Source organism: Triticum aestivum, chromosome 1D (assembly GCF_018294505.1).
Source record: "Triticum aestivum cultivar Chinese Spring chromosome 1D, IWGSC CS RefSeq v2.1, whole genome shotgun sequence".
NCBI classification, from domain to species: domain Eukaryota; kingdom Viridiplantae; phylum Streptophyta; class Magnoliopsida; order Poales; family Poaceae; genus Triticum; species Triticum aestivum.
The window spans coordinates 61,657,445-61,729,533 of NC_057796.1; the positions used below are offsets into that span (position 1 = coordinate 61,657,445).

At 43.3% G+C, this 72,089-nt stretch overlaps 2 protein-coding genes, 1 non-coding gene and 1 pseudogene across 15 annotated transcripts; 3 read left to right on the forward strand and 1 right to left on the reverse strand.

Annotated features, from left to right (window-relative positions):
* Positions 1 to 4,394: 4,394 nt before the first annotated feature.
* Positions 4,395 to 4,490, forward strand: LOC123183859 (small nucleolar RNA Z101). Its single transcript, XR_006492848.1, has one exon. It is a non-coding gene; the product is annotated as a small nucleolar RNA Z101 (small nucleolar RNA).
* Positions 4,491 to 7,753: 3,263 nt separating this feature from the next.
* On the forward strand, positions 7,754 to 14,866 carry LOC123180299 (beta-carotene isomerase D27, chloroplastic). Of its 13 annotated transcripts, none has more exons than XR_006490851.1 (10): positions 7,754 to 9,241; positions 9,342 to 9,454; positions 10,360 to 11,357; positions 11,655 to 12,777; positions 12,855 to 12,947; positions 13,263 to 13,373; positions 13,485 to 13,819; positions 13,898 to 13,978; positions 14,279 to 14,347; positions 14,486 to 14,866. XR_006490851.1 is itself a non-coding variant. In XM_044592315.1 (9 exons), exons 2-9 carry the CDS (start codon positions 12,631 to 12,633, stop codon positions 14,638 to 14,640), a joined length of 864 nt encoding a protein of 287 aa, XP_044448250.1. In that variant the 5' UTR covers positions 7,759 to 11,357; positions 11,655 to 12,630; the 3' UTR covers positions 14,641 to 14,866. The 13 variants fall into 13 exon arrangements, 4 of the variants coding, with proteins under 4 accessions (XP_044448248.1, XP_044448249.1, XP_044448250.1 ...); XR_006490852.1 differs by having other exon boundaries at positions 9,347 to 9,454; XR_006490848.1 differs by having other exon boundaries at positions 7,754 to 10,268.
* Positions 14,867 to 15,079: 213 nt separating this feature from the next.
* On the forward strand, positions 15,080 to 16,930 carry LOC123180298 (uncharacterized). Its single transcript, XM_044592311.1, has one exon. The coding sequence runs from the start codon at positions 15,128 to 15,130 to the stop codon at positions 16,715 to 16,717; it is 1,590 nt and encodes a 529-aa protein (XP_044448246.1). The 5' UTR covers positions 15,080 to 15,127; the 3' UTR covers positions 16,718 to 16,930.
* Positions 16,931 to 35,654: 18,724 nt separating this feature from the next.
* LOC123157837 (protein FAR1-RELATED SEQUENCE 5-like) lies at positions 35,655 to 48,252 on the reverse strand (annotated as a pseudogene).
* Positions 48,253 to 72,089: the final 23,837 nt, after the last annotated feature.

Consider the following 72,089-nt stretch of genomic DNA (forward strand, 5'->3'; position numbering starts at 1 on the left):
GGAGATCCAATCTCGGAGGGGCTCCCGCCCCTCCGCCGCCATGGAGGCCATGGACCAGAGGGGGAAGTCTTCTCCCATCTAGGGGGGAGGCCAAGGAAGAAGAAGGAGGGGGGCTCTCTCCCCCTCTCTCCCGATGGCGCCGGAGTGCCGCCTGGGCTAGGATCGTGACGGCGATCTACATCAACAATCTTGCTACCGTCAACACCAACTTTCTCCCCCTCTATGAAGCGGTGTAACAACCCTTCTCCCCGCTGTAATCTCTACTTAAACATGGTGCTCAACTCCATATATTATTTCCCAATGATCTATGGTTATCCTATGATGTTTGAGTAGACCAGTTTTGTCCTGTGGGTTAATCATGATCTTGGTTGGTATGATTGCATATTTTATTTATGGTGCTGTCCTACGGTGCCCTCCGTCTCGCGCAAACGTGAGGGGTCCCCGCTGTAGGGTGTTGCAATACGTTCATGATTTGCTTATGGTGGGTTGCGAGAGTGACAGAAGACCCGAGTAGGTGGGTTGTTGCGTATGGGATAAAGAGGACTTGATACTTAATGCTATGGTTGGGTTTCACGACCTTAATTATCTTTAGTAGTTTCAGATGCTTGCTAGGGGTCCAATCATAAGTGCATACGATCCAAGTAGAGAAAGTATGTTAGCTCATGCCTCTCCCTCATGTAAAATTGCAAGAATGATTACCGGTACTTGTTATCGATTACCTACGGACAAATGACTTTCTTGTTGACAAAATCTATCCACTTTTACTACATTGCAATTTATTCGTAGTTTTACTCTCAAAGTACTCGTAGTGTTATTCTTGCAAAATAGTTTCATACTTGTTTTAGGTAAAACAAACGTCAAGTGTGCGTAGAGTTGTATCGGTGGTCAATAGAACTTGAGGGAATATTTGTTCTACCTTTAGCTCCTCGTTGGGTTCGACACTCTTATTTATCAAGAAGGCTACAAATGATCCCCTATACTTGTGGGTTATCAAGACCTTTTTCTGGAGCCGTTGCCGGGAAGTAATAGCGTGGGGTGAATATTCTCATGTGTGCTTGTTTGCTTTATCACTAAGTAGTTATTATTTCCTGTTCTAAGTTGTTCTCTATCTTTGGTTGTGGATATGGAACACGAAACACCAAAAAATTAGTGGTACTTGCTACTCATGGAGATGGGGAACCTCCTAAAACCCTCGATGCTCGTTATGTAAAAGATATTATGCACTACTTTGATAATCCTGAGAAAACCCCATTCAACTATATAATGGGAGTAATGTTGGATCAACGTGGATACTTTAGGGATTATCGCTTGACTCATAAAGAGAAATTGTTATGGGATCAAATTCATATGTTGCATTGGTATGCTCGGGAGCTATGCTTGAGATATGATTATACTTGTTGCTCTTGGATGAACGCTCCACACCTTCCCTTTTCATGCAAATTTAATGATAATGAGACCTTGGCTTCTTATGCTAATGATATATATGATTACTATGATGTGGCACGAAGAGAAGAATTTGTTGCTTTTAAGGGTGCTTATGAAATTGAATCTTTGTTTGAAAAGTTTGAAGATTTTGATGATTCAGTTTATAGACCTGAAAATTTTGCTATCCTTAAATATTGCTATGATAATTATAAATGCAATTACGATATTGATGTATTTATTGAGAAAGTCTCCGCTGTCCAAGAAAAGACTAATATTTTGCAGGAGTATATGGAAGAAGAAATTGATGAAATTGTGAGCTCATTGGATGAAAAAGATGATGAGGAGAGCGAAGAACAAGTGGAGAAAGAGCGGATTGATCACCCGTGCCCACCTTCTAATGAGAGTAACTCTTCAACTCATACATTGTTTAATTTCCCTTCATTCTTACCGAAGGATGAATGCCATGATAATTGCTATGATCCCGTTGATTCGTTTGAAATATCCCTTTTTGATGATGCTTGCTACGCTTGTGGCCATGATGCCAATAAAAATTATGCTTATGGAGATGAACTTGCTATATTTCCTTATATTAAGAATGAAATTATTGCTATTGCACCCACACACGATAGTCCCATTATCTTTTTGAATTCTCCCAACTACACTATATCGGAGAAGTTTTCACTTATTAAGGATTACATTGATGGATTGCGTTCTACCACTCATCAATGGAGAAGAGTTGTTGTGCTCCGGACTCTCGTCTTATTAATGGTATCATCATAATATTATTGGAACAAGGTGAGGTCGTCAAGGCTGGACATTATATGTCTAGAGTTGATGGCAGGAGCATCTCACTTGCAGCTTCAACTACTTCGCTGCTGATACGTCTCTTTTCAAGGGAAGATAGGGAGAAAATAAAATTGCTCCCTGTAAAGTACTCCCTCCGTCTCATAATGTAAGATGTTTTTTAACACTAGTGTAGTGTCAAAAAACGTCTTACATTATGGGACGGAGGGAGTATCAATTTTTTGGTGGAGCTATAGTTGAGTAGTGCATTGTGTTTGGGCATAACTCCTCAGAAGGCACAGTTCAGTTATTGTGTGCCATCAGGCCCTCTTGTTGGGTTAAGGAATTCCGATTACTTGCTTGTAGAAAATCGGTCAGTCATTCCTTCATTCAGTTCATTTTTGTTTTCTTCTTACATATTAATTAATAGAGTTGTTCAATCATCCAATTTCTTAATTTGTTATTCAACTGCAAACCATAAACTGTGTAATTCTTTCTTAAACTTCTGTGTCCCTTGCAAATTAGGCACCACACTACATGATATACAAGTATCCAACATGTGCATTATGATTATCGAAATAACTAACTACATGACTATGCTAGGCTAAACCCACTACAATTGTAATTCTAGTACCATTTACATAGTGTACTTTATATGATGAGTAAGCAATGAGCGTTTAGCATATAAAATGTGATGAATACTAATTGTTATTGTTTTTCATGTTTTAGGATGGGATTTGCATCATTGTTAATAGCCTGATGCATCTGAAATGAAATACGGAGTACTAGACATATGCCTGCACAATTCCATCCAATGTCTGAAGATTCCTCCACGTAATATTGTTGTAATCTCGTACTGCCATAGAGTATTTTTATTCAGGTAACACCATCACGAAAGGTTATGATATTCCAACCTCAAATATTAATTGTAGGTATCACTTCCAGAATAGATGATGCACCCTGATAAAAAATCTTGTATTCCTAGCTCATGTATTTTTGGTCTGTGGTTTTGGAGGAACGGAGGTTCACATTGATGCTGCCTCTATGCTTTATGTGCATGTTCTATGCCAGGAAAGTGCTAAAGAAGAATATGTGCACAACATTGCTAAGCTCTACTCCTATGTTGCAGTAAATTTGACTCGTAAATAACTACTAAAGTACAAGTTGGAGATACCTAAGGATCAGCATAACCTGTACTGGAAACAATATGCTCACAATGATTTGCTGTACAAGGAAAATCGGAGTATTTCATACTTCTTTCCTGTCCTTCAGAGAGGATGAAAACTAACAAATTTTGAAAAGCTGAAAGGTGATGTTAAAATGGAGTAGTTGAAATCTCTTGGTAGTAACTACTACAAAGGTCATTTCACTTCCCATGCAGGTTCCAGATAGCTAGAGCTGCCAAATGCTATTGAGCCAAGGATAACACATGAGATGAAACACATACTGCTGGCATCCTAATAGCGAGGAACAAACAAAAGAGGCTCTTAATTGTATCATGAATGCCGTAAGCTATCTTTTACAAGACATTATGGGATCTTTTTGGGCAGTGAGTTAAGGATGTGGTAGTGAATTTTCTGAAAACATATATGTTATCCGTATAGGGGAAGCAACTCGTCAGTTGATTATCGGACTCAACCCGATAGTCAAAAATCCGATGAGATTAAAAGAGAGTTCAGCCCATAAGCTCATTTATCATTTCTTATAAAATTATCTCCAAGGTTTTGGTGAATCTCCCGGAATTAGTTTTACCTGAACTAATTCAGAGTGCCTTCTTATCAGGAAGATGGGGAAGATTGATGAGAAACAACATCCTCCTGTCTTTTGAGTTCACACAACATATTAGGGGTAAGAGGAAGGGAAAAGAATTGTTGGCTGGGGTCAAGCTTGATATGAACAACGCGTAAGACTGGGTAGAGTGGGGCTTCCTCAAAGGTATGATGCTCAAATCGTGTTTCCCTGTTCTTTGGTGTACAGAATTATGCTTTGTGTGATTAGTGATCCATATCGAGTTACAAAGTCAATGGTGATTTTACAGATGCCGTACGAACATCCCGGGAGTTACGGCAGGAGACCCGTTATCTCCATAGCTATCATCTATGCTGAGGGCCTGTCCGTGTTTTGCAGTTTCTTTTGGAATTTACAGTTTTTCCTTGTTCTTGACGCTGTTTCTTGGAAGAGCTGTGTTCATGCAGACACGGAGACACAAGTTAGATGTGTAATTTGCGTCTCAGGCGTTTATGTGATGTCACTCTTTTAGCCTTGGAGATCTGATGCATTCTGTATTATATCCTCTTATTAATTAGGTGAATACAGCTAGACCCATTGATGGCGTTCACTAGTGTGCTAGTGCTCTTGGCATAAACCATTTATATGAGGATGATCCTGTGGTGTTGATGAACATTTCAATTTGAGAAGGCAGGGTCCTAGGGAGGATCATTTCCCCGTATGAAGATTGTTCTTTACATTTTTGTTGGGGCTGTATGAAAGATTGTTCTTTACTTTTTGAGAGAAGTGCATATTTCAATCCCGAGCTTTTGCCCTAGTCTAATTTACAACCTCGAACTTCAATACCGTCTAAATTACAACCCCCCCCCCCCCAACTCTCAAAACCGGCCAGGATTCAACCCTTCTCTCCCAGTTGACCGGTTTTGACCCATTGACTGGTCAATAGGTCAAATTTAAAAAGATAAAAAAATACGATTTTTGTCACCAGGTGAACAGTAGATTCAAAAAACAGTTGAAAAAAATAAAAAATAAATTTCTCTTTTTTCACCGGGTGAACAACAAATTAAAAAAAAACTAAAAAGTTCAAAAATAAATCCACTTTTTTTGCGTTGAAGATGTCTCAAAGCATGAGGTCAGTGCCAATTTTCATCGCATTCGGATATCTGAATAGCTCTCACCAAAAAAACAAAATCGGCCCGAACAGTCCACGAAAAGTTAACCGTTTCACAGACCCCACATTTCTCTTTTTAGCTGAGAGCTACTCAGATATCCAAACAAGCTGAAAATTGGCACGGACATCACGACACAAATCATCTTTTTTGATTTTTTTTTGTGTTTTTTAATTAATGTTAACCCGGTGCAAATAATCGATTTTTTTTAAATCCACTGTTCTCTGTTTACCCAGTCAACTAGGTCAAAACTGGTAAATAAGGAGAGAAGGGTTGAATCCTAGCCAGTTTTGAGAGTTGGGGGTTGTAATTTAGATGGTATTGGAGTTCAGGGTTGTAAATTAGACTAGGGCAAGAGTTTGGGGTTGAAATATGCACTTCTCTCCTACTTTTTTGTGGGGGTTGTATGAAGATTGTTCGGGGCAGATGGTAAACAAAGAAAAAATGTTTATTGACATATGCGGTGAGCATGTTTCCTCGAAAAAGCTGTTGGTGCAACCTGAAGACCACTAACGGCTTCAGCAACTCCAGCTTCATTTGTTCTCCTTCACATTAAGGAGGATGCCACAACTTCCATTACATGTGATGATTTTAAAAATTAGAAACCTTGCTGGCTCCTCGTAAGTTGATTTTTATTTTTTGACAGTACTAGTTGAATTGTTTGTGTTGCAGAAACTTGCAACCAAGTGTAGGCTCTTCCTCTAGTGCTACATAATCATCCCTTGTTTTAGGCGTGATGGTTTGGTTTGCGGCCTGCCCTTTGATTTTGTTGGAAATTTGGAGAAAATCCATACAAGGAGTTTACAGTCAAAAGGTGTGTATATATTTATTTTCTGAAATTGTGTATATATTCTTTGAAAACAGTTGAAGTCTCCAGTCAGTGGTAGAACAGAGTTATCTTGGATCAGTCAAGTGAGAATATGGAAGAAGACTAGTGATCTATAATCGGACCCTCTGGCCTTGCATAGGATCAGATAGCAAAGAAACATCAACATGAAAACTACAAAAAAGATTAGTTTGAGATGTTTATGTGTAACAAATAATTCAGTTGGATGAGATGTTTTTTTTTGGACGATGGCAAATTTGAGGGTTTTGGGGGCCAAGGGATGTTCCGTGGATTGTTGGACGAAAGTATGCATTAGACATTTAGACCCTCCTCAACTATGTGACATTTTCTTAGGAAATTAACCACCGTGTTGATGGTACAACATTATAAATAAATCGAGTCGGTTGCAATAAACAAACCAGCTGGTAGAGAAAAACAAGCGAGATGGTTCCTCAAGAAAGAAAGAGAAACTCCACTCGGTGTGGAGCCCGGTATAGCCCAATGCAGCAAATCGTTCTTCTGTATTATAACCAAATACATACCGTAGCTCCAAGTATTATTTAAAAAATGTGTTTGCTATTTGACAGGCGCATTGATTTTCAGTGAGCGCAGCTCCAAACTGGAGACAAGGAGGTCAAGGCATCACTGGTGGAGGAGGGACAAAGAGTTAAGGGTTTCAGATGTGAGGGTGCTCGTCGGCGCCAGAGAACGGTAGACTTTTTAGGAATGGTCGGGGGCGGCGGAGGAGGTGGCTCGGGCGAGGCAAGGCGACGAGGCGACACGTGCCAGCATTCAAGCCGCGGGTGACGGGAACCGACGGTGGTGAGCGGCCTGTGCATTTTAAAACCGAACCGAAAAACCATACAGAAAACAAAACCAAACCGAACCAATTTTATGGTTTATGGTTTCGATATGGTATGAACTTCTTATACCATTTTGAATTTTGGTTCTTATGGTATATACCGGAAAACCGAACGGTTTACGAATAAACTGAAATAAAAATATATGTATATATCTCGGGAAGAACAACCATACAAATAGTCTTTTATGTACATAAGCTAGATTTCCTATTAAGTGCATTCATTTTTCTTGTAACGTAGTCATACTTCTCTTCAAAAGAATGCTAAGCACGTCCATAACCTTTGAATCCATGCATGCATATACACTCGCATATAGTTATATACTCTTTGTATAAAAAGATATGTGTTTTGAGTCATAAATTTCCAAACTATTATATGTTATTTTCAAATTCGCGTCAACTTTGGTTTTTATGGTATATACCGAAACCGAACCATATCTAAATTTCATACCGTATTTACCAAAGTATTAATACTATACAAATCAAAAAACCGTATAAATCGAACCATGTAAACCAAATAAACAGAACACACGGAGTGACGAGCGGCGCATGTTGGGTGCACACTTGCGGAGCAAGAAGAAAATGAGCGCGGATGAAACCGATTGAGGTGACCAAAGTGCTATTGCGAGCTCAAGCTCATATGAGCTTGGATGAACAACAAATTTCGAAAAATAGTAAAAAAGAAAAATTCTGAATTTTTTGGCAAGAAAATTGAAAACACACTTTTTTTGAACCAATTCAAAACACACTTCTTGGAGCATCGATTTGTTTTTTTGCCCACACCTCATTCGTGGATTTCATCGCAAAAAATGATACACGTGTAGAAAAAAAACATCAACGTTTCCTGCAAAAAAAATCAGAAAAATTTCAAAGTTTTTTTTGGAGTTTTTTTTTAAAATTTGCTATCCACGAGGTAAATCCTTTTTTCAGGCGCCTGACTCTGTCCAAAAGAAAACTCTTAGCCACTCCACAAGCAAGACGGTGACCATGCCAGTGATGCCTCGCTTCTACTCCACTACGCCCATGCCCCGCCTCCTCCGCCGCCTCTCCTCCACCTCCACCTCCACCTCGGGGCCCTCACGCTGCTGGGATCCCAGCGCCGCCCTCGCCGCGGCCACAGAGCGGGTCCGCGCCGGGACGCTCAGCCCGGCAGACGCACGCCACCTGTTCGACGAATTGCTGCAGCGGCCAACCCCGGTCCCTGGTCAAGCCCTGAACGGCTTCCTCGCCGCCCTTGCCCGCGCTCCGGCCTCCGCCGCCTGCGGAGACAGCCCCGCCCTCGCCGTGTCTCTCTTCAACCGCCTGTGCCGAGAAGCCAGCCCGCATGCGTCGCCTCTTACAGTCCACACCTACAGCATCCTCATGGACTGCTGCTGCCGCGCGCGTCGCCCTGACCTGGGGCTTGCCTTCTTCGGCCGCCTCCTCAGGACGGGCCTGAGGACAGACGGCGTCGACGCATACGCCCTCATCAAGTGCTTCTGCCTCGCAAAACGGACAGACGAGGCTGTCAGCGTGCTGCTCCATAGGTTGTCTGAACTCGGCTGTGTGCCTGATGCCTTATCATACTCCGTCGTTCTGAAGGTCTTATGCGATGATAGCAGGAGCCAGCGAGCGCTCGACCTGCTCCGGATGATGTCGAAAGAAGGAGGTGTCTGCGCCCCCAACGTGGTGCCATATAGCACGGTCATCCACGGCTTCTGCAAGGAAGGCAAAGTAAGCAAGGCATGCGATCTGTTCAACAAAATGGGGCAGCAAGGAGTTAAGCCTAATGTGGTGACATATACCTCGATAATTGATGCGCTGTGCAAGGCCAGAGCAATGGACAAGGCAGAGTCATTCCTTCGGCATATGGTCGATAATGATGTTCGACCCAACAACGTGACATATAAGTGTATCATCCAGGGATATTCCTCTTTGGGCTTGTGGAATGAGGCAGTAAAAATATTCAGAGAAATGACAAGCCGGGGTCTTATGCTAGATGATGTTACTCGCAACTCATTCGTGGCCTCCCTTTGCAACCATGGAAGAAGCAAGGAAGCTGCGGAGATTGCCCATCAGATGATTGAAAGTGAAACTACAGTGAGCAACTGAGCATTTCCACATACGGTATAATTCTTGGAGAACTTTGTAGGAATAATTGCACTGAGGAAGCAATCATACTGTTCCACAAATTAGGTGCAGTGGATGTGAAGTTCGATATTACAATATTCAATACCATGATTGATGCAATGTACAGGGTTCAAAGAAGAGAAGAAGCTAACATTTTGTTTGCTGCAATATCTGCCAATGGATTGGTACCTAATGCTTCTACTTACAGAATAATGATGACAAATCTTTTAAAAGAAGGATCAATGGAAGAAGCTGATCATATGTTTTCATCAATGGAGGCGAGTGGTGATGCTCCCAGCTCCGTTCTGTTAAATGATATCATCAGAATGTTGCTAGAAAAAGGTGAGATAGTCAAGGCTGGAAATTATTTGTCTAAAGTTGATGGGAAGAGCATTTCACTTGAAAATTCAACTGGTTTGTTGATGATGCATCTATTTTCAAGGGAAGGCAAATATCATGAGCAAATAAAATCACTCCCTGCAAGGTATCGATTTTTCGGAGGAGTCAGACACAGTTGAATAGTTGATTCATTGGATGTGTATAACTCCTTGGAAGGTACAGTTGATTTATTCCATTGCCATCTGGGTCTCTTGCTGGTATTGTAAATGCAAATTAGTTGCTTGTGGAAAACTGGTCATTCATTTTTCATTCAGTTCATATCTGTGTATCTTTTAAGCTTCTTTGGGTGTGGAAAGGTGAACCACATAGTCTAGCAGAACTGGTTGCATTTAGGGATAATGGCTTCTGATTGAACAGGGAAGGTATAGATATGTGCTCTTTCCACAAGAAGCCCAATAAACACCAATTCTAGCTTTTCTAGCATGGTTTGTTCCAACCACCCGAGATTTTATAATCTCTCTAAAACAGTCACTTTCCTTGATATGAATGCATTTTTAGCAGATATCATTCTCAGTGATGTGCTAAGGGTAGACTCACTTTTAGTTTGAGGAATTTCTGATAATGTCAGGGCAAATGGGTCCCTAAAAAAGGGATGTTTGAGATTGCTGATGCTATGTTCATTTAGTGGATATTCGAGCTCATGTCGGAGTCTCATAGTGTAAGCTGTCAGTAGCACTGATGGAGATTGTTGAATACACTGCCGGCGATGAGCGGTGTCTTTGGGAGATTGCAGGCTGACAGGGCCTCTCTTCCTTGACTGCCATGGCCCTTGGAGCTTAGTTGTTTGGCTGTAGTCCTGTCTGGTCGTTTTTTTAATGATAAACAGGCGCGAATGTAGTCTAAGAACAATAGTGTGGCATGTGTAGCGTGTGTGACTGGGTGCTGTATGGGTTCTTGTCCCATTTCTTCTTCTTAATGTAATGATACGCAGATCTCCCGCGTGCGAGAAAAAAGAGATTGTTGAATACAGGTGATAAAAGTATTGCCAGTATGTTATCTTTCTGTTATTGAGAGCACACTTCATTGAAGATTCAACTGCTTTCCTGCTCCTCGTAATGTAGGGAAAGGTATAGCCAAGAATTCACCGGTGCGAGTTTTCGCTTAAGTCCACAAGGCACCAACACCATTTTGGTGACAGAGGAGAAGGACCTAAAGCATTTGCTTGACGAGAAATTCTTGTTCCTAAGCACATGTACAGTCCTGTCCAGTCCTGTTTGGTTTTGGTGCCCTAAATGCTCCACCGCTGCGACTTCTACTTTCTCTTTTACAACTTGAAAGGCAGTTGTTTTACAGCATAGACCAGGGATCAGAATGAGAGCAAAGGCAGAGGAGCGGCACAGACGATGATGTAATTGTTGGAAATATAGTGCAACAGAGCTTTATTGCAGTGACATTTACACTATATTTTCCTAAGGAAATTGTCAGGATGGTACTGTCAGATGTAAATGGAATACAATGTCTGAAACCTTGTTTCAGTACAGTTTGGTTGTCAACATTCAGAAACAGAGTTTCAGGTCTGTGCAAACGGGTGAGTCGAGGTCTGACCCTGGTGTCAACTGATCCCGTTTCTAGCCGGACTGAATTCTGGTATGTTTGATTGATACAAACTTACAAAGTGAAGTCCATCTCATCAACGGTACCACGGCTGCCGCACGAATTCTCCGGTGGATAAACTTGCACAAGTAGTCGCCGCAGGAGGAGTGCGTGGGAGAAACTCCAGGGGGCGGATCCTGAAGTTTAGGCAGTTCGTTGGTTTAGGGTTGATTGCTGATTCGTGCCTATAAAAGGGAGACGTCCCAGATAGGAAGACACACAGAAAAAGCATTCACCTGAGTTCTTCTCTGTTTCGTCGCCGGAGCCTCGCCATCCCTTTCCTGTTGTGCTGCAGGACGGGGAGAGCAGTAATCTCCGTTCCTTCTCCGGCTTGCTGACCTGCACGGGTGCCGGAGCAATCAAGGTTCTGGGAAGTGCCTCTGCACGCTGCTCGCCGATCTGCATCGCCACTTCCGCTTCTCCAGCTTCGTCAGGCTTCCACTTCAACACCTTCGTTTCAGTCAAGGTAACATTCAGTTAACTATCCCAGTGTTTTGTTGGCTTCCTGCCATGTTCAAGAATAGATTGATTTGGTTACTAGCATTGCTAGTTGAGTTCTGCTATCTTGTGATATTTGTAGTGGATTATAGATTCCTTCAGATTGTCATCTTAAGTTGGTTAATTCAAAATGCAGTTAACTTGATCATAGTTAATTTACCGAATTGTTTAACAGTAATAACCTGACACCCAGCTTTATATTCCTTAACTTTATTCGTTTTGTCAAATTGATCCACACTGAGAAGAATCTTTATTATCTCTTCAGATTTTGCTGGACTGGCATTAATGGGGTTGGCAACACTCTGCTTGGGCTCTGGGACAAGTTTGTGTTTGTTACGGTTCACTGATGATCTTAATCTGGTTTGGGGAATTCTGAGAATTGCTTCAGGCTTTATTTGATACCAACTGGAGTGACTGTTAATACTCCTTTGATTTGCTCTTCACATGCATCACCAAGATTCTATGTAGACATTTTTGTTTTCCTTGTTATACTCCACCAAGAATGCTGTCTGAGCCTTTACTCCCTTCGTCCCACAATATAAAAGCGTTTTTGTGTCAAAAACGCTCTTATATTATACGTATAGGACAGAGGGCACTAGTGTAAAAAACGCTCTTATATTATAGGACGAAGGGAGTAGAACTATTCCTGTTAAGACTAGCTCCCTGGAAATTAAGACAAGACACAATCCCTACATACTCAATGGTAGCTGAAACTTTTGCATTCTACTACTGTACTAGTTAAATTGGCCCCTCTTTTAAACTTTTGTATGCCTTGTACATGGATTGCAAATTTTAGTAAAATATTCTTTGCTTAAGAGATTTTTGTAGGCTCTGTTCTTCTCCACTGGGAGGAATTGGTAAGTCTGTGTGATTTTGGACAATTTGATGGTAGTCTATGTCTTTTCTTGAGTTCTTTTTTTTGGTGTTTGTGTACTTTTTTTTTTTGGCGGGGCTACTGTTTTTTTAGGCCAAGTGTTTGTGTATTGTTGCTTGGCGTATCGATTTCTTGGGCCAAAAGGATACATGGGTGTGGCAGAGAGTAGGTACCACCGCATTGCCTCCGGGAGAATAATAATAAAATTTTAATTGTCTAAAAAAATCAAAATAAAAGGAATGGGTGAAGGTCGCTGACGTGTGGGCCTCTGCCGGCTATCCACCACGCACCTGACTGGTTGATTCCTACGGTTTGTCACAGGCTCACAGCCGGAGCGAGCTCGCCGGCGCCTGTCCAGTCCACGCCCATGGCGACTCCGACCACGAGCCGTCTCCACCACTACCTCCTCCCCGCCCTTCCATCTCGCCCACCTCGCACCTCGTCCTCCTCAGCCCCCTCAGTCCAGGGACCCAGCCGCCGGCCTACCTCCCGGCTGTACTGCTCATCGCCGCCGGTACGTATTAGGTATTCTAGCCAGCCTCCTCGCCCTGGCGGGGCACTACGGTTTCTTGATTCCTCGTGCTATTTCAGGTGGGAGCGCCGCCGTCAGGGAAGGGCGGCGAGTACCGGCCCTCCTTAGCCGACGACTTCCTCCTCGCCTTCTTCCGGGCCAAGATGGTGGAGGTGAGCCCCATCGATCCACCCGTCCCATTCTTCTCTCTACTTGGCTACCTATCTCCTCTCCGCCATGCAAGTGATTTTTGTTCAGCGCCGATATGAAATGATTCCTCGATTCATGGGGTTGACTGCAGAAATTATGACACGATACAGATTTAGCTAATCTGAACCTCGGCTGTCGACTCACATGCAACATATTTCAATTCTTGCTGTTATTTGGATAGAACATGATGAAATAATAAACCGAGACTGAACCCCGCCCTTTTCACTGCTGTTGTACTTATTACATCTGTTAATTTCTCTCATTCTCTGTGCACAAAGCTGTAGGAGGTTGGGTGGGATTCTCAAAAGCCTGGATACGAAGGGCTGATCGAAGTTGCGAATCGCCTCATGATCAAGGGGAAGAGTGCTTCGGAGACTGAGCAATCAGCTGTATGCCACTGCTCTTGTTCATCTCCAGTCCCACCTCTTCTGCCATAGTTACATGACTTAAAAGTTAAATCCAGTTATGCTTCTCTGTATCTCTTCTCTTACAAATTTCAGGTCCGAGTACTCCAGGCACTGTTCCCCCCTCTGTTGCTGGTCCTTTTCAAAGCTCTTTTAGCACCAATTGCTAATGGCCAACTTGCATCCATGATGGTAGGTGAGTTCATTGCAAGTCAGACATTTTAGGCAGTGCATGTAATACTTTCAGGACTCAATTCTCTGTAGAGATCAACTGCAGAATTAACTTAGCGTGATCGGTGGTCTTCTTTTTCTTACTTGTGATCCGTTGGACTCGTGAAGCTAGAGCAACAGCGCTTTCGTGCCAATGGCTGATGGGCACATGTTCAGTGAATTCTGTGACACTGCCCAATGGGAAGTCATTGTCAAGTGGGGTATTGATCTGTTCAGTCTTCAATTTACATTTCACGAAGACTTTTGAATTGTTAATATGTCATTATGGAAATTGCCAGGTGTTTGTCGAGAAGTGTAAATATTTGGAAGAGAGCAAATGTCTTGGCATTTGTATCAACACGTGCAAACTGCCAACCCAGGTGTGTCTATGCGTTGTATTTCCAGATTTGTACTTCTCCGCAGTCTTTTTTCTGCAATAACTTTGTCTCCCAAACTCAAAGGCATGTGATATCAATTTAGCAAACTGGAATTGTATAATCTGCTTACTGAAACCTGCTTGTGAATGTCGATGTTTCCTAATTGTGAATAGATCTTGATAACATTGTTCTCACCCAAAATTGTACCAGATCCAGCAAGAAATGCTCCTTGAATGGTTAAGTTTCAATCCAGCATGCGGCTTTTATTAAAAACAGATGTCTATCTTTACTCCTATCTTTCAGACCTTCTTCAAGGATCACATGGGCGTCGATTTGTATATGGAGCCAAATTTTGAAGACTATAGCTGCCAGGTTAAAGAAATTCAGGGATCATGTACATCTTGCTATGCTAAAAGCAAAATCTCATAGCTATGCTCATTTTTTTTATCCCTTTTTGCAACCAAATGCCACCGAAGAAGCACTCTCCAATAACAATGTTGCTCGTTGCAGTTCAACTTTGGAGTGCCACCCCCACCTATCGACACGGACAAGGCCTTGAAGGAACCCTGCTTGGACATATGCACAAATGCGAGACGGCGCAGAGAGCTTGGCAGCAGCGGTGGCCCAGATGGTCTATGCCCCCAAGTTTAATCTGCTGTTTCTGAAACCAGGCACATTGGTATGATTCAGCAATGGTGCTGCCCTGGCTTCACCTGGGGCTATACTAGACTGAAGATGGATTTGTACGCGGGCTTTGCGGGCTGGGCCGCCTTCTTCCCTAGCTGAACTGTATAGCATGATGTGCACATACACGCCACATGCTGCGTGCATGGGTTTAATTGGGATGTATGCAACCTACTATAATTAGAATAACGAAGTTGAATCTCGTATTGTCTGCGTGTACAAGCAAAGCAAAGAATTGGCACTGATGTTCTGTCCTCTTTATCGCTGACGGAAGCTACGTATATACCTGTATGTAAGCGTACATCATTCTGGGATCCTGTTCTCAGATTTGTTCTTGCGTGTCCATCTCATCATCGTCTCCAAGCTGGCATTCACTGGGCTCAGATTCCATTCCGCCCCTATATATGTAGCCGGGCATGCAGTTCATGGCGATCGTGGCATAGCACGTGCACTGTTCCATCGTTCAGGATGCCTAGAGAGCGGCCTTTTCGCATGCCGGGCGGCCGTGGCGGTGGCGGTGGCGGCGGCGGCGACATCACGGTGCACGTCGAATATCTGGCGCGCACCCTGATGCAGAAGCAGGAGGGCGTGGCGGCGGAGGAGCAGCACCGGGCCATGGCGACCAGCCACCGGCTGTCCCGCGTCCCCCTCCACCTCCGCAACAACAACGCCAAGGACTACACGCCGGGGTTCGTCGCCATCGGCCCGCTCCACAGCCGCGAGGACCGGCGCCTCCGCCCCGCCGAGCGGCTCAAGGTGGCGTACCTCAACAGCCTCATCTCCCGCGGCCACCCCGACACGGCGCAGCACCTCGCCGTCATCCAGGGGTACATCCGCGTCGTCGCCGCCCGCGAGCAGGAGGCCCGGGCGATGTACGTCGGGGAGGACGTCGCCGAGATTCCCCCTGATGAGTTCATCCAGATGATGGTGCTCGACGGCTGCTTCATCATCGAGCACCTCATCAACGTCGCCACGGGCCACGAGGAACCGTCGCTGCACGCCACGCCCTTCGGCCCCGCGCAGCTCTCCGTCGACCTCATCCTCGCCGAGAACCAGATGCCCTTCTTCTTACTCGTTGATCTCATCGCGAACACGAAGCTGCCGGAGTTCGAGGCCACCGGCTACCCCGCGCCGGTGCTGCTCGTGAAGCTCGTGCTGTACTACCTCGCCGGCGAGAAGGGCCGCGACATGAGCGAGGAGCTGCCGCCGGCCGAGGGGGTCTCCCACGTCCTGCACCTGCTCCACGCGATGATCACCGCGGCGCGGACACGGTGGGAGCCGCCGCCCCGCGCCATCCAGGACGGTGCGGTGATAGAGACGGCACAGGAGGCGGCACGGCTGCTGCGCCGCATCCCGCTGCTTCTGTTCGTGCCGCTGCTGTACCCGATTCTCCCCGAGGACAAGAAGTGGAGCGCGAGCTACGGGAAGGAGGACGTGCCGGCGGCGAGCGACCTGAAGCGGATGGGTGTGCAGTTCAAGAAGGCGCGCGGCGGCAGCGGGAGCAAGGCGGTGGCCGGCATAGCGTCGGTGCTGGGGCCCGTGCCGCTGGCCGTGAAGCTGACGCAGCACGAGGACCGGCTCCACCTCCCCCAGCTCCGGATCGAGTTCCGCACGGCGCCGCTGCTGCTGAACCTGATGGCATTCGAGCAGTCGGCGTCGGCGTCGATGAAGACGCCGATGGACGTGTCGGCGTACGTGTGCTTCATGGCGAAGATGGCGCAGTCGGCGGAGGACGCGGGGGTGCTGGCGGCGGCGGAGGTGGTGCAGCAGCACGGCGGCGCGGGCAACGAGACCAAGGAGGCCGTGGCGAGGTTTTTCCGGACGATGGGCGTCGCGAGCGAGGCGGCGGCCGGCGGCGAGCTGCTGGTGACGAGCTACCTGTGCGTGCTGCTGGAGAAGCTGCGGGAGCGGAGCCGCCACCCGCTGTACGTCATGTGGGCCGACGTGCAGCGGAACTACTTCACGCTGCCGTGGGCCGTCGTCATCGAGGTCGTCGCGCTCGTCACCTTCGTCTCCACCATGGTCCAGACCTACACCTCCGTCAAGTACCACAGCTGAAATGCACCGGAGTGTCAACGACCAAAATGTTATCTTTGGTAAACTGACTGTCTGGGCCTTGTGTTCTCGCACATTATGGCCCACGGGCCCATGCCACTTGCGTGTGCATATACAAGTGATTTGATTTTTTATTTAGCACATTAAATTTATTTTATTTATATAAATACAAGAAACTTGAGCTTGATGAATGTTTAAAATTATGTTTTCCTAATATATCGTATTTTAAGATGCAATGAATGTAAAATTTGTATGTCACTTTTGCACATGGCAAACACATGCTTTAATATGCCACAAAAATATGATCATTATGTTGCCGGATTATAGTGTACAAACCTTTCTGCCAGGAACCGTTAATCAATGAATGATGGTTTTCTCCTCTCCTCTCCCCTATCCTCCTCCCCCTCACCCTCAAACGCGGTGGCTGTCGTCGGTCTCGCCCCTCCTTCTTCCTTCCCTCTCTGCCTTGCCGTGCCCGGGCCGATGGGCGTCAAGTACCAGAACATTATCTTTGGCAGACCGAATGTCTGGGCCTTGTGTTCTAGCGCATTTGTAGTCCACGGGCCCATGTCAGTTGCGTGTGCATATACAAGAGAAGTGATTTGATTTTTTAGCGCATTAAATTTATTCTGTTTATATAAATATAAGAAACTTGAGCTTGAGGAATTTATAAAATTATGTTTTTCTAATATACTGAGTATCATATTTTAAGATGCAGTGTCTTGTAAAATGTGTACGTCATTGTTACGCATGATACAAATGGTTGTACTTTGGCATGAAATTGTGCAAACACATGCTTTAATATGCCATAAAAATATGCTCACTATATTGCCGGACTATCGTGTACAATTCCTTTTGCCAAGGAAAAAATTCACCTCCCATGTTACATACATGTGTACTCTTTTTTTTCTTCTTTTTTTTGCGGCAAGGAAAGAAGTACGAACTCATGATCCTGCACCCCTTCTAGGACTTCCCTTCTGCTCAGCAGTGCCGGGACGTTCTATGTCTCTAAAAATGGAGACAACTCCTCGCCGATGAAATATATAATCTCAACGTCTCCCTCAGTTCTTCTTTTGTCTATGGAATTCTGCAGGAGAACTAGCAGCTGCGAAGCGATATACTACCTCTGTGGAGGCAACTAAGATGGAATGAAGGGAGTATAACATAATAGAAGAGATAAGTAAAAATACCCTAAAATCTAAAAAGCGGCCGGCCACCAACTAACAGACACGGGCGGCTGATTCCTGGCCGTTCGATCGCGCCCAGATCTGCCAGGTGCCACCTGGTCTGGATTGGCCCCACACCGCGGTCGTGGGCGGTTGTCCATATCCGGACGTGGGCAGGCCCACCTGTAAGCGGTAGAGGAGGGGAGTAGTGGGGGTCGTGGGCGGCGGTTTTCGAAATGTGTGCCTGAAATCCCTCGCCGCAGCGTGCTCTCTCCCCATTCCGTCTTCGTCTTCCTCCTCGCAATCCTCTCCACCGAACGGGGCATCGCGGCGGAGTGCTCAGATTGGCGGCGGCTTGCGGGTGGTTCTCCTCGCGGGGGAATCGCTGGTGCTCCTCGCCGTCGGAGGTATGCTCGCTCTCCACTTCTACATGCTTCTCCTCCCTCTCTCTATCTCGCGGAGCGCGGATGGTGCCGAAATGTGAGGGGAATGCTCTCTAGGGTTCGGGAACGGCGCGAACTACCCCCGCTTATCCTCGATTTTGGTCACGTTGAGTTCCCTTCTCCTATCTCGTAGCACGCGCCCAACGGTGGTCGGGATCTACAAGGAGGCGTAGTTCACGACACGGGGGTGGCTGGCCAGGGTCAACATGTAGTTGGCCAGGGTACGCGGTAGTCGTTAGGTAGAAGGGATGCATGTCCACGGCGCCCGTTGCGCGATTTTAGGGCAATTTGGCTGTTTAGTTCATGTTCCGTTCAATTTTGCAGAGGTTTGAGATCTGTTCATGATTCTTAGTCATTCTGCAAGTTGTATTAGATGTGCGCAATGTTGTGTGCAATGCATTGGCTGATTTTGTAGTTGGTGTTCAGTAATTTAAGTGGTTAGTTGCACAAATTCTCCTCAGTTGGCTGCGTCCATATAGTACTTGGCTGTCCATATGCTCTGCAGTTGCAGCAGTTGTTTTGGTCAGTTGGCTCACTGTTTGTACTAGTTGGTTGTCTATACGGTGTTCAGTTGCACAAGTTGCCTGCTCAGTTGGCTGCATCACTTTTTACTAGTTGGCTGTTCATATGTTACACACTTTGTGCTAGTTGTTGTACTTAGTTGGCTTTGCTGTTTCCCCCTCTGCTGTGTGCAACTAGGGACTCTTGTTTGTGCAATTTAGCACCAATGCTTGCCAGTTTTCCAATACAGTCTACCCAATCCACCAGCCTTGTGGTGGCTGTGGTGGTTCATGTGTTTTCTCCTGCTTTGTGCAACTAGGGCCCCTTGATTGTGCAAATTAGTACCAATGCTTGCCAATTTTCCAATTTAATTTTTCTCAATGTGCAAGTCTTTGTTGTGGATGTGGTTGTTTTCATGTGTTTCCCCTCATGTGCAACTAGGGACGCTTATTTTTGCAAATTAGCACTAATGGTTGCTAATTTTTCAATATAGTATACCCAATTGTTTTGCTGGATTTTTTGCTTTGCATTTTTTGCTTGTTCCAGTTTGCACAAGTTATCTTACTGAGCTTGTTGCCTTTAGTTAACTATTTTCAGTTAGTCCTATTTGAAGGCAAGAAGTTCGGGTAGTAAGGGCTAGGTTTATATACGGGCTATATTTTTGATAAACATATGGTCTTGCTCATTTCTCAGGGACTTCCTCCCCGTGTTGAGAAAACTTTTCTTCTTCCAATTCTTCTTTTCTTCATTCAACTCAGTTCAAAAAAGATACCTCAAAATACTTCAATTGGTACGCGCAAGAAATAGCCTAGTTATTACTTGTCACAGTTGGCAAGTAATACCTAGAGCAGAAAATAGTTAGTTGGCTTATATGCTGTCCAGTTTGCACAAGGTTTACTGCCCAGTTGGCTGCATCATTGTAGTAGTTGGTTGTCCACATGTTTTTTTGCATTTTGTGTCCTGCTTATGTGTAGATGTCTGCAGATCAAAGCAACCTTCTATGATTTCTCTAGTTTGTTTCCGCATCTTCTAACTATGTTTTCTTTTGTTGTATTTCCTCCCGCAGGGCAAAAATGGTTATAATAGGAGGAGATGCGGATGGCAATGAAGAAGATGTATTTTTTCACTTTTTCTGTGTTTTTGAGTTGTTTTCAACTTATGCACGTATGCTAATGTCCTTTTTTTCATGTTTTCTTTTTGGGTTGCTTAATTAGCGTTCTGGAAGTCAGTCGCTTCGCCGGAACTCGAAGCGTCCTGCTAATCGCCAGCCACGACCTGCGCGGAGTGTTGAGCAGGGAGAGGATGTTGAGGTAAGTGGCATGCTGATGACACAAGCCCATTTTTCGGTTTTGTTTGGGTCATATAACATTTTTTATTTTTTCCCATGCTCATGTTTTTTATTTTTTTCTTAGGATGCTGATCAGTTCCGTGTTGTAAAGCGGACTAGACGTGCAACACTTGGAAAGGGAGTTGAGTAATCTTCCAGGGTAAGTAAATCCTCGAATATAAGTGTTTCTCGCTTTTTAGACGCTGATGAAATTATGCAGCAGTTCTCACCACTATTTTTGTTTTTAGTTTGTCAATAACAACCTTTGTAGTTGACATCTCTAGTCATCTTGATCTAAATACAGTTGACATTAGTTGGCATTACTTGGCATCTTGTAGTTGAGAAGTTGGCTTCTTTATAGTTGACATCACTGGTCATTTTTTTGTGCAGGCAGCAGTTGCTGGAGGAGCTGTCGCATCTTCCGCAACAGATGCTGAGGTATGTGGTTTTTTTGTGTTTGTGAGCTATTGAACTGTTCCTTGCAAACCTTTTTTTAGTTGTTGTTATCTTGTTGCAATATCATTTCTTATTGTTGCACATCCGCTAGAACTTTTTGTAGTTGCCAGGTATCGTATATTTCTTTAGTTTTTTTTAAGGTTGCACACTGGCAGTCTTCAGTTGTCCTCATGATCTTTATTAGTTGCACAAATACATCATATTAGTTGGCATGATCCATTTTATGAATATATAGCTTTTTCCAATACTGAATCCAAATGATGATTGCTAGATTTTTTTCATTCTTGTTTTTTCTCTTGTTTTTAATGTTTCCTTAATGTTTTTATATTCTCATCAACAGGCCAGCGGTGAAGGAGTTGAGGTGGCTGCAGGGGAAGATGTGGAGCGACCATCACAAGCGGGCAGGATAAGGGCATCACCAGCACGGTTTGCAAATTTCAACGCCTCTCTAACCCCACTACAGAAGTCAGAGCTAGTTTCGAGGTTGTTCGGGGAGCTATTGAACTTATCAGACACACTTCCAGTGGACCTCACTAAGTTCTTGGTGCAGTCCTACCAGCCACAGACCTCTGAAATGGTTTTCCCAGGAAGGGGAAGGATCCGTGTCGATGCTGACAGTGTTCAGAGGGTATTTGATCTCCCAAACAGGGGTCAAAAAGTCAGATATTTAGTTGACAAGGATGCCACTAGGAAATTCAGACAGGCTTTCAACATAACTGGAAATTCTCATCCCGAGATCACTACATGGCTCAAGATGATTCAGGATATGGCTGGAAGAACGGATGGCACATTCTTTATGGCCTGGCTTGCGGTTGCCTTCAGCACTTTTCTAGCACCAACCACGGCCTTGAAGCTCAGCCCGAAGTGCTACGAACTTGTGCTAGATCATCAAATGCTCAAGAACACAAACATCTGCCACTTTGTAGCAGAACACATTAATGAAGCTTTCCGGAACATGGACCAGGAGAAGGAAACTGTCTGCTGCTGCTTGTATCACTTGATGGTTAGTGAAAACGACCACTTCCATATGTTCTTGTTCTTTTGTGCAGTTATAGTTTGCTCAAATATTCATAATAATAACTGAACTTGGCTTTTCTTTTGTTGGGTTTGGTGAAGATACTATACCTTGATGCGCTTATCCATGACATCCCAGTAAGCAACTGCGCGATACGATCGAATGCATGGGATAGTACTCTAATTGCCAAGGTGATCAAGAAGGATACCATCTCTCCTGGTGTGTTCGGAAAATTACAAGTGAGTTCTCTTTGTTTTGTTCCAACAGTTTCTTCTTTTTATGTTCTTTTGATGTCTGGTCACTTTTTTGGAAATTGCACAAAAAACTGTCATCAGTTGGCACAACAATGCATGTAGTTGCACAGCTTGTACCTTTAAGTTTGGCATCTGCACACATGTTCATTTTAAATTGGCACACCATCTTTTTTAAGTTGCACAGTTTTACTAATCTTGTTGCACAGATGTGTGGCATTAGTTGGTAGAAACTTTTTTTTAGGTGCCATGTGGGTTGCACAGTTCTTGTGTCTTTGTTCAGTTGCATATATGTATAGTCGAATTGTCTACCCCAGTATCTTGTTGTAGTTGCACAGGTTATAATGTTTGGTTTCGTTCAACACACAAATCTATTTTGATAACCTTGTTCTTTTCTTTTTCTCTTTTTTTTACATCATCTTAAAGAGGAGTATAGAGGCACGGAGCAGACACCACTGTTTGGTGGAATTTTGCAAGCTGAAGCATTCGTGGCATCCAAGTTACCAATAACCTACAATCCGCAGGTTAGTGTTTTGCATACAAAAATTTGTACCACTTACCAACATTTTCTTTTGGCTGGGATGTATGTTCAGTTGGACATGTATAACTTTTGTAGTTGTGAGAATACAGGATTCAGTTGGCTGTGATGTATGTTCAGTTGCACATATAAGCTTCTGTAGTTGCACATGTTCTTTTGGACAGTCAAAGTGTTCGTTTACAACCATTGACATCAACTTGGCAGAATGCATGTTTTTAGTTTGTGCCACAGTGCATGTGTAGTTGGCTAGAATCATGTTTTTAGTTGGCCAGAAAGTGTGTATTAGTCGGTTTTTGCTTATCACATCATGGTCAGTTACAGACATTTTACTTTTTAATTTTTTTTGTAACTGAATCAGTACTGAATCTTTTTTTTTGTGTTGATGCAGAAAAAGGAAAAGATTGCGAAAGTGGTCAATGACCTGTGCAAGGCTGTAACTGAACAGGTTGGCACCTTCATTGAAGTAGTTGCCAAGATCGATGACGAGGAACCGGATATTGATCCTTACGTACAGCAGCCATCAATGCAAACCGGGGTGTCACGCCGTGCTCCAAAAAGAAAGAGACGGGGGTCAACTATACAAGAAGAAGAGTTTGTTGAGGATGAGTCAGAAGAAGATGAGGAAATGGAAGCAGCGATAGATGTTGACGATGACGAGGACACAGATGCGGATGAATCAGAGGAGGAGGACAAGGATGAGGATGACAATGAAGAAGATGTAGAGGAGGAGGAGGAGGAAGAGGAGGAGGAGGAGGAGGACAAACAAGAAGAGGACAAAGGAGAGGAGGAGGACAAGGAAGAAGATAGTGAGGCAGAGGAGGAGGAAGAAGAAGGTGAGGCCAAAGAGGGGGACGGGGACAAAGGTGCAGCAGTTGATGGCAGTGAGAGGGGAGAAGACAAAGGCGCAGCAGTTGATGGCAGTGAGAGGGAAGAAGATGACGATGAAGAAGATGAGGATGGTTATGGCGATGATAAAGGGGGATCCAATGGAGGCAGCGATATCAGCGATGATGATGATGATGACAATGCCCCTGGTTCTGGTGGTACAGGCAGCAACACATCCAGGAGGACTAGCACTTCTGCCACCCCTGCCAGCAGTAGCAATTCATTGAGTAGCAGGAGCACACTACAGATGTTAATTGACAAAACTTGCTGGAAAGACAAGGATTTGCCTAAGTCAAAGAAAAATGATGAAGCAGAGTCTCTGGGCAGCATTGATATGTTCAAGCTCTGCAACTTGAAGCCAGCTTTGCCAACCACCTTTCCTGTGCCAGATTTTAGCGACCAAGATATGTGTGAGAAGATCAACTTTGCCATTGACAAGAGCCTGTTCTTATCAAGTGATGCTGAAAAGAATCAAATTGACATGGAGGAAGCAGGAAAGGGTCTTGACTGGGTTCATTCAAAGGAAAAATACAAGGAATATTTGAAGCAGCTTCCAAACCTAAGCTCCGGCAAGAGCAAGGCAGCATCCATGGCAAACCCTCACGTGGTCCAGAAGCGTAAAGCAGTTTCAATGAAGAAGAATCTGCAGTTGCCTCAAACCAAGGAGAAGATGGTGAGTGCAGATGCTGAAGTAAATATGGTCAAGGAAGCTGTGCTTCAAACTGATATGCCAATTGTAGTGAGCAGAGAGCCAACCACCATCACAGGAGTTCAACAGATCAAGGGGAAGACTCCCCTTTCAACAGTCCCACCATAACCACCTAAGCAGCAAAAGATTGTCAAGTTTGCCAGGGGCACAAAGGGGGAACATGCCACAAAAGGTTTAGGGTTCAGAGACGAGAGAGAACTGCGAGCCGCAGCCATTGATGCAGGGGTGCCAAGTTCTGCTAGGTTGCTGCCAACTCGGACTGGAAAGATGCCAACTACAGATACCAGTGTGCCAACTGATGTGTCAGTTAGCAGCGTGGTCACAGTCAAAACCACCACAGCTGCTCAGGAAGGCACCACTGCAACTGCAAGCCCCAAGGTGCCTACTCATAGAGATGCTTCAATGCCAAACACAAAAGGAGGTGATCCTACTACCAAATTGCCATCCCCAAGAGCCAGCACATAGCAGCCAAGCAAGACTGCATCACCAAGAGCTGACTTTCAGCAACCATTAACACAAGAGGAGGTGTTCAACATTATAAGTAGGTGCAAGCCTCCAAGGCTGCCAACTACAACACTATTGCGAACTAGGTCAGTGAATGATGCACCCGTGTTTGTGCCGCAAGGAGATGCCCTGGTCCTTGAACCCATACGAAAATCAAAGTCTTATCATGGTGACGGGTTCTGCGATGCACCATCTTTTGACCTCGGCATAGATGGTGATGCTCCAGCAGCAGAAACAGCGGAAGCCGGTGTGATTTGTATTGATGAGTGTGAGTTGGACCCAGCAGCTATGAATGAAGGATGTGCTGCTGCTGATGCTGGCAAGGCAATAGCTCAAGAGCTAGATGTTGGATCACCAGAGAATTGCCACACCCCGATATGCGCAGAACTAGAAGCTGGCACGAGCAGTTCTTCGGGACCACCTATTGCACGAAGACAGAGGAGGGTAATAAGGCCCGCAGCATCTCAAAGGTCTCCATTCATTGACTACAACAAGAAGAAGACTTTCAGCTCCAATGAGGCAGTGAACAAGCTTTACGCTGCCCTCTTGTATTGGGTCAGGCATCACAAAGGAGCAAATGATGAAGCTACCAGGTAAACTAACTCCCCACAGCCTACATACATATCTTTTTCAGTTGCACAGGACCAGCCACTTAGTTGCACAGAAAGCATAGCATGTTGCACAGAACAGGGCTTTTAGTTGCACACTGTTCTGTTTTCAATTTCATGCACATTTTTTTTGCTGCTGTGACCCTTCGAGCTAACTTGTCTTTTTATTGCCTTAAAAAAATCAGCCCTGAGATAATCAGGTATGGTGCTTTCTACATTTCTTTAAAGGAGTTAGTTGATTCGATGAAGCCGGTTCAATGGCTGTCAAAAATTGTTATTGAGACTGGAATCTTACACATCATGATAACTTACCAGAAGGGTCAAAGAAGGTTGTTATGCCACTGAGGTTTTCTGTAAGTTTTTCCAAAACCTTCTTTACCCTCATCTTTGTTCTGTAGCACTTTTTTTGTTGACCAATTGAGGGAGGCCTTTCATCTACTAAGGAGTTTGAGCCATGCTTTATAATCTCTGCAGATGAATTTACAGCAAGGGATCCACAACGTGAATGAGATAAACAAGAAGTTTGATTACAAGAACCGTCTCGACAAGAAAGACTTAGTGAGTGCTGTGCCCACATGGTCCATCTCTTTTAGTTGGCACCCACAGCATGTTCAGTTGCACATGACACATCTGTTAGTTGGCACATAATTGTTGCAACCTGTTTTTAACTTGACCAAGTCTTTTACTGTTTTTCTTAGCTACAGCCTGTATCTGTGTCTGAAATCCTTCATGCTTGCAGGTCATGCTGCCAGTGCTCGAGTGCGCTGATGTAACCGATAAGGAGGGAGGGAGGCATTATTGGCTCTTCAATGTCAACTTGAGGGACGGACGCTTCGAAGTTCTTGACTCAAACAGGACGCTGGACAACATTGAGCTGATGACCACCGCCTCTACCATCGCGGGGGCAGTACGCCAGCTATGGAGGTGTTGGAAATATGCCCTAGAGGCAATAATAAAATGGTTATTATTGTATTTCCTTGTTCATGATAATTGTCTGTTGTTCATGCTATAATTGTATTAACTGGAAACCGTAATACATGTGTGAATACATAGACCACAACATGTCCCTAGTAAGACTCTAGTTGACTAGCTCGTTGATCAATAGATGGTTATGGTTTCCTGACCATGGACATTGGATGTCATTGATAACGGGATCACATCATTAGGAGAATGATGTGATGGACAAGACCCAATCCTAAGCATGGCACAAGATCGTGTAGTTCGTTTGCTAGAGCTTTTCTAATGTCAAGTATCATTTCCTTAGACCATGAGATTGTGCAACTCCCGGATACCGCAGGAATGCTTTGGGTGTACCAAACGTCACAACGTAACTGGGTGGCTATAAAGGTGCACTACAGGTATCTCCGAAAGTGTCTGTTGGGTTGGCATGAATCAAGACTGGGATTTGTCACTCCGTATGACGGAGAGGTATCTCTGGGCCCACTCGGTAATGCATCATCATAATGAGCTCAATGTGACCAAGTGTTTGGTCATGGGATCATGCATTACGGTACGAGAAAAGTGACTTGCCGGTAACGAGATTGAACAAGGTATTGGGATACCGACGATCGAATCTCGGGCAAGTAACGTACCGATTGACAAAGGGAATTGTATACGGGATTGATTGAATCCTCGACATCGTGCTTCATCCGATGAGATCATCGTGGAACATGTGGGAGCCAACATGGGTATCCAGATCCCGCTGTTGGTTATTGACCGGAGAGTCGTCTCGGTCATGTCTGCATGTCTCCCGAACCCGTAGGGTCTACACACTTAAGGTTCGGTGACGCTGGAGTTGTAGAGATATTAGTATGCGGTTAACTGAAAGTTGTTCGGGTCCCGGATGAGATCTCGAACATCACGAGGAGTTCCGGAATGGTCCAGAGGTAAAGATTTATATATGGGAAGTCCTATTTTGGCCACCGGAAAATGTTCCGGATTTTTCGGTATTGTACCGGGAAGGTTCTAGACGGTTCCGAAGTGGGGCCCACCTGCATGGGGGGACCCACATGAACGTGGGTAGTAGGGGCAAGGCCCCACACCCCTGGTCAAGGCGCACCAAGATCCCACCTTAGAAGGAATAAGATCATATCCCGAAGGGATAAGATCAAGATCCCTAAAAAAGGGGGATAACAATCGGTGGGGAAGGGAAATGATGGGATTTCTTTCCCCCACCTTTGCCAACGCCCCAATGGACTTGGAGGGCAAGAAACCAGCCCCCTCCACCCCTATATATAGTGGGGAGGCGCATGGGAGCAGCACCCCAAGCCCTGGCGCCTCCCTCTCCCTCCCGTGACACCTCTCCCTCTCGCTGAGCTTGGCGAAGCCCTGCCGAGATTCCCGCTACTTCCACCACCACGCCGTCGTGCTGCTGGATCTCCATCAACTTCTCCTCCCCCCTTGTTGGATCAAGAAGGAGGAGACGTCCCCGCTCCGTACGTGTGTTGAACATGGAGGTGCCGTCCGTTCGGCGCTAGGATCATCGGTGATTTGGATCACGACGAGTACGACTCCATCAACCCCGTTCTCTTGAACGCTTCCGCTCGCGATCTACAAGGGTATGTAGATGCACTCCTCCCCTCTCATTGCTAGCATCTCCTAGATTGATCTTGGTGACACGTGGGAAAATTTTAAATTTCTGCTACGTTCTCCAACAGTGGTATCAGAGCCAGGTTTATGCGTAGATTCTATGCACGAGTAGAACACAAAGTAGTTGTGGGCGACGATTTGTTCAATTTGCTTACCGTTACTAGTCTTATCTTGATTCGGCGGCATTGTGGGATGAAGCGGCCCGGACCGACCTTACACGTACTCTTACGTGAGACAGGTTCCACCGACTGACATGCACTTGATGCATAAGGTGGCTAGCGGGTGTCTGTCTCTCCCACTTTAGTCGGATCGGATTCGATGAAAAGGGTACTTATGAAGGGTAAATAGCAATTGGCATATCACCGTTGTGGCTTTTGCGTAGGTAAGAAACGTTCTTGCTAGAAACCCATAGCAGCCACGTAAAACATGCAACAACAATTAGAGGACGTCTAACTTGTTTTTGCAGGGTATGCTATGTGATGTGATATGGCCAAAAGGATGTGATGAATGATATATGTGATGTATGAGATTGATCATGTTCTTGTAATAGGAATCACGACTTGCATGTCGATGAGTATGACAACTGGCAGGAGCCATAGGAGTTGTCTTAATTTATTGTATGACCTGCGTGTCAATGAAAAACGCCATGTAATTACTTTACTTTATTGCTAACCGTTAGCCATAGTAGTAGAAGTAATAGTTGGCGAGACAACTTCATGAAGACACGATGATGGAGATCATGATGATGGAGATCATGGTGTCATGCCGGTGACGAAGGTGATCATGCCGCGCCTCGAAGATGGAGATCAAAAGGCGCAAGATGATATTGGCCATATCATGTCACTTTATGATTTGCATGTGATGTTTGTCATGTTTACATCTTATTTGCTTAGAACGACGGTAGCATAAATAAGATGATCCCTCACTAAAATTTCAAGAGATGTGTTCCCCCTAACTGTGCACCGTTGCGAAGGTTCGTTGTTTCGAAGCACCACGTGATGATCGGGTGTGATAGATTCTAACGTTCGCATACAATGGGTGTTGACGGACCTAGCATGTACAAACATGGCCTCGGAACACAAGCAAAACACTTAGGTTGACTTGACGAGCCGAGCATGTACAGACATGGCCTCGGAACACAAGAGACCGAAAGGTTGAACATGAGTCGTATAGTAGATACGATCAACATGGAGATGTTCACCGATGATGACTAGTCCGTCTCACGTGATGATCGGACACGGCCTAGTCAATTCGGATCATGTATCACTTAGATGACTAGAGGGATGTCTATCTAAGTGGGAGTTCATTAAATAATCACATGAACTTAATTATCATGAACATAGTCAAAAGGTCTTTGCAAATAATGTCGTAGCTTACGCTTTAGTTCTACTAAGATATGTTCCTAGAGAAAATTTAGTTGAAAGTTGATAGTAGCAATTATGCGGACTGGGTCCGTAAACTGAGGATTGTCCTCATTGCTGCACAGAAGGCTTATGTCCTTAATGCACCGCTCGGTGTGCTGAACCTCAAGCCTCATTTGTAGATGTTACGAAACATCTGACATACACGTTTTGATGACTACGTGATAGTTCAGTGTGTGATGCTAACGGTTTAAAATTGCGGCACCAAAGACGTTTTTGAAACGTCGCAGAACATATGAGATGTTCCAAAGACTGAAATTGGGATTTCAGACGAATGCCCACGTCAAGAGGTATGAGACCTCTGACAAGTTTCTTAAGACTGCAAACTAAGGGAGAAAAGCTCAATCGTTGAGCATGTGCTCAGATTGTCTGAGTACTACAATCACTTGAATCGAGTGGGAGTTAATCTTCCAGATGAGATAGTGATGGTTCTCCATAGTCACTGCCACCAAGCTATTTAGAGCTTCGTGATAAACTATAACATATCAGGGATAGACATGATGATCCTTGAGCAACTCGCGATGTTTGACACCGCGAAAGTAGAAATCAAGAAGGAGCATCAATTGTTGATGGTTAGTAAAACCACTAGTTTCTAGAAGGGCAAGGGCAAGAAGGGATACTTCATGAAACGGCAAATAAGTTGCTGCTCTAGTGAAGAAACCCAAGGTTGACCCCAAACCCGAGACTAAGTGCTTCTGAAACGAGGGGAACGGTCACTGAAGCAGAACTACCCTAGATACTTCGTAGATGAGAAGGCTGGCAAGGTCGACAGAAGTATATTGGATATACATTATATTAATGTGTACTTTACTAGTACTCCTAGTAGCACCAGGGATACCGGTTCGGTTGCTAAGTGTTAGTAACTCGAAATAAAAGCTACGGAATAAACGGAGACTAGCTAAAGGTGAGATGACGATATGTGTTGGAAGTGTTTGCAAGGTTGATGTGATCAAGCATCGCATGCTCCCTCTACCATCGAGATTTGTGTTAAACCTAAATAATTGTTATTTGGTGTTTGCGTTGAGCATAGACATGATTGGATTATGTTTATCGCAATACGGTTATTCATTTAAGGAGAATAATGGTTACTCTGTCTATTTGAATAATACCTTCAATGGTCTTGCACCTAAAATGAATGGTTTATTGAATCTCGATCGTAGTGATACACATGTTCATGCCAAAAGATATAAGATAGTAATGCTAGTACCACATACTTGTGGCACTGCCACTTGAGTCATATTGGTATAAAACGCATGAAGAAGCTCCATGTTGATGGATCTTTGGACTCACTCGTTTTTGAAAAGATTGAGACATGCGAACCATGTCTATTAGTATAATTGCATGAAGAAAGTCCATACAGATGGATCATTTGGACTCACTTGATTTTGAATCACTTGAGACATGCAAATCATACCACATGGGCAAGATGACTGAAAGGCCTCGTTTTCAGTAAGATGGAACAAGAGAGCAACTTGTTGGAAGTAATACATTTGATGTGTGCAGTCCAATGAGTGCTGACGCACGCAGTGGATATCGTTATGTTCTTACTTCACAGATGATTTGAGTAGATGCTGAGAATATTTACTTGATGAAACACAAGTCTGAATTATTGAAAGGTTCAAGTAATTTCAGAGTGAAGTTGAAGATCGTCGTGACAAGAGGATAAAATGTCTGTGATATGATCATAGAGATGAATATCTGAGTTATGAGTTTGGCACACAATTAAGAAATTGTGGAAATTGTTTCACGACTAATACCGCCTGGAACACCATAATTGTGATGGTGTGTCCGAACATCATAACTGCACCCTATTGGATATGGTGCATACCATGATGTCTCTTATCGAATTACAACTATCGTTTATGGGTTAGGCATTAGAGACAACCGCATTCACTTTAAATAGGGCACCACGCAATTCCGTTGAGACGACACCGTATGAACTATGGTTTAGAGAAACCTAAGCTGTCGTTTCTTAAAAGTTTGGGGCTGCGACGCTTATGTGAAAAATTTTCAGGCTGATAAGCTCGAACCCAAAGCGGATAAATGCATCTTCATAGAATACCCAAAACAGTTGGGTATACCTCCTATTTCTGATCTGGAAGCAAAAGTGATTGTTTCTAGAAACGGGTCCTTTCTCGAGGAAAAGTTTCTCTCGAAAGAATTGAGTGGGAGGATGGTGGAGACTTGATGAGGTCATTGAACCGTCACTTCAACTAATGTGTAGCAGGGCACAGGAAGTTGTTCCTGTGGCACCTACACCAATTGAAGTGGAAGCTTATGATAGTGATCATGAAACTTCAGATCAAGTCACTACCAAACCTCATAGGACGACAAGGATGCGTACTACTTCAGAGTGGTACGTAATCCTGTCTTGGAAGTCATGTTGCTAGACAACAATGAACCTACGAGCTATGGAGAAGCGATGGTGGGCCCAGATTCCGACGAATGGCTCAAGGCCATAAAATCCGAGAGAGGATCCATGTGTAAGAACAAAGTATAGACTTTGGAAGAACTACTTGATGGTCGTAAGGCTGTTGGGTGCAGATGGATTTTAAAAGGAAGACGGACAATGATGGGAAGTGTCACCATTAGGAAAGCTCGGCTTGTCGTTAAGATGTTTTCCGACAAGTTCAAGGAGTTGACTACGATGAGATTTTCTCACTCGTAGCGATGCTAAGAGTCTGTTGGAATTATATTAGCAGTTACTGCATTATTTATGAAATCTTGCAGATAGGATGTCAAAACATTGTTTCCTCGACGATTTTCTTGAGGAAAGGTTGTATGTGATACAACCAGAAGGTTTTGTCAATCCTGAAAGATGCTAACAAGTATGCAAAGCTCTAGGAATCCTTCTAAGAATTGGAGTAAGCATCTCGGAGATGGTGTACGCTTTGATGAGATGATCAAAGATTTTGGGTTTATACAAAGTTTATGAGAAACTTGTATTTCCAAAGAAGTGAGTGGGAGCACTATAGAATTTTTGATGAGTATATGTTGTTAACATATTGTTGATCAGAAATGATGTAGAATTTCTGGAAAGCATACAGGGTTATTTGAAAAGTGTTTTTCAATGGAAAACCTGGATTAAGCTACTTGAACATTGAGCATCAAGATCTATAAGGATAGATCAAAAACGCTTAATAGTACTTTCAAATGAATACATACCGTGACAAGATTGTGAAGGAGTTCAAAATAGATCAGCAAAGAAGGAGTTCTTGGCTGTGTTACAAGGTGTGAGTATTGAGTAAGACTCAAGACCTGACCACGGCAGAAGAAAGAGAAAGGACGAAGGTCGTCCCCTATGCTTTAGACGTAGGCTCTACAATATGCTATGCTGTGTACCGCACCTGAAGTGTGCCTTGCCATGAGTTAGTGAAGGGGTACAATAGTGATCCAGGAAGGGATCACATGACAACGGTCGAACTTATCCTTAGTATCTAGTGGACTAAGGAATTTTCTCGATTATGGAGGTGGAAAGGGGGTTCGTTGTAAAGGGTTACGTCGATGCAAACTTTGACACTAATCCGGATGACTCTGAGTAGTGAACCGGATTCGTATAGTAGAGCAGTTATTTGGAATAGCTCCAAGTAGCGCGTGGTAGCTGCATCTACAAGATGACATAGAGATTTGTAAAGCACACACGGATCTGAATGTTGCAGACCCGTTGACTAAAACCTCTCTCGTAAGCATAACATGATCAAACCCTAGAACTCATTGAGTGTTAATCACGTGGTGATGTGAACTACATTATTGACTCTAGTAAACTCTTGGGTATTAGTCACATGGCGATGCGAACTTTGAGTGTTAATCACATGATGATGTGAACTAGATTATTGACTCTAGTGCAAGTGGGAGACTATTGGAAATATGCCCTAGAGGCAATAATAAAATGGTTATTATTGTATTTCCTTGTTCATGATAATTGTCTGTTGTTCATGCTATAATCTTTTAACTGGAAACTGTAATACATGTGTGAATACATAGACCACAACATGTCCCTAGTGAGCCTCTAGTTGACTAGCTCGTTGATCAAAAGATAGTCATGGTTTCCTGACGATGGACATTGGATGTCATTGATAACGGGATCACATCATTAGGAGAATGATGTGATGGACAAGACCCAATCCTAAGCATAGCACAAGATCGTGTAGTTCGTTTGCTAAGAGTTTTTCCAAATGTCAAGTATCATTTCCTTAGACCATGAGATTGTGCAACTCCCGGATACCATAGGAGTGCTTTGGGTGTGCCAAACGTCACAACGTAACTGGGTGGCTATAAAGGTGCACTAAAGGTATCTCCGAAAGTGTCTGTTGGGTTGGCACGAATCAAGACTGGGATTTGTCACTCCGTATGACGGAGAGGTATCTCCGGGCCCACTCGGTAATGCATCATCATAATGAGCTCAATGTGACTAAGGAGTTAGCCACGGGATCATGCGTTACGGTACGAGTAAGGTGACTTGCCGGTAACGAGATTGAACAAGGTATTGGGATACCGACGATCGAATCTCGGGCAAGTAACATACCGATTGACAAAGGGAATTGTATACCGGATTGATTGAATCCTCGACATCGTGGTTCATCCGATGAGATCATCGTGGAACATGTGGGCGCCAACATGGGTATCCAGATCCCGCTATTGGTTATTGACCGGAGAGTCGTCTCGGTCATGTCTGCATGTCTCCCGAACCCGTAGGGTCTACACACTTAAGGTTCGGTGACGCTGGAGTTGTAGAGATATTAGTATGCGGTTAACCGAAAGTTGTTCGGAGTCCCGGATGAGATCCCGGACATCACGAGGAGTTCCGGAATGGTCCGGAGGTAAAGATTTATATATGGGAAGTCCTATTTTGGCCACCGGAAAATGTTCCGGATTTTTCGGTATTGTACCGGGAAGGTTCTAGAAGGTTCCGTAGTGGGGCCCACATGGATGGGGGGACCCACATGAACGTGGGTAGTAGGGGCAAGGCCCCACACCCCTGGTCAAGGCGCACCAAGATCCCACCTTAGAAGGAATAAGATCATATCCCGAAGGGATAAGATCAAGATCCCTAAAAAAGGGGGATAACAATCGCTGGGGAAGGGAAAAGATGGGATTTCTTTCCCCCACCTTTGCCAACGCCCCAATGGACTTGGAGGGCAAGAAACCAGCCCCCTCCACCCCTATATATAGTGGGGAGGCGCATGGGAGCAGCACCCCAAGCCCTGGCGCCTCCCTCTCCCTCCCGTGACACCTCTCCCTCTCGCTGAGCTTGGCGAAGCCCTGCCGAGATTCCCGCTACTTCCACCACCACGCTGTCGTGCTGCTGGATCTCCATCAACTTCTCCTCCCCCCTTGCTGGATCAAGAAGGAGGAGACGTCCCCGCTCCATACGTGTGTTGAACACGGAGGTGCCGTCCGTTCGGCGCTAGGATCATCGGTGATTTGGATCACGACGAGTACGACTCCATCAACCCCGTTCTCTTGAACGCTTCCGCTCGCGATCTACAAGGGTATGTAGATGCACTCCTCCCCTCTCGTTGCTAGCATCTCCTAGATTGATCTTGGTGACACATAGGAAAATTTTAAATTTCTGCTACGTCTCCAACAGGAGGAAGCATTACCCAAAGTTCAGCATCGAGCACTTCCAGATTATTGACATTGACGTACCGAAGCAGCTTGGCAAGTAAGACAATAAGCATGGCATTCTTCTCAATTTCTTACCATCATTTTGTAGTTTTTAAATTTTTCTACATGTGCAATCTTTAGTTTTTTAAGACACAGTACTAGTCTGCAATCTGTTTATCATTTTTATGAGTTTCTAATGGATTATCTAGCCAGTTGCAGAGTGGCACATAAGTAGTTGTACACTGGCACATAAGCAGTTGCACAGTGGCACATAAGCAGTTGCACAGTAGAACATAAACAGTTGCACAGTAGAACATAAGCAGTTGCACAGAGTGCATTGTCTTTATTGGTTTTAATTTTATGTGACAAATTTTCTTTCTTGTCCATCGCAGTAATGAGTGTGGGCTGTTCGCACTGCTTAACGCCACCGAGTGGAATGGTAGCAAACTGCCCAACTACGAACCCAAGGAAGTACTCAACATCAGGAAGAAGCTGGCATATGATTGGGTCACCAGCGTGCACAACACCGCCCCATGGAGGAAGTTGCTGAGATACGACAAGGACTAGGTCAGTACTCTTTTTCTTTCTCTGCTCCATGGAGGAAGTTGCTGGTTTGCACAATTTTTAAGCAGATTTTGTAGTTGCACACTAGTAGTAATTCCGTTTGCAACTCAATATCATCACTTTTGTTGATACATTAGGAGCACTGGACATACAATTGTTCAACAACTAAATATTTAACCAGTTGCCAACAAAGGCACAAATAGCAACCTTTTTTACACAGTGCATGAACTAATTCAAGGAGCATAAATTAGATAAAGAGAAATCATAGATGCTGAATGTGTCCACTTGGTCCCAACATTGCTAAAAACATCATTTTTTTCCTTTTTTGTCTCAAAGTTACAAACGATGACACAGAATCACAGTAGCCCGAGTGGACACACACCAGCAGTGTGCTCTGTAGATTGGTACTGGTTGCATTTGTTTTTCTTCTTTGGGTGTAGCTCCAGCGCCGATTTGTACCATCGACTCTTTGCCCTACCCTTTGTAGTAGACCTTGGAGGATCCCTGGGCACAAAATCATCAGAAGCTTGTGCAGGGGATGCAGCCTCCAACGGGGCAGTAGGACCATCACGATCACCTGTGTAATAATCATATAAAAAATTTAGTATTTTTTTTGTTGTGCAACCAGCACTGATGTTCTCTGCAACCACACAGCCCATGTTGTGCAACTAACTGGTTGTTGTGTGCAAGTTAAGTTGAAAAAAACACCTGTAGTAGCACGGCCCGTCATGGTACTTGGATTGTAATCGCCTATGGGCAGAACAGGAAAAACAAGTTAGATTTTTAGCTTGATCCTCAAACTAACACAGCGCACGCAACTAGGCAGCATGTTCTGTGCAACTGGGCACTATGATATGTGCAACTGAAGTCACACACCCTAGTTTTGTTGGGAGTTGGGGAAGGTATTTTACCTGGGTGATGAGCCCCCTGAGTCCTGCCTGTAGGTCCATTGGGAGTAGCACGCAGGGCACTGCTAGTTGGGCCAGGCGGGGGAGGAGGTCTTTGAGGGTTGGTATCACCTATAGCCAGAACAGGACAAACAAGTTAGTTGTGTTATCTTTGATGCTCGAACTAACACAGCGTGCGCAACTAGGTAGCCTGTTTCTGTGCAACTGAGCACCATGATGTGTGCAACTGGAGTTACAGACCTAGTTTGATGGGGAGTTGGGGCAGGTAATTACCTGGACGATGAGCCCCCTGAGTGCTGCCTGTAGGGCCACTGGGAGGAGCACGCGGGGGAGGAGGTGTTGGAAATATGCCCTAGAGGCAATAATAAAATGGTTATTATTGTATTTCCTTGTTCATGATAATTGTCTGTTGTTCATGCTATAATTGTATTAACTGGAAACCGTAATACATGTGTGAATACATAGACCACAACATGTCCGTAGTGAGCCTCTAGTTGACTAGCTCGTTGATCAAAAGATAGTCATGGTTTCCTGACTATGGACATTGGATGTCATTGATAACAGGATCACATCATTAGGAGAATGATGTGATGGACAAGACCCAATCCTAAGCATAGCACAAGATCGTGTAGTTCGTTTGCTAAGAGCTTTTACAAATGTCAAGTATCATTTCCTTAGACCATGAGATTGTGCAACTCCCGGATACCATAGGAGTGCTTTGGGTGTGCCAAACGTCACAACGTAAATGGGTGGCTATAAAGGTGCACTACGGGTATCTCCGAAAGTGTCTGTTGGGTTGGCACGAATCGAGACTGGGATTTGTCACTCTGTATGACGGAGAGGTATCTCTGGGCCCACTCGGTAATGCATCATCATAATGAGCTCAATGTGACCAAGTGTTTGGTGATGGGATCATGCATTACGGTACGAGAAAAGTGACTTGCCGGTAACGAGATTGAACAAGGTATTGGGATACCGACGATCGAATCTCGGGCAAGTAACGTACCAATTGACAAAGGGAATTGTATACGGGATTGATTGAATCCTCGACATCATGGTTCATCCAATGAGATCATGGTGGAACATGTGGGAGCCAACATGGGTATCCAGATCCCGCTTTTGGTTATTGACCGGAGAGTCGTCTCGGTCATGTCTGCATGTCTCCCGAACCCGTAGGGTCTACACACTTAAGGTTCGGTGACGCTAGGGTTGTAGAGATACTAGTATGCGGTAACCCGAAAGTTGTTCGGAGTCCCGGATGAGATCCCGGACGTCACAAGGAGTTCCGCAATGGTCCGGAGGTGAAGAATTATATATAGGAAGTCCAGTTTCGGCCACCGGAAGGGTCCCGGGGGTCCACCGGGTGGGGCCACCTATCCCGAAGGGCCCCATGGGCTGAAGTGGGGAAGGGAACCAGCCCCTGGTGGGCTGGTGCGCCCCCCTTGGGCCTCCCCTGCGCCTAGGGTTGGAAACCCTAGGGGTGGGGGGGCGCCCCACTTGACTTGGGGGGCAAGTTCCCCCCTTGGCCGCCGCCCCCCTTGGAGATGGGATCTCCTAGGACCGGCGCCCCCCAAGGGGCCCTATATATAGAGGAGGGGAGGGAGGGCAGCAGCACCCCAAGCCCTGGCGCCTCCCTCCCTCCCGTGACACCTCTTCCTCCCCGCTTGCGCTTGGCGAAGCCCTGCCGGGATCCCGCTACTTCCACAACCACGCAGTCGTGCTGCTGGATCTCCATCAACCTCTCCTCCCCCCTTGCTGGATCAAGAAGGAGGAGACGTCGCTGCTCCGTACGTGTGTTGAACGCGGATGTGCCGTCCGTAAGGCGCTAGGATCATCGGTGATTTGGATCACGACGAGTACGACTCCATCAACCCCGTTCTCTTGAACGCTTCCGCTCGCGATCTACAAGGGTATGTAGATGCACTCCTCCCCGCTCGTTGCTAGCATCTCCTAGATTGATCTTGGTGACACGTAGGAAAATTTTGAATTTCTGCTACGTTCCCCAACAGTGGTATCAGAGCTAGGTCTATGCGTAGATTCTATGCACGAGTAGAACACAAAGTAGTTGTGGGCGATGATTTGTTCAATTTTCTTGCCGTTACTAGTCTTATCTTGATTCGGCGGCATTGTGGGATGAAGCGGCCCGGACCGACCTTACACGTACACTTACGTGAGACAGGTTCCACCGACTGACATGCACTTGATGCATAAGGTGGCTAGCGGGTGTCTGTCTCTCCCACTTTAGTCGGATCGGATTCGATGAAGAGGGTCTTTATGAAGGGTAAATAGCAATTGGCATATCACCGTTGTGGCTTTTGTGTAGGTAAGAAACGTTCTTGCTAGAAACCCATAGCAGCCACGTAAAACATGCAACAACAATTAGAGGACGTCTAACTTGTTTTTGCAGGTTATGCTATGTGATGTGATATGGCCAAAAGGATGTGATGAATTATATATGTGATGTATGAGATTGATCATGTTCTTGTAATAGGAATCATGACTTGCATGTCGATGAATATGACAACCGGCAGGAGCCATAGGAGTTGTCTTAATTTATTGTATGACCTGCGTGTCAATGAAAACGCCATGTAGTTACTTTACTTTATTGCTAACCGTTAGCCATAGTAGTAGAAGTAATAGTTGGCGAGACAACTTCATGAAGACACGATGATGGAGATCATGGTGTCATGCCGGTGACGAAGGTGATCATGCCGCGCCTCGAAGATGGAGATCAAAGGCGCAAGATGATATTGGCCATATCATGTCACTTTATGATTTGCATGTGATGTTTGTCATGTTTACATCTTATTTTCTTAGAACGACGGTAGCATAAATAAGATGATCCCTCACTAAAATTTCAAGAGACGCGTTCCCCCTAACTATGCACCGTTGCGAAGTTTCGTTGCTTTGAAGCACCACATGATGATCGGGTGTGATAGATTCTAACGTTCACATACAACGGGTGTAAGCCAGATTTACACATGCGAAACACTTAGGTTGACTTGACGAGCCTAGCATGTACAGACATGGCCACGGAACACAAGAGACCGAAAGGTCGAACATGAGTCGTATAGTAGATACGATCAACATGGAGATGTTCATCGATGATGACTAGTCCGTCTCACGTGATGATCGGACACGGCCTAGTTGACTCGGATCATGTATCACTTAGATGACTAGAGGGATGTCTATCTGAGTGGGAGTTCATTAAATAATCAGATGAACTTAATTATCATGAACATAGTCAAAAGGTCTTTGCAAATTATGTCGTAGCTTACGCTTTAGTTCTACTAAGATATGTTCCTAGAGAAAATATGGTTGAAAGTTGATAGTAGCAATTATGCGGACTGGGTCCGTAAACTGAGGATTGTCCTCATTGCTGCACAAAAGGCTTATGTCCTTAATGCACCGCTCGGTGTGCTGAACCTCGAGCGTCGTTTGTGGATGTTGCGAACGTCTGACATACACGTTTTGATGACTACGTGATAGTTCAGTGCGTAATGTTAAAACGGTATAGAATTGAGGCACCGAAGACGTTTTTGAAACGTCGCAGAACATATGAGATGTTCCAAAGACTGAAATTGGGATCTCAGACTAGTGCCCATGTCAAGAGGTATGAGACCTCTGACAAGTTTCTTAAGCCTGCAAACTAAGGGAGAAAAGCTCAATCATTGAGCATGTGCTCAGATTGTCTAAGTACTACAATCGCTTGAATCGAGTGGGAGTTAATCTTCGAGATGAGATAGTGATGGTTCTCCAAAGTCACTGCCACCAAGCTACTAGAGCTTCGTGATGAGCTATAAACATATCAGGGATAGACATGATGATCCTCAAGCAACTCGCGATGTTTGACACCGCGAAAGTAGAAATCAAGTAGGAGCATCAATTGTTGATGGTTAGTAAAACCACTAGTTTCAAGAAGGGCAAGGGAAAGAAGGGATACTTCATGAAACGGCAAATCAGTTGCTGCTCTAGTGAAGAAACCCAAGGTTGAGCCCAAACCCGAGACTAAGTGCTTCTGTAATGAGGGGAACGGTCACTGAAGCAGAACTACCCTAGATACTTGGTAGATGAGAAGGTAGGCAAGGTCGACAGAAGTATATTGGTTATACATTATATTAATGTGTACTTTACTAGTACTCCTAGTAGCACCAGGGTATTAGATACCAGTTCGGTTGCTAAGTGTTGGTAACTCGAAATAAAAGGCTACGGAATAAACGGAGACTAGCTAAAGGTGAGATGACGATATGTGTTGGAAGTATTTCCAAGGTTGATGTGATCAAGCATCGCATGCTCCCTCTACCATCGAGATTGGTGTTAAACCTAAATAATTGTTATTTGGTGTTTGTGTTGAGCATAGACATGATTGGATTATGTTTATCGCAATACGATTATTCATTTAAGGAGAATAATGGTTACTCTGTCTATTTGAATAATACCTTCAATGGTCTTGCACCTAAAATGAATGGTTTATTGAATCTCGGTCGTAGTGATACACATGTTCATGCCAAAAGATATAAGATAGTAATGATAGTACTACATACTTGTGGCACTGCCACTTGAGTCATATTGGTATAAAACGCATGAAGAAGCTCCATGTTGACGGATCTTTGGACTCACTCGTTTTTCAAAAGATTGAGACATGCGAACCATGTCTATTAGTATATATATGCACGAAGAAAGTCCATACAGATGGATCATTTGGACTCACTTGATTTTGAATCACTTGAGACATGCAAATCATACCACATGGGCAAGATGACTGAAAGGCCTCGTTTTTCAGTAAGATGGAACAAGAGAGCAACTTGTTGGAAGTAATACATTTGATGTGTGCAGTCCAATGAGTGCTGACGCACGTAGTGGATATCGTTATGTTCTTACTTCACAGATGATTTGAGTAGATGCTGAGAATATTTACTTGATGAAACACAAGTCTGAATTATTGAAAGGTTCAAGTAATTTCAGAGTGAAGTTGAAGATCGTCGTGACAAGAGGATAAAATGTCTGTGATATGATCATAGAGATGAATATCTGAGTTACGAGTTTGGCACACAATTAAGAAATTGTGGAAATTGTTTCATGACTAATACCGCCTGGAACACCATATTGTGATGGTGTGTCCGAACATCATAACTGCACCCTATTGGATATGGTGCATACCATGATGTCTCTTATCGAATTACAACTATCGTTTATGGGTTAGGCATTAGAGACAACTGCATTCACTTTAAATAGGGCACCACGCAATTCTGTTGAGACGACACCATATGAACTATGGTTTAGAGAAACCTAAGCTGTCGTTTCTTAAAAGTTTGTGGCTGCGACGCTTATGTGAAAAAGTTTCAGGCTGATAAGCTTGAACCCAAAGCGGATAAATGCATCTTCATAGAATACCCAAAACAGTTGGGTACACCTCCTATTTCAGATCTGGAAGCAAAAGTGATTGTTTCTAGAAACGGGTCCTTTCTCGAGGAAAAGTTTCTCTCAAAAGAATTGAGTGGGAGGATGGTGGAGACTTGATGAGGTTATTGAACCATGACTTCAACTAGTGTGTAGCAGGGCACAGGAAGTTGTTCCTGTGGCACCTACACCAATTGAAGTGGAAGCTTATGATAGTGATCATGAAACTTCGGATCAAGTCACTACCAAACCTCGTAGGACGACAAGGATGCGTACTACTTCAGAGTGGTACGTAATCCTTTCTTGGAAGTCATGTTGCTAGACAACAATGAACCTACGAGCTATGGAGAAATGATGGTGGGCCCAGATTCCGACGAATGGCTCGAGGCCATAAAATCCGAGAGAGGATCCATGTATAAAAACAAAGTATAGACTTTGGAAGAACTACTTGGTGGTCGTAAGGCTGTTGGGTGCAGATGGATTTTAAAAGGAAGACAGACAATGATGGTAAGTATCACCATTAAGAAAGCTCGACTTGTCGTTAAGATGTTTTCCGGCGAGTTCAAGGAGTTGACTGCGATGAGACTTTCTCACTCGTAGCGATGCTAAGAGTCTGTTGGAATTATATTAGCAGTTACTGCATTATTTATGAAATCTTGCAGATAGGATGTCAAAACATTGTTTCCTCGACGATTTTCTTGAGGAAAGGTTGTATGTGATACAACCAGAAGGTTTTGTCAATCCTGAAAGATGCTAACAAGTATGCAAAGCTCTAGCAATCCTTCTAAGGACTGGAGTAAGCATCTCGGAGTTGGAATGTACGCTTTGATGAGATGATCAAAGATTTTGGGTTTATACAAAGTTTATGAGAAACTTATATTTCCAAAGAAGTGAGTGGGAGCACTATAGAATTTTTGATGAGTATATGTTGTTAACATATTGTTGATCAGAAATAATGTAGAATTTCTGGAAAGCATCCAGGGTTATTTGAAAAGTGTTTTTCAATGGAAAACCTGGATTAAGCTACTTGAACATTGAGCATCAAGATCTATAAGGATAGATAAAAAACGCTTAATAGTACTTTCAAATGAATACATACCGTGACAAGATTTTGAAGGAGTTCAAAATAGATCAGCAAAGAAGGAGTTCTTGGCTGTGTTACAAGGTGTGAGTATTGAGTAAGACTCAAGACCTGACCACGGCAGAAGAGAGAGAAAGGATGAAGGTCGTCCCCTAAGCTTTAGACATGGGCTCTACAGTATGCTATGCTGTGTACCGCACCTGAAGTGTGCCTTGCCATGAGTTAGTCAAGGGGTACAATAGTGATCTAGGAATGGATCACATGACAGCGGTCGAACCTATCCTTAGTAACTAGTGGACTAAGGAATTTTCTCGATTATGGAGGTGGTAAAAGAGTTCGTCGTAAAGGGTTACGTCGATGCAAACTTTGACACTAATCCGAATGACTCTGAGTAGTAAACCGGATTCATATTGTAGAGCAGTTATTTGGAATAGCTCCAAGTAGCGCGTGGTAGCTGCATCTACAAGATGACATAGAGATTTGTAAAACACACATGGATCTGAAAGGTTCAGACCCGTTGACTAATAACTTCTCTCACAAGCGAGATATGAACAAACCCCATGGGTGTTGGATTCATTACAATCACATTGTGATGTGAACTAGATTATTGACTCTAGTAAACTCTTGGGTATTAGTTACATGGCGATGTGAACTTTGAGTGTTAATCACATGGCGATGTGAACTAGATTATTGACTCTAGTGCAAGTGGGAGACTGTTGGAAATATGCCCTAGAGGCAATAATAAAATGGTTATTATTGTATTTCCTTGTTCATGATAATTGTCTGTTGTTCATGCTATAATTGTATTAACTGGAAAATGTAATACATGTGTGAATACATAGACCACAACATGTCCCTAGTGAGCCTCTAGTTGACTAGCTCGTTGATCAAAAGATAGTCATGGTTTCCTGACTATGGACATTGGATGTCATTGATAACGGGATCACATCATTAGGAGAATGATGTGATGGACAAGACCCAATCCTAAGCATAGCACAAGATCGTGTAGTTTGTTTGCTAAGAGCGTTTCCAAATGTCAAGTATCATTTCCTTAAACCATGAGATTGTGCAACTCCCGGATACCATAGGAGTGCTTTGGGTGTGCCAAACGTCACAACGTACCTGGGTGGCTATAAAGGTGCACTACGGGTATCTCCGAAAGTGTCTGTTGGGTTGGCACGAATCGAGACTGGGCCCACTCGGTAATGCATCATCATAATGAGCTCAATGTGACCAAGTGTTTGGTCACGGGATCATGCATTACGGTACGAGTAAAGTGACTTGCCGGTAACGAGATTGAACAAGGTATTGGGATACCGACGATCGAATCTCGGGCAAGTAACATACCGATTGACAAAGGGAATTGTATACGGGATTGATTGAATCCTCGACATCATGGTTCATCCGATGAGATCATCATGGAACATGTGGGAGCCAACATGCGTATCCAGATCCCGCTGTTGGTTATTGATCGGAGAGTCGTCTCGGTCATGTCTGCATGTCTCCCGAACCCGTAGGGTCTACACACTTAAGGTTCGGTGACGCTAGGGTTGTAGAGATACTAGTATGCGGTAACCCGAAAGTTGTTCGGAGTCCCGGATGAGATCCCGGACGTCACGAGGAGTTCCGGAATGGTCCGGAGGTGAAGAATTATATATAGGAAGTCCAGTTTCGGCCACCGGAAGGGTCCCGGGGGTCCACCGGGTGGGGCCACCTATCCCGAAGGGCCCCATGGGCTGAAGTGGGGAAGGGAACCAGCCCCTGGTGGGCTGGTGCGCCCCCCTTGGGCCTCCCCTGCGCCTAGGGTTGGAAACCCTAGGGGTGGAGGGGCGCCCCACTTGACTTGGGGGGCAAGTTCCCCCCTTGGCCGCCGCCCCCCTTGGATATGGGATCTCCTAGGACCGGCGCCCCCCAGGGGCCCTATATATAGAGGGGGGAGGGAGGGCAGCAGCACCCCAAGCCCTGGCGCCTCCCTCCCTCCCGTGACACCTCTTCCTCCCCGCTTGTGCTTGGCGAAGCCCTGCCGGGACCCCGCTACTTCCACCACCACGCCGTCGTGCTGCTGGATCTCCATCAACCTCTCCTCCCCCTTGCTGGATCAAGAAGGAGGAGACGTCGCTGCTCCGTACGTGTGTTGAACGCGGAGGTGCCGTCCGTTCGGCGCTAGGATCATCGGTGATTTGGATCACGACGAGTACGACTCCATCAACCCCGTTCTCTTGAACGCTTCCGCTCGCGATCTACAAGGGTATGTAGATGCACTCCTCCCCTCTCGTTGCTAGCATCTCCTAGATTGATCTTGGTGACACGTAGGAAAATTTTGAATTTCTGCTACGTTCCCCAACAGGAGGTGGCAGAGGATGCCGTGTACAGCCAGGAGATGGAAGAGGTCCTTGAGGGTTGACATCACCTATATCCAGAACAGGAAAAACAAGTTAGTTGTGTTATCCTGATGCTTGAACTAACACAGCATGCGCAACTAGGCAGCCTGTTCTGTGCAACTAGCCACCATGATGTGTGCAACTGGGCACAATGATGTGTGCAACTGAAGTTACACACCTAGTTAGGTTAGGAGTTGGGGCAGGTAATTACCTAGATAATGAGCCCCCTGATTGCTGCCTGGAGGTGGAGGAGGTCCTCGAGGGTTGCCATCATCTGATGGCCCCGTGGCAGTAGTTGGTTTTTTCTTTTTCTTGGACTTGTTCAGGTGGCCGATCTCGGTACGTGCTGCGCGCATATGCTTGTATACAATAGCTTGTGCTGGATCAGAACCACTCGCAAACTTTGCTAGTTTCCGAAAATCGTATATCATGTTCCTCTCCCTTATCTGCTTCTTTGATTGAGGAGGCATTTCATCCGGTTGCTCATAACCAGTCCCTGGCGCACTAGGTACAGCAGTAGGTGTCCACCGTCTTAGCAGGTACCTTTCCGGTATGACATCCACTCCAATATGGGTGAACACCTTGAGGATGTGGCAACAGAGGATGCCGTCCTTGTCCATTCTACAACACTCACACAAATAGGAACCCTCCTCCACCCTTGCATGCACCAAGTAGTTTCGAGAACCATATTTGGCAACAAATTCCTGGCTCGGTATGAGCTCAAATATATCAGCACCAACTTGGAATGCATTATAACGTCCAATCAGCTCAAACTCTTCTCTGAACATGCGGTAAAGGTCCCTAGTATAGGTTTTGTAAGCTTGCTTCTCTATTGGGAAGTTGGACCACAGCTCAATCTCAAGGTGTTCTGTCCTGTAATCATTGCAGCCTTCCTTGGTAAGGATGTGGTTCTGGATTTTTTCATATTGCTTGACGAAGTTCAGCATTGAGTTGTGTGGGTTCACATATCTTTTCAGGACGGCGTTGAACCCCTCACTATGCTATGTAGACTGTAGGAACAGGAAGAACCTGTGTTTGAAGTAGCACGGCACCCAAGTTGACATGTATTCGTACAACTTCTCAAAGTGCGTGTGTGTCATAGCCTCGTACTTCATCATTAACCCAGCCCAATTCTGCTCAAACTCGTCTATAGTGAAGCTGAAGTCAACACACTTGTTGAAATCATCAGAGAGTCCTGGATTCCGGCACAGCAGCCAACCAACTTTTTCCTGAGCCTTTTTCATGATGTGCCATCGACAACAGCGGTGCACGGTGGTTGGAAAGATGCTCTGTATTGACTGCCTCATTGCACCATCCTGATCGGTGATGAAGTTGTCAGGAGATTTGCCATCCATAGCCTCTAGGAATGCTCCAAAGACCCAATCAAAGCTCGATGCCAACTCCTGCCTCACAAACGCGCAACCCAGCATGAAAGATTGGTCATGTCGGTTTATTCCTATGAAGGGCGCGAACGGCATATTGTACATGTTGGTCATGTAGGTGGTGTCAAACGATATGCAATCGTGGTATGCCTCCGCATAAGCTTTTCGAGCTAAGCCATCCACCCAAAATATGTTGACAACTCTATCCTCTTCATCATATTTCACCTTATAGAAGAAGTCTGGATCGGTTTTTTGTATATCCTTGAAGTGCGCAATTGTCTCAATCAGATCACCCTCCTTTGTGTCATCTCTACGGAAACTTGTACAAAGATTTGTTATTGCCTTTGGTCCGAATGGCACCATCATCTCAGATCCATAGAACTCTGCCATTACATGCATCATACGTCCTGCATAATACAAAAACAAACAGTATATCCTTTTTTAGTTGCACGAATGCGCACATCCAGCTGCACAGTAATAGGACATGTGTTGGCACAGAAGATAATCGCAGGAAATGGACACATAGCTGAACCTTTTTAAAAACACTTTTGCACTTTTTGCATACAGGACATTGTGTAGTTGCACAGTAAAGACAATCTAGTTGCACAACAAGCACCAAAAGTGATATACAAACAGCATGAGAAGTTGGACACCAGTTGCACAGTTAAGTCATTTCAGTTGCACAGTAGTACCATAACAGTTGCACACTGGACTGCCTAGAGGAAAACTTAATTCTTTAAGGGATATAGAAAAACACCACACCTGTAGTCAAGTTGCAGTTATACAAGATGCGCAGAAACTCCTTTTCATCAGGTGAGATGCCTTGGTGGGATCTCAAGTATTTGGACAATGAAGGTTTGTTCACGAGCGGATGATTGTGGTCACGAACAAAGTGCGTCACCTCCCATCGCCCATCTATCAGCTTCACCAACATTTTCGCTTTGCACTAAGTCTGCTTTATTGTCTCACGTTTGCACTTCTTCTTCTTCTTACTAGTACAGCCTCCTCTTCAGCAAATATTGGAGGTTCTTCTTCCATCTCCTCATCACAGTAAACAGATTTTGGATCTGGAATAGGGTCCAGGACAGGAGGAGCCTCAGCTCCTCCATCATCAGCTTTGGGCTTCTTGAACTTGTTGCAGCAAAACTGTTGTTTTATCAATTCATTGGTGCGGGGTGTCCGTCTAGATGTGTTCATCTTGATAGAGAAACCCATCCGTAGTGCGTAGCTGTTGTAGTGATCCTTAGCAATTTGAAGGCTGTCAAACCTCATGCCAACATAGGGTTCCATAGGTTGAGAACCAGCCTCATCCTCTCCTTCTTCTCCTTGCACAGCTCCGTCAACAGCCCCAGCTCCTAGCTCAGTCCTGGTTGGACTAGGAACATTTGCCTCGGTTCCCGTGTCATCTAGAGTATGGCTCTCTGACTGCAAAGACACCACTACAGGAGCACCACGGTCTGATGACTGGCCTGCCACATTGTCATGGCCCATAGGGTTACCATCATGACTTGCCTGCGTGTAGTAAACAGATCGACCATTTTCTGTCCATTTTCCTTATTGTATGCTGGGTTGTTGCTGATCCGTATCATGAGGAAGCTCATTGAGATCAGGAGGCAACTCATTGAGATCAAGCATTTTTTTCCTTTTTTGGATGCTGTCACACACTCCCTGCACATATTAAAAAGTAGAAATTGATGTCATCTGTTGGTAACCACAGAAAAGAGTGTTTCAAACAACCTAAAAACTTAGTAAATAGGCAGTTGCACACCATTTTGTGACAATCTTAGTTCCAAAAGCAACATGACTGTAGCATAATCTTTATTATAACAGTTATGAATTTTTTTGTTTGCACAGAGTTGTTGTGTTAGTTGCACAATTTGCAGTAAATAGCTGGCAAGAGCATGACTTCTTTTTACTACAGAGTTTTCTGACTTTTTCCCTTTGTTTCATTGCAATGATCTGTAGGTTTTCTGTGTTGGCAAGGAGCTGTTTCAGATTTTTCTGCACATAATTTGATGTTACATTTGAGACGGAAAATCCAGGTGAAAGAAGAAAGAAGAATTGGAGGACAGATTATAGTTATATATTTTCATCGCCGTTATGTTTTTAGTTCCGGTATATTGAACATATTTTTACACTATAGCTTTGCAATAGGTGTGGGACCAGAATATATGTGTGGGACAAGATTATATGCGTGAATATGTTAATATGGTTTGTGGCTTCATTAGCCATGGACAAAAGTTCTTGTGTTTTTGCTGTCGCACTACAGATTTTTGGTTTCGCTAGAATAGACGTCTCAATTGCCAGGATGCATTTTTCCACTTGGCCAGCATACATATTCAGTTGGACATTCAATGTTTTTAGTTGGCTAGAATAGATGTCTCAGTTGGCCAGGTTGCATTTATTTCAGTTTTTGGCCAACATGCATGTTCAGTTGGACAGTTAATGTATTCAGTTGGCTAGAATAGATGTCTCAGTTGGCCAGGATACATTTTCTCAGTTTTGGCCAACATGCATGTTTAGTTGGCCAGAAAACATGTTTTTATTTGCACATATACTACAGTTTTGGCTAGCATGCATGCCGAGTACACGTGGGGTACAATGCATGTTTTAGTTTTGGCTAGAATGCATGCCGAGTTGCCAAAATATAGGTTCAGTTGGCTGGGATGCATGTTCAGTTGCACATTTATGAATTTTTTGTTGCACATATCTATTGGACAGTCAATTTGTTCATTTGCAAACAATAACTACAAGTTGGTAGAATGCATGTTTAGTTTTTGGCTACAATGCTTGTTGAGTTGGCTTTAATCATGTTTTAATTGGCTAGAGAACTGGTTTTTAGTTGGCTTGTTTAACACATCCAGGTGGGAGAAACTTGTTTGGCATGCATCAAGTAGTTTTTGGCTTGTTTAACACATCCAGCAGTAACATCAAGTAGGCTGGTGTGATGTGCCAGATTCACCTCTTTTTTGAGGCAGCTTCTCCATGGATTTGTCCTAGATCCATGGAGAAGGGGGTTTACATATGCCTACATATATGCAGTAGAAGAAAGGGGGAAGTGAAGAGGGGCAGAGGGGGCTTACCTACTTGATGTTACTGCCTGGTATGGCTCTGACCACCCTGCCCTTAGATCTTCTTTTTTGAAGCAGCTCCTTCTTCTACTTTGGGGCTCCCATGGCGGCTGTGTAGGAGGAGGAAGAAGGGTTGGGGGGCGATTCTGTTGGATCTCCTTCTGGCGTGCAGAAGAAGAAGAAGGCAGCGTGGGAGGGGCTGAGGCGTGGGGGGCGAGCGGGCGTGGGTGCGAGCTGGGGACAGCTGGCCACGTGGGGTGGTTTGCGATTCTGTTGGTGGCCGCTCGATCAGTCTGTTTTGGTGGCCGGTCGATCGGCCGGGTTGGTGGCCCTTCCTTTTCTGTTTCGCGGGGAACAGGGGGTTTCCTTTTTCAGCCGGCCGCTCGGTTGCACTAGTGGGCAGCCAGCCGCCCACTAGACGCGTCCTAAAAATACAATGAGAATACACATGGGAGGAGAGACAATACACACATACTCCTTCCAACCCAAAATGTAAGATCACATTTTACATTATTATTGTGTCAAAATTGGTATTACATTTTGGAATGGAGGGAGTATCTCATACGAAGTAACAAGTGAATGATGTGTTGGGAAACGCAGTAATTTCAAAAAAATTCCTACGCACACGCAAGATCTATCATGGTGATGCATAGCAACGAGAGGGGAGAGTGTAGTCCACGTACCCTTGTAGACCGTAAGCGGAAGCATTATGACAACACGGTTGATGTAGTCGTACGTCTTCACGATCCGACCGATCCTAGCACCGAAAGTACGGCACCTCCGCGATCTGCACACGTTCGGCCCGGTGACGTCCCACAAACTCTCGATCCAGCTGAGTGTCGAGGGAGAGCTTTGTCAGCACGATGGCATGATGACCGTGATGATGAAGTTACCGACGCAGGGCTTCGCCTAAGCACTACAACGATATGACCGAGGTGGAATCTGTGGATGGGGGCACCGCACACGGCTAAGACAACTGTCAACTTGTGTGTCTACAGGGTGCCCCCTTCCCCCGTATATAAAGGAGTGGAGGAGGGGGATGGCCGGCCCTCTATGGCGCGCCCTGGGAGGAGTCCTACTCCCACCGGGAGTAGGATTCCCCCCTTTCCCTAGTTGGAGTAGGAGAGAAGGAAGGAGGGGAGAGGGAGAAGGAAAGGGAGGCGCCGCCCCCCTTCCCTAGTCCAATTCGGACCCAAGGGGGAGGGGGCGCACGGCCTGCCCTAGCCGCCCCTCTCTCTCTCCACTAAAGCCCATTAGGGCCCATATACTCCCCGGGGGGTTCCGGTAACCCCCCGGTACTCCGGTAAATGCCCGAACTCACCCGGAACCATTCCGATGTCCAAACATAGTCATCCAATATATCGATCTTTGTGTCTCGGCCATTTCAAGACTCCTCGTCATGTCCGTGATCATATCCGGGACTCTGAACAAACTTCGGTACATCAAAACACATAAACTCATAATACCGATCGTCACCGAACGTTAAGCGTGCGGACCATACGGGTTTGAGAACTATGTAGACATGACCGAGACTCATCTCCGGTCAATAACCAATAGCGTAACCTGGATGCTCATATTGGTTCCTACATATTCTATGAAGATCTTTATCGGTCAAACTGCACAACAACATATGTCGTTCCCTTTGTCATCGGTATGTTACTTGCCCGAGATTCGATCGTCGGTATCTCAATACCTAGTTCAATCTCGTTACCGGCAAGTCTCTTTACTCGTTCTGTAATTCATCATCCTGCAACCAACTCATTAGTCACAATGCTTGCAAGGCTTATAGTGATGTGCATTACCGAGAGGGCCTAGAGATACCTCTTCGATACTCGGAGTGACAAATCCTAATCTCGATCTATGCCAACTCAACAAACACCATCGGAGACACCTGTAGAGCATCTTTATAATCACCCAGTTATATTGTGACGTTTGATAGCACACTAAGTGTTTCCCCGGTATTCGGGTGTTGCATAATCTCATAGTCATAGGAACATGTATAAGTTATGAAGAAAGCAATAGCAACAAACTAAACGATCATCGTGCTAAGCTAACGGATGGGTCAAGTCAATCACATCATTCCCTAATGATGTGATCCCGTTTATCAATGCCAACTCTTTGTCCATGACTAGGAAACTTAACCATCTTTGATTAACGAGCTAGTCAAGTAGAGGCATACTAGTGACACTCTGTTTGTCTATGTATTCACAATTGTACTAAGTTTACGGTTAATACAATTCTAGCATGAATAATAAACATTTATCATGATATAAGGAAATATAAATAACAACTTTATTATTGCCTCTAGGGCATATTTCCTTCAGTCTCCCACTTGCACTAGAGTCAATAATCTATATTACATTGTAATGATTCTAACACCCATGGAGTCTTGGTGCTGATCATGTTTTGCTCGTGAGAGAGGCTTAGTCAACGGGTCTGCAACATTCAGATCCGTATGTATCTTGCAGATCTCTATGTCTCCTTCCTTGACTTGATCGCGGATGGAATTGAAGCGTCTCTTGATGTGCTTGGTTCTCTTGTGAAATCTGGATTCCTTTGCCAAGGCAATTGCACTAGTATTGTCACAAAAGATTTCCATTGGACCCGATGCACTAGGTATGACACATAGATCGGATATGAACTCCTTCATCCAGACTCCTCCATTTGCTGCTTCCGAAGCAGCTATGTACCCCGCTTCACACGTAGATCCCGCCACGATGCTCTGCTTGGAACTGCACCAACTGACAGCTCCACCATTCAATAAAAATACGTATCCGTTTTGTGCCTTAGAGTCATCCGGATCAGTGTCAAAGCTTGCATCGACGTAACCATTTACGACGAGCTCTTTGTCACCTCCATAAACGAGAAACATATCCCTAGTACTTTTCAGGTATTTCAGGATATTCTTGACCGCTGTGCAGTGATCCACTCCTGGATTACTTTGGTACCTCCCTGCTAAACTAATAGCAAGGCACACATCAGGTCTGGTACACAGCATTGCATACATGATAGAACCTATGGCTGAAGCATAGGGAATGACTTTCATTTTCTCTCTATCTTCTGCAGAGGTCGGGCATTGAGTCTGACTCAACTTCACACCTTGTAACACAGGCAAGAACCCTTTCTTTGCTTGATCCATTTTGAACTTCTTCAAAACTTTGTCAAGGTATGTGCTTTGTGAAAGTCTAATTAAGCGTCTTGATCTATCTTTATAGATCTTGATGCCCAATATATAAGCATCTTCACCAAGGTCTTTCATTGCAAAATTCTTATTCAAGTATCCTTTTATGCTATTCAGAAATTCAGTATCATTTCCGATAAACAATATGTCATCCACATATAATATCAGAAATGCTACAGAGCTCCCACTCACTTTCTTGTAAATACAGGCTTCTCCAAAACTCTGTATAAATCCATATGCTTTGATCACACTATCAAAGCGTATATTCCAACTCCGAGAGGCTTGCACCAATCCATAAATGGATCGCTGGAGCTTGCACACTTTGTTAGCACCTTTTGGATCGACAAAACCTTCTGGTTGCATCATATACAACTCTGCTTTAAGATATCCATTAAGGAATGCAGTTTTGACATCCATTTGCCAAATATCATAATCATAAAATGCGGCAATTGCTAACATGATTCGGACGGATTTAAGCATCGCTACGGGTGAGAAGGTCTCATCGTAGTCAACTCCTTGAACTTGTCGAAAACCTTTTGCAACAAGTCGAGCTTTGTAGACAGTAACATTACCGTCAGCGTCAGTCTTTTTCTTGAAGATCCATTTATTCTTTATGGCTTGCCGATCATCGGGCAAGTCAACCAAAGTCCATACTTTGTTCTCATACATGGATCCCATCTCAGATTTCATGGCCTCAAGCCATTCTGTGGAATCTGGGCTCATCATCGCTTCCTCATAGTTCGTAGGTTCGTCATGGTCAAGTAACATGACTTCCAGAACATGATTACTGTACCACTCTGGTGCGGATCTTACTCTGGTTGACCTACGAGGTTCGGTAGTAACTTGATCAGAAGTTTCATGATCATCATCATTAGCTTCCTCACTTACTGGTGTAGGAATCACTGGAACTGATTTCTGTGATGAACTACTTTCCAATAAGGGAGCAGGTACTGTTATCTCATCAAGTTCTACTTTCCTCCCACTCACTTCTTTCGAGAGAAACTCCTTCTCTAAAAAGGATCCATTCTTAGCAACGAATATCTTGCCTTCGGATCTGTGATAGAAGGTGTACCCAACAGTCTCCTTTGTGTATCCTATGAAGACACATTTCTCCAATTTGGGTTCGAGCTTATCAGGTTGAAACTTTTTCACATAAGCATCGCAGCCCCAAACTTTAAGAAATGACAACTTGGGTTTCATACCAAACCACAGTTCATAAGTTGTCGTCTCAACGGATTTAGACGGTGCCCTATTTAATGTGAATGCAGCCGTCTCTAAAGCATAACCCCAAATTGATAGCGGTAAATCAGTGAGAGACATCATAGATTGCACCATATCTAGTGAAGTACGATTACGACATTCAGACACACCATTACGCTGTGGTGTTCTAGGTGGTGTGAGTTGCGAAACTATTCCGCATTGTTTCAAATGAAGACCAAACTCGTAACTCAAATATTCTCCTCCACGATCAGATCATAGAAACTTTATTTTCTTGTTACGATGATTTTCCACTTCACTCTGAAATTCTTTGAACTTTTCAAATGTTTCAGACTTATGTTTAATCAAGTAGATATACCCATATCTGCTCAAATCATCTGTGAAGGTAAGAAAATAACGATACCCGCCGCGAGCATCAACACTCATCGGACCGCATACATCAGTATGTATTATTTCCAACAAGTCTGTCGCTCGCTCCATTGTTCCGGAGAACGGAGTCTTAGTCATCTTGCCCATGAGGCATGGTTCGCAAGCATCAAGTGATTCATAATCAAGTGATTCCAAAAGCCCATCAGCATGGAGTTCCTTCATGCGCTTTACACCAATATGACCTAAACGCCAGTGCCATAAATAAGTTGCACTATCATTATTAAACTCATATCTTTTGGCTTCAATATTATGAACATGTGTATCACTACTATCAAGATTTAGTAAAAATAGAACACTCATCAAGGGTGCATGACCATAAAAGATATTACTCATATAAATAGAACAATCATTATTCTCTGATTTAAATGAATAACCGTCTCGCATCAAACAAGATCCAGATATAATGTTCATGCTCAACGCTGGCACCAAATAACAATTATTTAGGTCTAAAACTAATCCCAAAGGTAGATGTAGAGGTAGCGTAACAACGGCGATCTCATCGACTTTGGAACCTTTTTCCATGCGCATCGTCACCTCGTCCTTAGCCAATCTTCTCTTAATCCGTAGCCCCTATTTCAAGTTACAAATATTAGCAACAGAACCAGTATCAAATACCCAGGCGCTACTGCGAGCATTAGTAAGGTACACATCAATAACATGTATATCAAATATACCTTTCACTTTGCCATCCTTCTTCTCCGCCAAATACTTGGGGCAGTTCCGCTTCTAGTGACCAGTCCCTTTGCAGTAGAAGCACTCACTCTCAGGCTTAGGTCTAGACTTGGGCTTCTTCACTTGAGCAGCAACTTGCTTGTTGTTCTTCTTGAAGTTCCCCTTCTTCCCTTTACCCTTTTTCTTGAAATTGGTGGTCTTGTTGACCATCAACACTTGATGCTCCTTCTTGATTTCTACCTCCACGGCCTTTAGCATTGCGAAGAGCTCGGGAATTGTCTTATCCATCCCTTGCATATTATAGTTCATCAAGAAGCTCTTGTAGCTTGATGGCAGTGATTGAAGAACTCTGTCAATGACGCTATCATCAGGAAGATTAACTCCCAGTTGAGTCAAGTGGTTGTGGTACCCAGACATTCTGAGTATATGTTCACTGACAGAACTATTCTCCTCCATTTTGCAGTTGTAGAACTTATTGGAGACTCCATGTCTCTCAATCCGGGCATTTACTTGAAATATTAACTTCAACTCCTGGAACATCTCATATGCTCCATGACATTCAAAACGTCGTTGAAGTCCCGGTTCTAAGCCGTAAAGCATGGCACACTGAACTATCGAGTAGTCATCAGCTTTGCTCTGTCAGACGTTCATAACATCTGGCGTTGCTCCTGCAGCGGGTTTGGCACCTAGCGGTGCTTCCAGGACGTAATTCTTCTGTGCAGCAATGAGGATAATCCTCAAGTTATGGACCTAGTCCGTGTAGTTGCTATCATCATCTTTCAACTTAGATTTCTCTAGGAACGCATTAAAATTCAACGGAACAACAGCACGGGCCATCTATCTACAACAACATAGACATGCAAAATACTATCAGGTACTAAGTTCATGATAAATTAAAGTTCAATTAATCAAATTACTTAAGAACTCCCACTTAGATAGATATCCCTCTAATCATCTAAGTGATCACGTGATCCAAATCAACTAAACCATGTCCGATCATCACGTGAGATGGAGTAGTTTTCAATGGTGAACATCACTATGTTGATCATATCTTACTATATGATTCACGCTCGATCTTTCGATCTCAGTGTTCCGAGGCCATATCTGCATATGCTAGGCTCGTCAAGTTTAACCCGAGTATTTTGCGTGTGCAAAACTGGCTTGCACCCGTTGTATGTGAACGTAGAGCTTATCACACCCGATCATCACGTGGTGTCTCGGCACGACGAACTTTCGCAACGGTGCATACTCAGGGAGAACACTTATACCTTGAAATTTATTGGGAGATCATCTTATAATGCTACTGTCGAACTAAGCAAAATAAGATGCATCAAGGATAAACATCACATGCAATCAATATAAGTGATATGATATGGCCATCATCATCTTGTGCCTTTGATCTCCATCTCCAAAGCACCGTCATGATCACCATCATCACCGGCTTGACACCTTGATATCCATCGAAGCATCATTGTCGTCTCACCAACTATTGCTTCTACGACTATCACTACCACTTAGTGATAAAGTAAAGCAATTACATGGCAATTGCATTTCATACAATAAAGCGACAACCATATGGCTCCTGCCAGTTGCCGATAACTCTGTTACAAAACATGATCATCTCATACAATAAAATTTAGCATCATGTCTTGACCATATCACATCACAACATGTCCTGCAAAAACAAGTTAGACGTCCTCTACTTTGTTGTTGCAAGTTTTACGTGGCTGCTACGGGCTGAGCAAGAACCGTTCTTACCTATGCATGAAAAACCACAACGATTTTTCGTCAAGTGTGCTGTTTTAATCTTCAATAAGGACCGGGCGTAGTCACACTTGATTCAACTAAAGTTGGAGAAACTGACATCCACTAGCCACCTGTGTGCGAAGCACGTTGGTAGAACCAGTCTCGCGTAAGCGTACACGTAATGTCAGTCTGAGCCGCTTCATCCAACAATACCGCTGAATCAAAGTATGACATGCTGGTAAGCAGTATGACTATTATCGCCCACAACTCTTTGTGTTCTACTCGTGCATATAACATCTACGCATAGACCTGGCTCTGATGCCACTGTTGGGAAACGCGGTAATTTCTAAAAATTTCCTACGCACACGCAAGATATATCATGGTGATGCATATCAACGAGAGGGGATAGTGTAGTCCACGTACCCTTGTAGACCGTAAGCGGAAGCGTTATGACAACGCGGTTGATGTAGTCGTACGTCTTCACGATCTGACCGATCCTAGCACCAAAAGTACGGCACCTCCGTGATCTGCACACGTTCATCTTGGTGATGTCCCATGAACTCTCGATCCAGCTAAGTGTCGAGGGAGAGCTTCATCAGCATGACGGCGTGATGACGGTGATGATGAAGTTACCGACGCAGGGCTTCGCCTAAGCACTACAACGATATGACCGGGGTGGAATCTGTGGAGGGGGGCATGCTACCTCTTGAGCACTGCGTTGGTTTTCCCTTGAAGAGGAAAGGGTGATGCAGTAAAGTAGCGTAAGTATTTCCCTCAGTTTTTGAGAACCAAGGTATCAATCCAGTAGGAGGCCACGCACGAGTCCCTCGCACCTACACAAACAAATAAAATCCTCGCAACCAACGCAAGAAAGGGGTTGTCAATCCCTTCACGGTCACTTACGAAAGTGAGATCTGATAGATATGATAAGATAATATTTTTGGTATTTTTGTGATAAAGACGCAAAGTAAAGAAAGAAAAATAAAAATGGCGCCAGAAATAGCTTGTTGACGGGAGATTAATATGATGGAAAATAGACCCGGGGGCCATAGGTTTCACTAGTGGCTTCTCTCATGAGCATAAGTATTACGGTGGGTGAACAAATTACTGTTGAGCAATTGACAGAATTGAGCATAGTTATGAGAATATCTAGGTATGATCATGTATATAGGCATCAGTCCGCGACAAGTAGACCGACTCCTGCCTGCATCTACTACTATTACTCCACACATCGATCGCTATCCAGCATGCATCTAGAGTATTAATTTCAAAAGAACAGAGTAACGCTTTAAGTAAGATGACATGATGTAGAGGGATAAACTCATGCAATATGATATAAACCCCATCTTGTTATCCTCGATGGCAACAATACAATACGTGCCTTGCTGCCCCTACTGTCACTGGGAAAGGACACCGCAAGATTGAACCCAAAGCTAAGCACTTCTCCCATTGCAAGAAAGATCAATCTAGTAGGCCAAACCAAACTGATAATTCGAAGAGACTTGCAAAGATAACCAATCATACATAAAAGAATTCAGAGAAGATTCAAATATTGTTCATAGATAAACTTGATCATAAACCCACAATTCATCGGTCTCAACAAACACACCGCAAAATAAGATTACATCGAATAGATCTCCACGAGAGAGGGGGAGAACATTGTATTGAGATCCAAAAAGAAAGAAGAAGCCATCTAGCTAATAACTATGGACCCGAAGGTCTGAGTAAACTACTCACACATCATCAGAGAGGCTATGGTGTTGATGTAGAAGCCCTCCGTGATCAATGCCCCCTCCGGCAGGACGCCGAAAAAAGCCCCAAGATGGGATCTCACGGGTACAGAAGGTTGCGGTGGTGGAATTAGGTTTTCGTGGATGCTTCTGTTGGTTTGGGGGTACATAGGTATATATAGGAGGAAGAAGTACGTCAGTGGAGCAACGTGCGCCCCACGAGGGTGGAGGGCACGCCCCCCTACCTCGTGCCTTCCTGGTTGATGTCTTGACGTAGGGTCCAAGTCCCCAAAGGTTTCATTCCGTTTGGACTCCATTTGATATTCTTTGTCTGCGAAACTCTGAAATAGGCAAAAAAAATAGCAATTCTGGGCTGGGCCTCCGGTTAATAGGTTAGTCCCAAAAATAATATAAAAGTATATAACAAAGCCCATTAATCATCCAAAACAGAATATAATATAGCATGAAGCAATCAAAAATTATAGATACGTTGGAGACGTATCAAGCATCCCCAAGCTTAATTCCTGCTCGTCCTCGAGTAGGTAAATGATAAAAACAGAATTTTTGATGCGGAATGCTACTTAGTATAATTTTTTAATGTAACCCTCTTAATTGTGGTATGAATATTCAGATCTGAAAGATTCAAGATAAAAGTTTAATATTGACATAAAAGCAATAATACTTCAAGCATACTAACTAAGCAATTATGTCTTCTCAAAATAACATGGCCAAAGAAAGTTCATCCCTACAAAATCATATAGTTTAGTCATGCTCCATTTTCGTCACACAAGAATGCTCTCATCATGCACAACCCCGATGACAAGCCAAGCAATTGTTTCATACTTTAGTAATCTCAAACTTTTTCAACCTTCACGCAATACATGAGCGTGAGCCATGGATATAGCACTATGGGTGGAATAGAATATAATGATGGGGGTTATGTGGAGAAGACAAAAAAGGAGAAAGTCTCACATCAACGCGGCTAATCAACGGGCTATGGAGATGCCCATCGATTGATGTTAATGCCAGGAGTAGGGATTGCCATGCAACAGATGCACTAGAGCTATAAATGCATGAAAGCTCAACAAAAGAAACTAAGTGGGTGTGCATCCAACTTGCTTCCTCACGAAGACCTAGGGCATTTGAGGAAGCCCATTGTTGGAATATACAAGCCAAGTTCTATAATGAAAAATTCCCACTAGTATATGAAAGTGACAAAACAAGAGACTCTCTATCATGAAAATCATGGTGCTACTTTGAAGCACAAGTGTGGAAAAAAAGGATAGTAGCATTGTCCCTTTTTTTGGGGCCTTCCTTTTTTTATTTGGCCTTTCTTTCTTTTTTTGGGACAATACTCTATGAATGATGATCATCACACTTCTATTTATTTACAACTCAATGATTACAACTCGATACTAGAACAAAGTATGACTCTATATGAATGCCTCCGGCGGTATACCGGGTAGCAATGAATCAAGAGTGACATGTATGAAAAATTATGAACGGTGGCTTTGCCACAAATACGATGTCAACTACATGATTATGCAAAGCAACATGACAATGATGAACGTGTCATAATAAACGGAACGGTGGAAAGTTGCATGGCAATATATCTCGGAATGGCTATGGAAATGCCATAATAGGTAGATATGGTGGCTGTTTTGAGGAAGATATAAGGAGGTTTATGCGTGAATGAGCGTATCATATCGCGGGGTTTGGATGCACCGGCAAAGTTTGCACCAACTCTCAATGTGAGAAAGGGCAATGCACGGTACCGAAGAGGCTAGCAATGATGGAAGGGTAAGAGTGCGTATAATCCATGGACTCAACATTAGTCATAAAGAACTCATATACTTATTGCAAAAATCTACAAGTCATCAAAAACCAAGCATTACGCGCATGCTCCTAGGGGGATAGATTGGTAGGAAAAGACCATCGCTCGTCCCCGACCGCCACTCATAAGGAAGACAATCAAAGAACACCTCATGTTTCAAATTTGTTACATAACGTTTACCATACGTGCATGCTACGGGACTTGCAAACTTCAACACAAGTATTTCTCAATTTCACAATTACTCAACTAGCACAACTTTAATATCACTACCTCCATATCTCAAAACAATCATCAAACTTCTCTTAGTATTCAGCACACTCATAAGAAAGTTTTTCTTTTACTAGTCTCGAATACTTAGCATATTAGGATTAATTTTCCTTTTTAAGCAAATTACCATGCTGTTTAAGACTCTCAAAATAATATAATTGAAGCATGAGAGAATAATAGTTTCTATAAAACAAAACCACCGCCGTGCTCTAAAAGATATAAGTGAAGCACTAGAGCAAAAACTATATAGCTCAAAAGATATAAGCGAAGCGCATAGAGTATTCTAATAAATTTTGAATCATGTGTGTCTCTCTCAAAAGGTGTTTACAGAAAAGATTATTGTGGTAAACTAAAAAGCAAAGACTCAAATCATACAAGACGCTCCAAGCAAAACACTTATTATGTGGTGAATTAAAATATAGCTCCAAGTAAAGTTACCGATGGAAGTAGACGAAAGAGGGGATGCCTTCCGGGGCATCCCCAAGCTTTGGCTTTTAGGTTTCCTTAGATTATCTTGGGGTGCCATGGGAATCCCCAAGCTTAGGCTCTTGCCACTCCTTGTTCCATAATCCATCAAATCTTTTACCCAAAACTTGAAAACTTCACAACACAAAACTTAACAGAAAATCTCGTGAGCTCCGTTAGCGAAAGAAAACAAAACACCAATTCAAGGTACTGTAATGAACTCATTATTTATTTATATTGGTGTTAAACCTACTGTATTCCAACTTCTCTATGGTTTATAAACTATTTTACTAGCCATAGATTCATCAAAATAAGCAAACAACACACGAAAAACAGAATCTGTCAAAAACAGAACAGTCTGTAGTAATCTGTAACTAACGCAAACTTCTGGAAATCCAAAAATTCAGCCAAAATAGGACGACCTAGACAATTTGTTTATTGATCAGAAGAAATTGGAATCAATATTTTATCACGTTCCGGTGATTTTTAACAATTGTTTTCGTGAACAGAAAGTTTCTGGAATTTTCAGCAAGATCAAATAACTATCATCCAAGAAGATCCTATAAGTTTAACTTGGCACAAACACTAATTAAAACATAAAAATGTTGGGGAACGTAGTAATTTCAAAAATTTCCTACGCACACGCAAGATCATGGTGATGCATAGCAACGAGAGGGGAGAGTGTTGTCCACGTACCCTCGTAGACCGAAAGCGGAAGCGTTAACACAACGCGGTTGATGTAGTCGTACGTCTTCACGATCGGACCGATCAAGTACCGAACGCACGGCACCTCCGAGTTCAGCACACGTTCAGCTCGATGACGTCCCTCGAACTCCGATCCAACCGAGTGTTGAGGGAGAGTTTCGTCAGCACGACGGCGTGGTGACGATGATGATGTTCTACCGACGCAGGGCTTCGCCTAAGCACCGCTACAATATTATCGAGGTGTAATATGGTGGAGGGGGGCACCGCACACGGCTAAAAGATCGTTGATCAATTGTGTGTCTCGAGGTGCCCCCCTGCCCCCGTATATAAAGGTGCAAGGGGGAGGCCGCCGGCCAAGGAGGAGAGGCGCGCCTAGGAGGAGTCCTACTCCTACCGGGAGTAGGACTCCCCCCCCTTTCCATGTTGGACTAGGAGAGAGGGGAAAGAGGTGGAGGGGAGGAAGGAAGGGGGGCACCGCCCCCTCTCCTTGTCCTATTCGGACTGGGGGGGAAGGGGCGCGTGGACCTGCCCTGGCCTCCTCTCCTCTCTTCCACCTAGGCCCAATAAGGCCCATTAAGTTACCGGGGGGTTCCGGTAACCTCCCGGTACTCCGGAAAAATCCCGATTTCACCCGGAACACTTCCGATGTCCAAACATAGGCTTCCAATATATCAATCTTTATGTCTCGACCATTTCGAGACTCCTCGTCATGTCCGTGATCACATCCGGGACTCCGAACAACCTTCGGTACATCAAAACATATAAACTCATAATATAACTGTCATCGTAACGTTAAGCGTGCGGACCCTACGGGTTCGAGAACTATGTAGACATGACCGAGACACCTCTCCGGTCAATAACCAATAGCGGAACCTGGATGCTCATATTGGTTCCCACATATTCTACGAAGATCTTTATCTGTCAGACCGCATAACAACATACGTTGTTCCCTTTGTCATCGGTATGTTACTTGCCCGAGATTCGATCGTCGGTATCTCTATACCTAGTTCAATCTCGTTACCGGCAAGTCTCTTTACTCGTTCCGTAATACATCATCCCGCAACTAACTCATTAGTCACAATGCTTGCAAGGCTTATAGTGATGTGTATTACTGAGTGGGCCCAGAGATACCTCTCCGACAATCGGAGTGACAAATCCTAATCTCGAAATACGCCAACCCAACAAGTACCTTTGGAGACACCTGTAGAGCACCTTTATAATCATCCAGTTACGTTGTGACGTTTGGTAGCACACAAAGTGTTCCTCCGGTAAACGGGAGTTGCATAATCTCATAGTCATAGGAACATGTATAAGTCATGAAGAAAGCAATAGCAACATACTAAACGATCGAGTGCTAAGCTAACGGAATGGGTCAAGTCAATCACATCATTCTCCTAATGATGTGATCCCGTTAATCAAATGACAACTCATGTCTATGGCTAGGAAACATAACCATCTTTGATCAACGAGCTAGTCAAGTAGAGGCATACTAGTGACACTCTGTTTGTCTATGTATTCACACATGTATCAAGTTTCCAGTTAATACAAAACTAGCATGAATAATAAACATTTATCATGATATCAGGAAATAAATAATAACTTTATTATTGCCTCTAGGGCATATTTCCTTCAAAAAAACACATCTAACCAGAGGCTAGATCGAAGATTTATTCCTAAACAGAAGCAAAAAGGAAAAAAATAAAAATAAAATTGGGTTGCCTCCCAACAAGCGCTATCGTTCAACGCCCCTAGCTAGGCATAAGAGCAAGAATAGATCTAGGTATTGCCATCTTTGGTTGGCATTTCTTTAATGAGACATCTATCACCCTCAGGAGTTTCTTCCTTTTTATTAATTATCAAACTTCTAGGCAGAAAATCAAAAAATTCATTTGTAGCAAATGGTTCCTTAATGATAGCAAAAAGATTGGGATGAATACTTATAGATTTGAGATCCGCAGTTTCCTTGCTAGAGGATTCACCCTTATTTTTAGGAACATACATAAGCTTGGCAATTTTAGTTGGAGGACTTGGAGTATTCTTTACGGAAGAAAAAGCGGTTCCCAAGTTGGTAATAATACCCTCAAGTTTATCGATTCTAGTGGAATCCTGATTTATTCTTTCATTAACTATGGGTTCCTTCTCCTTAATATTTTTCAAAGTGACTCCTACTTTAGATCCATATTGGGTAATTTGGTTGTGGATCTTTTTATCCAAATTTTCAATTAACTCTACGATAGCAACTTTATTTTCAATAATTTCAAGTCTTTGCATTACATGCTCCAAAGTTAACATAGTTCCATTAACCAAAAGAGGGGGTGAGCCAAACAAATCTATCAAAGCATTATAAGAATCAAAAGTATTGCTACCCAAGAAATTCCCTCCGGTAATGGTATCAAGGATATATCTGTACCAAGGAGTAGCGTCTACATAAAAATTGCGGAGAAGAACGGAAGTAGATTGCTTCCTGGTAGATCTATTTTGAGCATTGCAAATTCTATACCAAGCGTCTTTTAGATTTTCTCCTTCCCTTTGCTTAAAATTAAGAACATCATTTTCGGGAGACAACGGAGAAGATAGGGGACTAGCCATCACGACAAGCAAGCGATCCAACACACGAGCAAATAAGAAGAGAGCGAAAAAGAGGTGAACGGAAAAGAGAGGGCGAATAAAACGGCAAGGGTGAAGTGAGGGAGAGGAAAACGAGAGGCAAATGGCAAATAATGTAATGAGGGAGATAAGGGTTTGTGATGGGTACTTGGTATGTTGACTTTTGCGTAGACTCCCCGGCAACGGCGCCAGAAATGGCTCGTTGTCGGGAGTCAAATCTTGACTTGACTTGGTGTAGGCCTCCCCGGCAACGGCGCCAGAAATCCTTCTTGCTACCTCTTGAGCACTGCGTTGGTTTTCCCTTGAAGAGGAAAGGGTGATGCAGTAAAGTAGCGTAAGTATTTCCCTCAGTTTTTGAGAACCAAGGTATCAATCCAGTAGGAGGCCACGCACGAGTTCCTCGCACCTACACAAACAAATAAAATCCTCGCAACCAACGCAATAAAGGGGTTGTCAATCCCTTCAAGGTCACTTACGAAAGTGAGATCTGATAGATATGATAAGATAATATTTTTGGTAATTTTGTGATAAAGACGCAAAGTAAAGAAAGCAAAATAAAAACGGCGCCAGAAATAGCTTGTTGACGGGAGATTAATATGATGGAAAATAGACCCGGGGGCCATAGGTTTCACTAGTGGCTTCTCTCATGAGCATAAGTATTACGGTGGGTGAACAAATTACTGTTGAGCAATTGACAGAATTGAGCATAGTTATGAGAATATCTAGGTATGATCATGTATATAGGCATCACGTCCGCGACAAGTAGACCGACTCCTGCCTGCATCTATTACTATTACTCCACACATCGACCGCTATCCAGCATGCATCTAGAGTATTAAGTTCAAAAGAACAGAGTAACGCTTTAAGTAAGATCACATGATGTAGAGGGATAAACTCATGCAATATGATATAAACCCCATCTTGTTATCCTCGATGGCAACAATACAATACGTGCCTTGCTGCCCCTACTGTCACTGGGAAAGGACACCGCAAGATTGAACCCAAAGCTAAGCACTTGTCCCATTGCAAAAAGATCAATCTAGTAGGCCAAACCAAACTGATTCAAATATTGTTCATAGATAAACTTGATCATAAACCCACAATTCATCGGTCTCAACAAACACACCGCAAAAGAAGATTACACCGAATAGATCTCCATGAGAGAGGGGGAGAACATTGTATTGAGATCCAAAAAGAGAGAAGAAGCCATCTAGCTAATAACTATGGACCCGAAGGTCTGAGGTAAACTACTCACACATCATCGGGAGGCTATGGTGTTGATGTAGAAGCCCTCCGTGATCAATGCCCCCTCCGTCAGGACGCCGGAAAAGGCCCCAAGATGGGATCTCACGGGTACAGAAGGTTGCGGCAGTGGAATTAGGTTTTCGTGGATGCTTCTGTTGGTTTGGGGGTACGTAGGTATATATAGGAGGAAGAAGTACGTCGGTGGAGCAACGTGGGCCCCACGAGGGTGGAGGGCGCGCCCAGGGGGGTCCAAGTCCTCTGGATCACGTTCGTTTCGAAAATCACGTTCCCGAAGGTTTCATTCCGTTTGGACTCCGTTTGATATTCTTTTTCTGCGAAACTCTGAAATAGGCACAAAAAACAGCAATTCTGGGTTGGGCCTCCGGTTAATAGGTTAGTCCCAAAAATACTATAAAAGTGTATAACAAAGCCCATTAATCATCCAAAACAGAATATAATATAGCATGAAGCAATAAAAAATTATAGATACGTTGAAGACGTATCAGGGCACCGCACACGGCTAAAACAACTATTAACTTGTGTGGCTATGGGGTGCCCCCTTCCCCCGTATATAAAGGAGTGGAGGAGGGGGAGGGCCGGCCCTCTATGGCGCGCCCTAGGAGGAGTCCTACTCCCACTGGGAGTAGGATCCCCCCTTCCCTAGTTCGAGTAGGAGAGAAGGAAGGAGGAGAGAGGGAGAAGGAAAGGGGGCGCCGCCCCCCTTCCCTAGTCCAATTCGAACCCAAGGGGGAGGGGGCGCGCGGCCTGCCCTGGCCGCCCCTCTCTCTCTCTCCACTAAAGCCCATTGGGGCCCATATACTCCCCGAGGGGTTCCGGTAACCCCCCGGTACTCCGGTAAATGCCCGAACTCACCCGGAACCATTCCGATGTCCAAACATAGTCATCCAATATATCGATCTTCGTGGCTTGACCATTTCGAGACTCCTCGTCATTTCCGTGATCATATCCGGGACTCCGAACAACCTTTGGTACATAAAACACATAAACTCATAATACTGATCGTCACCGAATGTTAAGTGTGCGGACCCTACGGGTTCGAGAACTATGTAGACATGACCGAGACTCATCTCCGGTCAATAACCAATAGCAGAACCTGGATGCTCATATTGGTTCCTACATATTCTACGAAGATATTTATCGGTCAAACCGCACAACAACATATGTAGTTCCCTTTGTCATCGGTATGTTACTTGCCCGAGATTCGATCGTCGGTATCTCAATACCTAGTTCAATCTCGTTACCGGCAAGTCTCTTTACTCGTTCTGTAATGCATCATCCCGCAACTAACTCATTAGTCACAATGCTTGCAAGGCTTATAGTGATGTGCATTATCGAGAGGGCCCAGAGATACCTCTCCAATACTCGGAGTAACAAATCCTAATCTCGATCTATGCCAACTCAACAAACACCAACGGAGACACCTGTAGAGCATCCTTATAATCACCCAGTTACGTTGTGACGTTTGATAGCACACTAAGTGTTCCTTCGGTATTCAGGAGTTGCATAATCTCATAGTCATAGGAACATGTATAAGTTATGAAGAAAGCAATAGCAACAAACTAAACGATCATCGTGCTAAGCTAACGGATGGGTCAAGTCAATCACATCATTCCCTAATGATGTGATCCCGTTTATCAAATGCCAACTCTTTGTCCATGGCTAGGAAACTTAACCATCTTTGATTAACGAGCTAGTCAAGTAGAGGCATACTAGTAACACTCTGTTTGTCTATGTATTCACACATGTACTAAGTTTCCGGTTAATACAATTCTAGCATGAATAATAAACATTTATCATGATATAAGGAAATATAAATAACAACTTTATTATTGCCTCTAGAGCATATTTACTTCATGATGCATGTTTGACCGTTACTTACCGGCGTCGCTAGAAACCACTTTGGCCCGATGCATGAGATCAGCGGATTGAAGCGGAAAATTGCGCGGCGATGCTGCCTACCGGCAGCCGCTCGTCTAATCAGCTAGTAATGCCTCACATCGTATACTGGTTTATGTGTTGTATAAAAAGTGTTCCATTTTTATGCAATGTTTGGTATTTCAATGGCTGGCCCACCACTACAGCTCACATACAAGATTGACAGTAATGTGACGGACCCGCTCTCTCTCTCTTCTCTCATACAATAAATCCAACCATTTCTTTCACCTTGGCTAATTTAAAACATTCATATCTTTTAAACCATATATTTGTTTTTGAAACATTTTTTATATTTGAACTCCTTGCGCTAAAACTATTAAAATAAGATCAATCTTGAATATTTTTCAACCATGTTTAAATTCGAGTGTGCATTTCACATTTCAAAATAATCAATTTCACATTGATACATTACAATTTCACAAATTTCGAATTTACATTTCACTTTCCATTGGCTTGTTTCACAAATATAACATATATTTCAATTGCGCATTTCTAAAATAACCTATTCCACTCTTTTGAAATACATTTTCAAATAATCAGTTTCACACAGATACATTACAGTTTCACTTTTGTGACTACTATTTCACACTTTACGACTTACATTTCGGATATTCCCTTTTGCTCCTACGTGCATATGCACCCATTGTCGAAATACACATTTCAAAAAGTTGAAAAATTCGGAACAAAAATCCCGTGTGTATATTCGGACATTTTATGTCCGTTCACAAGGTTTCGGTGAAAAACGATATTTTTTGTGGCTTGTGTAAAAAAGACAATTTCTGATGCTTCATTCTAACTATTCACGAGGCATTTCTTTATCTTTTTTACGCAAGCCACAAAAAACGTCGTTTTTCACCGAAACCTTGTGAACGGACATAAAATGTCCGGATATACACGCGGGATTTTTGTTCCGAATTTTTCAACTTTTCAAAATGTGTGTTTTCGACAATGGGTGCATATGCACCTAGGAGCAAAAAAGCCGCGTCACTTTCAGTAGCTTGTTTCACAAAAAACAACTATTTCAATTGCACATTTCTTAAATAAACCATTTCATTATTTTGAAATAGATTGTTTCACATTTTCAAAATAATCAATTTCGCAATGATGCATTATAATTTTACTTTCCGTGGTTGCTATTTCATAATTGAGAACTACATTTCACATTTCACTCGGTTGTTTCACAAAAAAAACATCTATTTCAATTGCGCATTTAAAAAAACATGTTTCACTCTCTTGACAAAAATGGTTACACATTTCCAAATAATCAGTTTCACAAGCTATCACTTTAATTTCATATTTGGGTTAATACAGGTTTCTAGTGAATTAAGTTGGTTTCACACATTTCAATTGAAATAGGGTTTTCCATATTTTTCTAGTGAAATAGATTTGTTTCACATATGGAATGTGAAATGTTGAAATTTAAAAGTGTTAAAAAATGTATCCAAGATTGGTCTAGTTCTAAAGCTTTCGTCGCCAGGAGTTCAAATATATAAATTATTTCAAATATTAATTTATAGTTTAAATGATATGGACAATTTAATTTAGCTAAGATGAAACAAAAGGATGAATTTATGTGTGAGAGAAGAGAGAGCGGGCTGTCACATGCTGCCACCGCTTCTATCCCTGCCATACGAAAGGAGAATGGTGGGATCAAACTGTTGTATTAGGCATGGTATTCAGTCTGTATATCAAAAAGGGAAGAATAATAGACGTTTATCGCCCGAATCTTAAAGCCATCGATGGAAGGTGAGATCGATGGAAGGTGAGATTGTTTTCAGTATGTACCGCAAACGATCAAGATGACTTTCCCATCAGCGGATTGAGCGTGAGCAACGTCGTCGGAAGAGGAGACCTCTGCAGTAACGTTGCTAGCGACTTAGTTAGCACACAAGACCTCGTTGAGCAAAACGGAAAATTGCGCGTTAACGCCAGGTAGTGGCAGATCTCTAGCCGTTTATTGAGTGTTGAAGAGTCATGTGCGAGAAAATGTATAACACGTGAACCATTTTTCAGATAAAATACACTCCAATACACTGTGCGCATGTCAGATGATACAGTAGGTCCCCATGCTTTTTAGTCAGATGGTGCACCACGGTTGCATGCATGCGCTGCCATTCTCTCTCTTCTCTCTCCCAGACAAACCTATCCATTTATTTTATGATTGCTAACTTAAGTCGTTCATATCTTTTAAATCAATATTCCAGTTTGAAAACTATTTATATATTTGAACTTTAAAACAAGACCGATTTTGAATACATTTTAAATAAGTTTAAAATTCATTAAACATATTTCACTCGCTTGAAATCTTTTAAATAAAATGATTTCAATCATTTTCACAAGTTGATATTTTTGCTTCATGTTGTTTTTCACTTTCTAAACTTACATTTCATTTTCCACTGGCGTGTTTCAGAAAAATCATATCTATTTCAATTGCACATTTTTTAAAGAAAATATTTCACTATTTTAAAATAATTCGTTTCACATTCGGAAAAACGATTTCACAAGTTGACATTTCAGTTTCATAATGTCTTTCATTTTTGGAACCTACATTTCATTTTACTTTGGCTTTTTTCATAGAAATGACATGTATTTCAATTGCGCATTTTTGAAATAACATGTTTCACACTCTTGAAATAAACTGTTACACATTTTGAAATAATCATTTTCACAAGTTGTCATTTCACTTGATATTGTTTTTTACTTTCAGAACCTACATTTCACTTTGCACTGGTTTGTTTCCCAAAAATCAACTCTATTTCAATTTCACGCTATTGAAATAGCATATTTCACTCTTTTAAAATAAACCATTACACATTTCAAAATTTTCAATTTCACAAGTTGACATTCAGTTTCACTTTTTATTTCCGACTTTCAGAACCTACATTTCACTTTGCACTAGTTTGTTTCACAAAAATTACATCTATTTCAATTTCACTTTACTGAAAAAGCATATATCGCTCTTTTGGAGTAAACTGTTATACATGCCATAATCTTCAATTTCACAAGTTGAGATTTTAGTTTCACATTTTTTTCCAATTTCAGTAGGTGCATTTTATTTTTCACTGGATTCTTTCACAAAAATCACATCTATTTCAATTGCGTATTTTCGAACTAACTTATTTTACTCTTTTGAAATAAAAATGTTAATTAGTTTCACAAGTTGACATTGGAGTTTCATATTTGGGTTTAATCGGTTTATGTAAAAAATGTTATTTTCACAAGTTGATATTTTAGTTTCACATTTTTTTCACTTTCAGTAGGTGCATTTTACTTTTCACTGGTTTCTTTCACAAAAATCACATCTATTTCAATTGCACATTTATGAAATAACTTATTTTACTCTTTTGAAATAAAAATGTTACACACTTACAAATAATTAGTTTCACAAGTTGACATTTGAGTTTCATATTTGGGTTTAATAGGTTTGTGTGAAAAATGGTATTTTCACGTATTTCTAGTGAAATAGGTTTGTTTTAAATTTTTCTAGCGAAATGGGTTTATTTCACATATGAAATGTGAAATGTTGAAAAATTAAATGTTTTTGAAATAAAATAATATTGCACAGTTCCAAATAATTAGTTTCACAAGTTGGCAGTTGAGATTTTAGTTTCACATTTTTTCACCTTCAATAGGTGCATTTTACTTTTCATTGGCTTTTTCACAAAAATCACATCTATTTTCGATTCCACATTTATGAAATAACATTTTTTTAACACTTTTGAAATAAAAATGTTACACTCTGCCAAATGATTAGTTTCACAAATTGACATTTGAGTTTCATATTTAGTTTTCATATGTTTATGTAAAAAAAATGTTATTTTCACAAGTTGAGATTTTAGTTTCACATTTTTTTCACTTTAAGTAGGTGCATTTTACTTTTCATTGACTCCTTTCACAAAAATCAAATCTATTTGAATTGCATATTTATGAAATAATGTTTTTTACTCTTTTGAAATAAAAGTGTTACACACTTCCAAATAATTAGTTTCACATTTTTTTCACTGTCAATAGGTACATTTTACTTTTCGCTCGCTTATTTCACAAAAATCACATCTATTTCAATTGCACATTTATGAAATAACATTTTTTCACTCTTTTGAAATAAAAATGTTACACTCTTCCAAATGATTAGTTTCACAAGTTGACATTTGAGTTTCATATTTGGGTTTAATAGGTTTATGTAAACAATGTTATTTTCACAAGTTGAGATTTTAGTTTCACAATTTTTCACGTTCAGTAGGTGCATTTTACTTTTCACTGGCTTCTTTAAGAAAAATAACATCTATTGCAATTGCATATTTATGAAATAATGTTTCTTTTTCCTCCTCTGAAATAAATATGTTACACACTTCCAAATAATTAGTTTCACAAGTTGAGATTTTAGTTTCACATTTTTTTACTGTCAATAGGCACATTTTACTTTTCGCTGGCTTCTTTGACAAAAATCACATCTATTTAAATTGCACATTTCTGAAATAATATTTTTTTTACTCTTTTAAAATAAAAATGTTAC

Coding starts and splice junctions, on each gene's coding strand:
- LOC123180299 (XM_044592313.1), top strand. CDS start 12,631: ATGGCGACTCCGACCACGAGCCGTCTCCACCACTACCTCCTCCCCGCC. Junction 12,778..12,854: donor TGTACTGCTCATCGCCGCCG/GTACGTATTAGG, acceptor GTGCTATTTCAG/GTGGGAGCGCCGCCGTCAGG. Junction 12,948..13,268: donor TCCGGGCCAAGATGGTGGAG/GTGAGCCCCATC, acceptor ACAAAGCTGTAG/GAGGTTGGGTGGGATTCTCA.
- LOC123180298 (XM_044592311.1), top strand. CDS start 15,128: ATGCCTAGAGAGCGGCCTTTTCGCATGCCGGGCGGCCGTGGCGGTGGC.